General features: G+C 51.2%; 1 protein-coding gene across 2 annotated transcripts; it reads right to left on the bottom strand.

The window, feature by feature from the left end:
• Window positions 1-15,131: 15,131 nt before the first annotated feature.
• PES1 (pescadillo ribosomal biogenesis factor 1) lies at window positions 15,132-36,464 on the bottom strand. Of its 2 annotated transcripts, none has more exons than XM_037878799.2 (15): window positions 36,114-36,464; window positions 35,330-35,409; window positions 30,074-30,227; window positions 29,145-29,254; window positions 25,030-25,201; window positions 24,493-24,582; window positions 21,384-21,500; window positions 21,012-21,089; window positions 20,449-20,538; window positions 20,134-20,264; window positions 19,455-19,580; window positions 18,934-19,118; window positions 18,547-18,686; window positions 17,236-17,403; window positions 15,132-16,065 (listed from the first exon to the last, which is right to left on the bottom strand). In XM_037878799.2, exons 1-15 carry the CDS (start codon window positions 36,135-36,137, stop codon window positions 15,979-15,981), a joined length of 1,752 nt encoding a protein of 583 aa, XP_037734727.1. In that variant the 5' UTR covers window positions 36,138-36,464; the 3' UTR covers window positions 15,132-15,978. The 2 variants fall into 2 exon arrangements, with proteins under 2 accessions (XP_037734727.1, XP_037734728.1); XM_037878800.2 differs by having other exon boundaries at window positions 18,547-18,683; window positions 36,114-36,321.
• Between the last annotated feature and the right edge of the window lie 18,264 nt (window positions 36,465-54,728).

Below are 54,728 nucleotides of genomic sequence, written 5' to 3'. Positions count from 1 at the left end.
GGAGACGTCTTCCCCCGAAATATCCCCTCAAGCCCTACACCCATTTTCCTGGGGACAGCTTGATAAGAATTCTCACCAATCTGTACAGGTGAACACAGACCCAAACCCTTGGATCTTAAGAACAATTTAAAATCAATCAGGTTCTTAAAAGAAGAATTTTAATTAAAGAAAAGGTAAAATCAGGATGGTAAATACCTTCCAAGGTAATCAGATTCAAAACATAGAGAATCCCTCTAGGCAAAACCTTAAGCTACAAAAAGACACAAAAACAGGAATATACATTCCAGCCAGCACAGCTTATTTTACCAGCCATTAAACAAAAGGAAATCTAACGCATTTCTAGCTAGATTACTTACTAATTTAACAGGAGTTGTGAGGCTGCATTTCTGATCTGTTCCTGGCAAAAGCATCACACAGACAGACAGAACCCTTTGTTCCCCCCCTCCAGATTTGAAAGAATCTTGTCCCCTCATTGGCCATTTTGGGTCAGGTGCCAGCGGGGTTACCTTATCTTCTTCACCCTTTACAGGTGAAAGATTTTGCCTCTGGCCAGGAGGGATTTTATAGCACTGTATACAGAAAGGTGGTTACCCTTCCCTTTATATTTATGACAGGGGCCATCTGCAAAATACAGTTTTAACCCCCCAACCAACTGCCATGTGACAGGTACTAAAGTTTATGAGTAGGACCTAGCTCAGGCTGAAAGTAGAGTCCAATCTTGCATGCTCCAGCCAGCCACACCCTTATCATTCCCTTACGATCTGCAGGTTGAAGTTCAGAGGGCTGGACCCTTGCAAAGAGATAGAAGCTTATCAGTATTCTTAACTGTGCAAAATAATTTCCAACGGTAGGAATTTCACAGTTCAGTGGGTGGAGTACAGCGATGCAGAGCTTTTTACCCATTCAGACCCTGTGCAGGCTGGTGCACATCATAAGAACATAAGAACAGCCATACTGGGTCAGACCAAAGTTCCATCCAGCCCAGAATCCTGTCTGCCGACAGTGGCCCATGCCAGCTGCCCCAGAGGGAGTGAACCTAACAGGTAATGATCAAGTGATCTCTCTCCTGCCATCCATCTCCACCCCTCTGACAAACAGAAGCTAGGGAAACCATTCCTTACCCATCCTGGCTAATAGCCATTAATGGACTTAAGCTCAGACATCATCCATTGCCATCTGGAAAGCATTTGGTTAGGTTGCCTACCTCTCACTGCATGGACCCACATGACAAAGAACAGGGGCTCAAACCAGCAGCTACCTTGTATACCAGGCCCCTATTGTCTTCAATGGCAATTACTCAGACAGAGCAGCAGCAGGGCTAGATCCAAAGCTAGTAGATCAGGATTCTGGATCCAAAGTGGTACAAGTATTGGGATGAAGTCGCCACAGCAGCCCTCTCTTGGTTCTGGGTCAATCCGCCACTGCGTCCACAGGACTCTATCCAACTCCCATATTTATAACCTTTTCCCCTTGGCTCATCTCTCAGAGGGTGAACATGTGGAACCTGCAAGACTGCCTACACTTAACAGAAAGAACATGTCCAGTAACTCCAACACCCCTTGGTCAGAGCTCTCTGGCTCCTTTTAGCTAATCTGCCCCACGCTCTGTCTAGCTGCAGCTAGAGAGGCAGTGTAGCCCAGTAGAGTGGACACTTGAATGAGACTCAGGAAACCTGGGTTCTATTCCCAGCACTATCCCTTGCAGGCTGACCTCACCTCCCTCTGCCTCAGCTTCTCCAGCTGTAAAAAGGGGATGCTATGGATCTCGTTGAAAGTGCTGGAGATCTGATAAGAGCTAGGGATTATAAAACCAATGACTCCTCACCACTGCTTCTCTCCCTTTCTTTGCACCTAAAAGCTCAAATACCGCACTATAAACATGTGGATCCCGTGCCCCCTTCCCCCCCAAACGCGAAATGCATACGTTGTGATTAACTTAGTTATTTCAGTTCCATTTGCCACATCAGTGAGCCATTGGTGTTGCAACTAAAGGGCAGAAGTATGGCCAAAGAGCAGGGTGGGGCCCTGAGAGTGGACTAACACAGTGGGACTATGGAGAAGGATGGCCCTCTGCATGTCTAGGACTGAAACCCTGAGTCAAGGCCCTGCTTTGCTAGGCTTCCTGTGGGACCTTAGGCCAGTCACTTGGTATCTCTGGGCTAGAGCCACAGAGGAACTTAGGCCTGGCCCACAGTTAAAACTTATGGACCCAGCTACGTTGCTCAGGGCTGCGAAACACCCAATACAGACACAGCTAGGGTGATGGAAGAATTCTTCCGCCAACCTCGATACTGCGTCTTGGAGAGGTAGAATAACTACAGCCACAGACCGCCCCCTGGCCTCGATGTAGGAAGTGTCTATGCTAGAGGGCTACAGCTGCAGTGCCCTGGCTGTGCTGCCGTAGCCACTTTTGCACAGACAAGACCTAATGGTTGCTTTAGATGCCTCAAGCCAACATTTAGGCACCTCTGAGATGCCCAACCCCGCTGCTCCGCTGCCATCTAATCCTGTCGGTATCACAGCATCTGCAAACCGGCACCTGCAACATGCTCCAGCCCTGCCAGCACCAAGCAGGAGGGGACAGACCGTGCGGGAGGCCAGCTGTGAAAGCTGACTTTACTAAAGTACAGTAAAATCACAGCCCTTTACAAGCCCCAGCCCCTGTGCGGAGGGAAGCTCAGGGGTTGGGGGCTGAGGCAGCTTTTCCCAGGAGGCCCCACAACCTGCCTGCACTGGCTGCAAGGGACTGTGCAGATCCCCAGCTTGCAAAGCAAACAGCAAAGGGACCCTCCCTCTGAGAGCAGCACCTGCCGCAAGCTCCAAGGCACCCAGCCTGCTGGAGGAGCCCCAGCTCAGGGCCTGGGCCAGCTCACCCTGGGCCCTGTTTTGACCGTTAGCTCTGTATGTACCCAGAGACCCGAGACGTTCGCCTGCATCAGGCACAGCCTCTCCTCCCTCCACCCGGGGAGAGCTGCTGACACTTAACAGGCCATTCGGCTTCTCTGGGGACCTTTGGCTGCATCCATGATCTGCTGCAGCCACGGGGAGGATTCTTCCCTTTCCACACCCCTCATCTGCCTACCTGGAGGCTCTGCTGGGAGAGACCAGGTGGGGGAATCCACTGCCCCCTCCCACCCATGACCTGTTGGCATCGGCGTGAGTGAAGCAGACAAAGAACGCTCCCGGAGGCTCCCCATGGAGGAGCCTGGGATGGGGTCCCAGAGGATGGGGGAAGAGGCTGGTTTTGTTTTTAAATAGAGGGGATAAGCGGTAATTGGCGGCGTCCCCAGAGCATCGACAGAGCTGAAGATCACGGACGGCCAGATGCTGTCGGCTTCCGTTCAGTGTGGCCTATGTTGGAGGGGGTCCAAGATACAGCTTAGAAAGGAGGTCTCCCGGGCCAAGGGGCAGCCTGACCATCTGGCCTCATTCACCTTCACTAAATCCATAGCCCAAGCCCCTATGGGACAAGCTGTCTCCAGCTAGGTGAGTAAATCCTTCGATTTTCAGGGTATGCAGCAAGCCCCTGGGTGGGACGAATATAGGGTGCTGCTGGTCAGGCCTGGAAGTGCTGGAGGAAGAGGAGGTTGGAGCAGCCCCGAGCTGAGGCCCCGGCTCCATCGTTAATGGAGCTGAAATAATTAACTCGCTCTCAGGCAGTTGGGTTTTGTGCCTGCAGAGCCCCCTGAAGAACAGGTGCCATTTTTGCATGCCTCAGTGGGTCACAATCACTCTCCCTATGTGTGTTAGAGAGAGGAGCTGCACTGTCACAAAGGACAAGTCTGTGTATTTCCCATCAGAGCCCTGCATGTCTCTCACCTACCCACACACCTCATCAGCCCACCTGACTTCTGCTGTACTGTCATCAAGAGGCAGCTCACAGGTGACAATGGTGCCGCAGGGATGCAGCACAACAAGCCTGCGAGCATCCTTGCATGGATCCATTTACACAAACAACCCCTCAGCCCACAGCACAGCCCTGCTCTCGCTCTGGCTGAGGAGCACTGATTCTCTCAGAAAGAGAACTCTCCCGCTCAGCTCTGTATCCTCCTCATGTTCCTGTGAGGTAATAGGGTAGGAGACTGCTGGAGTAAGAGTGTACAGCGGTTCCACTTCCCTTTGCCTGCAGCTCAGCTCACCTTGCTGCTGCAGCGCGAGTTCACTGTTCTCATGGCATTTTCTGGAAAGTACTCTAAAAGAATTAAGCCTCGGAGCTAGTGTGCAACCAAACCTGAATCTAGATCTTAATGCAGCGTTGGTGGAGCCATGTTGGTCCCAGGGTATCAGAGAGACAAGGTGGGAGAGGTCATATCTTTTACTGGACCAAGTTCTGTTGGTGAGAGAGACCAGCTTTCAAGCCTACGCCAAACTTTTCTTCAGTTCAGGAGAGCTGGCTGTTTCTCAAAGAGGCCATTTAAAGGCACAACGGCAAACTATGCCATTACAAAGGAAAGAGAAGAAGAAGAAGAAGAAGAGGCCAAGAGCTCCATCAGGAGCTCTTTGATTACCTGAAACTCAAAAAGGAACCCCAAGAGTGGAAACATGAACCAACAGATATGGAAGAGTACAAAAAAAACCCCAAGAATAAAAATAGCACAAAATAGGAACAAAATCAGACAGGCTAAGGCACAAAATGAGTTGGACCTAGCAAGGGACATAAAGAACCTTGTTGTCTTGCTTTTTAAATACATTAGGATCAAGAGAAAAAAATGAAGGAAAGAGTAGGTCCTCTACTTCGTGGGGAAGGAGAGCTAATAAATGTGACATCAAGAAGGCGGAGGTGTTTCATGCCTATTTTGCTTCAATCTTCACTAAGAAGGTTAATGGTGACCAGCTACTTAACACAATTCATATTAACAACTAGGGAGAAGGAACGCAAGCTAAAGACGATTTAGATTCATAGGGAAAGAACAGGCTAAAGACGATTTAGATTCATAGATTCCAAGGCCAGAAAGTACTGTTGTGATCATCTAGTCTGACCTCCTGGATAACACAAGCCATAGACTTTATCCAAAATTATTCCTAGAACAGATCTTTTTAAAAAGCCTTTGATTGTGCTTTAAAAATTACCTTGATAAGGTGTTCCAATGGTTACTCACCTCTGTTACAAATCTAAATCTGAATTCTACTCCAGATTTGTCTAGCTTCAGTTTCCAGCCAGCAGATCTTTTACACCTTTGTCTTCGAGATGAAGAGCCCATTATTAGGTAAGTTAGATGTTTTCAAGCCAGCAAGGCCTGATGAAATTCATGCTAGGGTACTTAAGGTTTCAGAGTAGCAGCCGTGTTAGTCTGTATTCGCAAAAAGAAAAGGAGGACTTGTGGCACCTTAGAGACTAACGAATTTATTTGAGCATAAGCTTTCGTGAGCTACAGCTCACTTCATCGGATGCATTCGATGAAGTGAGCTGTAGCTCACGAAAGCTTATGCTCAAATAAATTCGTTAGTTTCTAAGGTGCCACAAGTCCTCCTTTTCTTTTTAGGGTACTTAAGGAACTCACTGAAGCAATCTTGGAACCCTTAGCAGTTATCTTAGGGCTTGTCTACACTTGCAAGTTTTGTCACCAAAAACTGGCTTTTGGTGACAAAACAGTGATAGCGTACACACTGCAAGGTCACTTTTTTTGGAAAAAAAACCCCTGCCTAGTTTTGGTGACAAAAAACTTCCACCCTGCGAGATACTTTTGTCTTTTCCCCTCCCTTTATTGTCGACAAACAGCCAGTGTAGACACCACAGGGTTTTTCCCGATTTTATTGGCCTCCAGAAAGTGTCCCACACTTGCCGCTCTGGTCAGCGGTTTGAACTCGGCTGCCCTGCAGCCAGAGGTGAAAGTAAGCCTGTACGGCGTACTGGCAAGAACCGGTATGCCTACTGGACCGGACCGGCTTCCCCTGGCTGGTGATTTAAAGGGCCTGGGGCTCCCTGCAGTGGCCAGAGCCCCGGGGGAGCAGCGGCAGGGCTCCAGTGGTGATTTAAAGGGCCCGGGGCACCCAGCCCCTGCTACTGCAGCGGAGCCCCGGGGCCTTTAAATCGCCACCTGAGCCTGGGGTAGCGGCAGCAGCCGGGAGTCCCTGGGACTCCATCGGTGATTTAAAGGGCCCAGAGCTCTGCTGCGGTAGTGGCAGCCTCTGCCCTGAGCCCTTTAAATAGCCCCTGAGCTCCCAGCCACCTCTGCAGCTGGTAGCTCTGGGAGTGATTGAAAGGGCCCGGGGCTCCCAGCCGCCGCTACCGCAGCCGGAGCCCCGGGGCCTTTAAATCTTGATTTAAAGGGCCTGGGTATTTAAAGGACCCGCCTCTTCCGGTTGAGGCCACACCCCCTGCTCAAGACTCCGGTGTACCGGTAAGTCCTTTAAGTTACTTTCACCCTGGTCTGCAGCCAACCCTACCCTCCCCCTTGCAAGCCCCAGGAATTTTAAATTTCATTTCCTGCTTGCTGGCTTCCCAGAGGAGCTTCCCAGATGAGCATGGCTGGCTATCGCACCAAACGCGCTCCCGCTTGGACCACTGCGGAGCTGTTGTATGTGATCAGTATATGGGGAGAGGAGGCTGTTCAGTCACTCCTGTAGGAATTGGGACACATATGGGCAAATTTCTTGGGGCTTGTGCGAAAAGGGCTATGATCAGGACATGCAGCAGTGCAGTGCGAAGATAAAGGAGCAGAGGCAGCCATACCATAAGGTGCGGGAGGGAACCATCGCTCCAGTGGTGCACCTAAGACCTGCCACTTCTATAAGGAGCGGAATGCTATCCTTGGTGGTGATCCCACCTCCATCGCCGATTGCCCCGTGGATACTTCGCATACAGCTGAAAGAGGGGTTATCCAGAAGCTGAAATTGTGGATGAAGAAGTTGAGCTAGAAGAGGATGTGGTGCTCCCAGTGGGGTTGCCTGATGGGGCAGGCAGCCAGGAACTTTTCTCCACTCCAGAAATGCTCAATGAGTGGGAAGCAGATGAGACTCTCAGTAAGTTGCTGTGGTTTGTGTAGGGAATCGAAAAGTGGGAGGCAGGTAGTGTTTTCTATGAGCTGGACATTGCCCTGTGTAGATAATCTGCATGGCCAAGCAGGGTGTTGAGGGACATTGAGACCTGCAGAGAATCCTCCAGAGAGAGGCTCTGGAAAGTTTCCAAGAGGTACTTGTTAATCCTCTGCCGCAGATTCCAAGGGATTGCAGCCTTGTTAGTTCCCCCATTGTAGGAAACTGTACCATGCCATTTAGCAATCACTGAAGCTGGGACCAAAGCGGCACATAGCTGAGCTGCATAGAGACCGGGGTGAAAACCGCAAGCATTCAGCAGCTGAGCCCTGGTTTCTCTGGTCACTCTCAGCAGCGAGATGTCAGCCAGCAGGTTGGCCGCCTGTGAAAAAGTGTGGGATAATTTTAGAATGAGTTACCTCCAAAGCTGCCCTGAAAGCCAAAACCTTTTTGTCCATACGCATACCCACCTTCCCCTGACTCCCGAAACTCACCATAACTGGGGTCTTCGCGAAGCTGTGTGCCTGCCTAGAGCCTCAGAGAGAAAGTGATTTCTACTAGCAAAATGCCCTTTTTACTAAAATGTTTCAGTCATTTGCTGGAATGTAACAATCCCTCTTCTGTTCAGCACAGACCTTGAAGAACACATCATGCACCCCCGCGGACCGGCTGCAGCACATAAGAAAAAAAACCTAGGCGCAGCAAAGAAGAAATGTCCCTCAAGGTTATACAGCGTGATGAGAGACAGACCAGGGAACGGAAAGAGTGCTGGGAAGCCAAAAGGCAGGACAGAAAAGAGAACGCTGCTTTTGCTAGGCAAGCAACACAGGGTATGATACAAGTGATGGGGGATCAGGCAGAGATGCTCGAGTCCCTGATCCAGCTGCAGACTGAGCAGATCAGAGTTCGAGCGCCACTGGTGCAGAGGCACGATTCTTTGCCAACCCCACCCCCCTCTAGGCCCACACGTTCCTTCTCACTCCACAGCTCTCCTGAGTTTCCCCAGCACTCCACCCCTTCTCAGCTTGCACAACGACAGCTGGAGCTACACACAGTTGTGAGGTTTTACCCTTTAAAACAATATATAGAGGCTAAGGTATTTAATGGTACAGTGTTTTTATTCTGCGTTCTACAAAAGCATATAGCAATCAATTCACTCTCAGGAAAAGTCTTCTAAAGCATTGTGTTGCATGGATCTTGGGCCCCAAAATTGTACATGGATGCAACAGGGAAGCAACTCCAAAGCAGACATATGTTACTGCCCCTTATTAGCAAAGTGGTTCCTCAGAGCCTCTCTGATGTTAATAGCAGCCCTCTGGGCTCCTGCCAGCCCTAGCATCCGGCTGTTCACAGGGCTGGCCTTACCATGAGGTGAACTGAGGCAGCCGTGGTGGGCGCCACTAGGACCCAGAGTGTAGAAAATGGTGTCTGCTGCTGGTGTATCTGTATTATCTCTGCACTAGATGCACAGAGATGGGGGAGTGCTGTGCTGGAGGAAGGAGGGCACAAGAGACATAACAGGCAGGCAGGAGAAAAGGGGAGAGGGAATAACAGAAAGCAGCAGGAGCTGCAGGGAGAGAGAGGAGAAGGAGCCTCTTATATACCTCTCTAGCCCCCCCAGGAGCCTGGACTGATTAACCCCAGCTTCTCAGGGAGCTTCCTGTTTCCTGCTGCTTCCCTGAACCCACTTGAGGAGAACAGGCAGCCAACTGAAGTAGTAGGAGCCAGTTAGCGCTTAAGACGCTGACATCTTCCCTCACTCGGGCACTGCTACCAGCCTGCTTATTTGTCCCCTTCAACTGAGTGCTGGGAGCCACTATAGCTGGCCCAGAACAGCAGTCATGAGTGAAAGAAGAAAACGCCCCTCTGGGGCAGCATTCAGAAAAAGAAAGAAAGCAAAGGAAGCTTTTTTATCTAAGCAGGAAGGAGCTTTCCTGAGATACATAGACACAAATGTTCATGGTGAGCCTTCAAAGTTTTGGCCCAAGTGAGGGGCCATGGGGGCGTCATTTGAGCTCCCCGCCTCAGGTGCCAAAATGGTGTGGGCTGGCCCTGGCTGTTCAAACTGTGCAGCCAAGCACTCTGCCTCAGTGCTCGACACCCGAGCAAACCTTTCACCCTTAGATTCACACAGATTATGCAAAGTGCAGCACGCTGCTATGACCACAGGAATATTATCCTCAGTAAAGTCTAGCCTGCCATTGAGACACCTCCAGCAAGCTTTTAAAGGGCCAAAGGCACATTCAACTACCATGCAGCACCTGCTCAGCCTGTTGTTAAAACGCTCCTTGCTGCTGTCCAGGTGCCACGTGTAAGGTTTCATGAGCCAGGGCTGTAAGGGGTAAGCTGGGTCTCCCAGGATTACTATGGGCATTTCCACATCACTCACTGTGAACTTGTGGTCTGAAAAGAAAGTCCCCGCCTGCAGCTTTCCGTACAGGCCACTGTTCCTGAAGATGCGGACGTCATGCACCTTTCCAGACCAGCCTGCATTGATGTCTGTGAAACGCTCCCAGTGATCCACAAGCATCTGCAACACCATGGAGAAGTATCCCTTCCTATTGATGTATTCAGAACAAAGTGGTCTGGCGCTAAAAGTGGAATCATCAATTGCCCCGTCACAGCTAGGGAAAGCCATCCACTATTTCATGCATGTTTCCCAGAGTCACGGTCCTATGCAGCAGGATACAATTTATTGCCCTGCACACTTGGAGCAATACAGCCCCAACAGTGGACTTTCCTACTCCAAAGTGACTTGCGACTGACTGGTAGCAGTTTGGATTCGCCAGCTTCCACACAGCAATTGCAACACGCTTCTCTACTGGAAGGGCAGCTCTCAGTCTGGTGTCCCTGTGCTGCAGGTCGGGGGCCAGCTCAGCACGTAGCTCCATGAAGGTTGCTTTATGCATCCTAAGGTTCTGCACCCACTAGTTGTCATCCCACACCTGCATGACAATGCGATCCCACCATCAGTGCTTGTTTCCCGAGCCCTAAAGCGACGCTCTACAGTATGCAGCTGCTCTGCGAATGCACAAAGCACTGATAAGTTGCTGCCGTCCATATCACACTTGGGTGCCTGCGATTCATCCTCTGCCAACTCAGAGAGTAACTCAGAGAGTAACTGTGCTGCCATGCGCGATGTCCTCATGACAGCTAACAGCACATAGGAGAGAAGTGCAGGATCCGTCCTCTCACTGCAGATGCTGGCGCGCACTACAAAAGAATGGGAGTTGGAAAAACAGCACGAAAGGAAGCCAGAGACCTTTGGAGGGGTGGGACACAAAGCGGTGCATGACGGTACATTTTGCACATCCCAGGATGTGCCAGACTCCATTTCCACATTTCCACAACACCTAGTGACAGATGTTGTCACCAGGCACTGTGGGATACATACTCACAGTCCATTGCTCTCACTGTTGACAAAGGTGCCCCAAATGTGGACACAACCTGTCACATGTAAACACGCTTTGGCGACTTTGCTTTTGTTGATTTTTCCTTGGCAACATTAGTTTCATCAAAAGAACTTGCCAGTGTAGACAAGCCCTTGGAGAATTCATGGAGGATGGGTGAGGTTCAGAGGGCGGGGCAAGGCAAACATAGTACCTTTTTAAACATAGTCTTTAAAATAGGGAACAAAGAAAACACAGAGAATGATAGACCAGTCAGCCTAATTTCAATACCTGAAAAGATCTGGAACAAACTATTAAACAATCAGTTATGCACCTAGAGGATAACAGGGTTATAAGAAATAGCCAGCATGGATTTGTCAAGAACAAATCATGCCAAATCAGCCTAATTTCCTTCTTTGAGAAGATAACTGCCCTAGTGGATGGAAGGGAAGCAGTAGACGTAATGTATCTTGCTGTTAGGAAGGCTTTCAACACAGTCCCACATGATAATTCTCATAACTAGGGAAATGTGGTCTAGATGAAATTACTATAAGGTGGGTGCACAACTGGTTGAAAACTACTAACTAACAACTCAGGAGTAGTTGTTAATGGTTCACTGTCAAACTGGGGAGACTAGATCTAATGGTGTCCTGCAGAGATCAGTCCTGGGTCCAGTACTATTCAATATTTTCATTAACTTGGATAATGGAGTAAGGAGTGTGCTTATAACATTTGTGGATGATGCAAAGCTGGGAGAGGGTGCCAGCACTTTGCAGGACAAGATTAGAATTCAAAATGACCTGGACAAATTAGAAAATTGGCCTGAAATCAAGGTGAAATTCAGTGAAGACAAGTGCAAAGGAAAAAACACACATAGGAAGGAAAAAAAAAACAAATGCACAACTACAAAATGGGAATAACTGGCTAAGTGTTAGTAGTGCTGAAAAGAATCTGGGGGTTATAGTGAATCACAAATTGGCCTCAACTGGACCAGTGTGTCCAATTCTGGGTAGCACAGTACAAGAAAGATGTGAACAAACTGGAGAGAATCCAGAGAGCAGCAACAAAAATTATTAAAGGTCTGGAAAACCTGACCTATGAGGAAAGGTTAAAAAAACTGGGCATGTTTAGCTCTGAGAAAAGACGACAGAGTGGAACCAGTTAACAGCCTTTAACTAGATTTTTTGTCTACGTCCAATGAAGGAAGGAAAAGAAGTAATGGGCTTAATGTGCAGCATGGAAGATTTTAGGCTAGATATTAGGAAAAACTTTCTAACTATAAGGGATAGCTAAGCTCTGGAATAGGGAGGTTGTGGAGTCCCCATCACTGTAGGTTTTTAAGAACCTACAGGTTGGACACACTGGTCAGGGATGGTCTAGGTTTACCTCAGTGCAGTGGATTGGACTTGTCACCTCTCCATGTCTATCAGAATACTTTGGAATAACTCAAACAAACCCGCTCAGCACTAGCTCCAGGGGTGTTCTTTATGTAGATTGCCCCCAGGCTGTTGCTGTTACACAGAATTCACTTTTCTGCTGTAGGACACACATCACTTTTTGACTTTTCTGAGAGGACTTGTCGGTCTGATTCGGCACCTCAGTAATGCGTGTCACACTCACCTTGACTCTCCAGGGCCCAAGAACGGCAGCCTCTCCAAATGCCCTGGAAACTCAACACAAAACAGTCCAAACAGCCTCCTCCCAGCCAGCAGCAATCCCAGTCTCTGAGCCAACAGCCCAGTCTCTGTGGGTTCTAGCAAGACCTGGAATCCAGAGCCCATATCTGAAGTGGTACAAGTACTGGCATGCTGCCTTCTCAGCAGACATCTCTGTCCTGTGCCAATCCACCACCGAGTCCACAGAGCTGTCTCCAGCTACCATATTTATAACCTCTCCCCCATAAGCTCCAACTGGCTCAGCTCTCAGCTGGTGGGTGCGTGGAACCTTGAAGCCTGCTTGCCCTTAATGGTAAAACCCTTTTCACTAAGTTGGCCATGTCTCTTGCATGTATAACAGACCGGATTCAGAAGTAGTGGACTGGGACTCAAGACCTGTGTTCTATTCCCACTTCTGCCACTGGTGACCTTGGGCAAATCCCACCATCTCTCTGTGGCTGTTTCCATCTGCAAAATGGGGCTAGTGACTTCCTTTGCAAAGTGTTCTGAGATCTGATAAAAAGGGCTAGATCACAGCTAGTTATTTCAAAACCCATTACTCCCCCCTCCGTTTGAAAACACACACAGGCATGAATTAGAACGTGGAGCCCCCAAAGCAGTGTGTGTAACCTGCAGCAATTCCTGGAGAGAGCTGTGGTTGGGCCTGAGGCTGGACTAGCAGAGTGGGGCTGGGGAGAAGGATGGCCCAGGTTTTAGGGTGCTCATCTGGGACTTGGAAGACCATGGTTCAATTCCTTGCAGAGCCAGGCTCCCTGTGAGACCCTGGACAGTCCCTTGGTCTCTCTGTGCCAGCTCTCCATTTGTAAAGCAGGGACAACAGCCCTGCCCTGCCTCCCAGGGGTGAGGTGAGGACAAACATAAAATATTATGAGACACCCACACGGCTAAGATAATTGGGGCCATACAAAATACTTAAGGCTGCTGATGCCCCTCAATGCTGGCCCGGCAGAGCTATACTAGGCAGTAGCCTGCCTTTGGCCAGGCTCCAGCTGGCACTTGCCTTAGTCCCTCACGTTAACCTCACCCCCTTACACAGGGGAGGTTTAACGTCTCAGAAACAAGGTGACTACACAGGACTAGCCAGGCAACGCAAGCATTCCCGCCCCAGGTCAGCAGGTTCCCAGCCTGACAAGGGGTGCTGAGCACTCAATTCACGCAGCATCACTGACAGCCCAACCCCACCCCTCACCTATATGTCGGGGCCAAAGGGAGTGGGGGGTAGAAAGAGTCAGATCATGGCCAAAGCGCTCTACAGGTGCCCTGGGACTGAGTTCAAGGGATGCAGCTGTGGCTCGTGGGAAGAGTGAGACACACACAATCAGTCCTGTTCACACCATCCTTGGAGACGGCACTGGAGCATCTCTCTGCCCTGCAGTGACCATATAGCTACAGGTTTCAGAATGGTAGCCCTGTTAGTCTGTATCAGCAAAAAAACTGAGCAGCACTTGTGGCACCTTAGAGACTAACAAATTTTTTGGGCATAAGCTTTTGTGGGCTGAAACCCACTTCACTGGATGCATGCATTGGAAAATACAGTAGGAATATATATATCCACAGAACATGAAACAATGGGTGTTGCCATACACACTGTAACGAGACCAATCCATCAAGGTGGGCTGTTATCAGCAGGAGAAAAAAAAACCTTTTGTAGTGATAATCAGGATGGCCTATTTCAAACCATTGACAAGAAGGTGTGAGTAACAGTAGGGGGGAAAATTAGCATGGGGAAATAGTTTCACTTTGTGCAACGACCCATCCACTCCCAGTCTCTATTCAAGCCAAATTTAATGGTGCCCAGTATGCAAATTAATTCCAATTCTGCAGCGTCTCATTGGAGTCTGTTTTTCAAGTTTTTTTGTTGGAGAATTGCGACTTTTAGGTCCGTAATCGAGTGACCAGGGAGGTTGAAGTGTTCTCCAACTGGTTTTTGAATGTTATAATTCTTGACGTCTGATTTGTGTCCACTGATTCTTTTACGTAGAGACTGTCCAGTTTGACCAATGTACATGGCAGATGGCCATTGCTGGCACTTGATGGCACATATCACATTGGTAGATGTGCAGGTGAACGAGCCTCTGATAGTGTGGCTGATGTTATTAGGCCCTGTGATGGTGTCCCCTGAATAGATATGTGGACACAGCTGGCAACGGGCTTTGTTACAAGGATAGGTTCCTGGGTTAGTGTTTTTGTTGTGTGGTTGCTGGTGAGTATTTGCTTCAGGTTGGGGGCCTGTCTCCCAAGATCTGTGAGAGTGAGGGATTGTCCTTCAGGATAGGTTGTAGATCCTTGATAATGCGTTGGAGAGGTTTTAGTTGGAGGCTGAAGGTGACGGCTAGTGGCCTTCTGTTATTTTCTTTGTTGGGCCTGTCCTGTAGTAGGTGACTTCTGGGAACTCTTCTGGCTCTGTCAATCTGTTTCTACACTTCAGCAGCTGGGTAGTGTAGTTTTAAGAACACCTGATAGAGATCTTGTAGGTGTTTGTCCCTGTCTGAGGGATTGGAGCAAATGCGGTTGTATCCTAGAGCTTGGCTGTAGACAATGGATCGTGTGGTGTGGTCAGGGTGAAAGCTGGAGGCATGTAGGTAGGAATAGCGGTCAGTAGGTTTCCGGTATAGGGTGGTGTTTATGTGCCCATCGCTTACTAGCACTAGTGGAGCAAATGCAGTTGTATCTTAGAGCTTAGCTGTAGACATTGGAGCTATGGCTGTAGACAATGGATTAGCACATATGTATATGTATCTTCCTACTGTATTTTCCACTGCATGCATCCAGTGAAGTGGGTTTTAGCCCACGAAAGCTTATGCCCAAATAAATTTGTTAGTCTCTAAAGTGCCACAAGTCCTCCTCGGTTTTTTTGCACATAGCTACAGACACCCAAGTGGGCCAGCCGCACCCAGCGCGTTTCCTGCATTCACCCAGGGTTCACTGAGCTCACTCTGAATAGTGATCTTTTCCCTCTCAGGAGGATTACAGTCAAATAAAAGGAGCTGGAGGCTACTGAGCAGAGCCCTGAGGCTGGGAGGGCAGCAGCTGTCACAGAGGGCTGAGCTACTGTAGCTCACAGGGGGCAACAGACCACACGGGAGGCCAGCTGTGAAAGTTGACTTTACTAAAGTACAGTAAAATAACAGCCCTTTACAAGCCCCAGCCCCTGTGCAGAGGGAAGCTCAGGGGTTGGGGGGCTGAGGCAGCTTTTCCCGGGAGGCCCCACAACCTGCCTGCACTGGCTGCAAGGGACTGTGCAGATCCCCAGCTTGCAAAGCAAACAGCAAAGGGACCCTCCCTCTGAGAGCTGCACCTGCCACAAGCTCCAAGGCACCCAGCCTGCTGGAGGAGCCCCAGCTCAGGGCCTGGGCCAGCTCACCCTGGGCCCCGTTTTTACCATTAGCTCTGTACGACCCAGAGCCTCGAGACGTTCGCCTGCACCAGGCACAGCCTCTCCTTCCCCAACCTGGGGAGAGCTGCTGACACTTAACAGGCCATTCGGCTTCTCTGGGGACCTTTGGCTGCATCCATGATCTGCTGCAGCCACGGGGAGGATTCTTCCCTTTCCACACCCCTCATCTGCCTACTTAGAGGCTCTGCTGGGAGAGACCAGGTGGGGGAATCCACTGCCCCCTCCCACCCACGACCTGTTGGCATCGGTATGGGTGAAGCAGACATGGGGAGGCTCCGGGAGCGTTCTTTGGAGGAGCCTTGGATGGGGTCCCGGAGGATGGGGGAAGAGGCTGGTTTTGTTTTTAAATAGAGGGGATAAGCGGTAATTGGGGGTGTCCCCAGAGCATCGACAGAGCTGAAAATCACAGCCAGCCAGATGCTGTTGGCTTCCGTTCAGTATGGCCTGTCCTGGAGGAGGCCCGAGGTACAGCCTAGAAAGTAGGTCTCCCAGGCCGAGGGGCAGCTCCAGTCCTGGAGGGAGGGCAGAGCCTGACAGCCCCATCACTCCCGTCGCACCTTCTTGGTTTTCTTCTTCTCTGATTTCATGGCAGCATCATGAGCTTTCCTCTTCTCAGCAAGTCTGGTTGCCTGCGGGGGGAGAAACCGCCCAGATTAACCCCTGAACACTGACAACAGTTCTTCCCCCTGCCTGTTACAGTCAGGCCAGAGCCAGATTCGAACCCCCTCCAACACTGGAGGAGACCATACCCTGATCTCAGCCTCTGGGCCAGGCCCAGCCACCCCTAAGCTCTGGGCCTGCTGCTGGATCAGGATGGTTAGCTAAGTCACTCACTAGCTCTAATTTTGTTTTTGTTTTTGTTTTTTTTTTTTTGGGGGGGGGGGGGGGGGAGTGGTGAATCACGGTACACATCACTGCTATGGACAAAGGCCCCCTGGGACACCCCAGGACCACCTCAGGGACCTAACCTTGCTGACTCCCAGGCCAGAGCTCTGCACCAGGCTTAAACTTCCATCCACCCCGGCAGGCAGCGAGAGCCTGGGGGGCGGGGGGGGGGGGGGGGGTGGAGCAGGCGGAAACTCAGATGCCCTGGGGAGTGGAGGGGGTGACGGTGCCTCCAGCAGCAAAAGGCTCAGCCTTGCTCCCATTTACTGAATGTCACCAAGCCCAGGGGAAAGCCCCAAGGGCCAAGTCCAGAGGCGAGGGGTGTACATTACAGACCAAGTGGACCAAGGGACTTGTTATAGAAAAAGCCCCCCTCCACCCCAGGAAGTTTACATGATCATTTCCATCATTGTTGAACCCAGGCCAAAGTCTCCGAATACACAATCCTCCCTCAGTGGCTTCTCCTGTTCTGTATAAACCACAGAGAGGCAGCATTGCCTAATGGATTGAGTATAGGGCTGGGAGTCAGCAACTCTGTTCTAATCACCATGGAGGCTCCAACCCTCCCTGGGACACTGAGCAAGTCACTGGCTCTGTGCCTCAGTTTCCCCATTTGTTAAGCAGGGATGATGCCCACCTACCTCCCAGAAGTGGGGGACTGGCCAGTTTCTGCCTCACTCAGTATTTTACACAGCGTGCGGACGGTTTCTGGCCTAGCACTCCCCACTCCCCCAGTGCCGTGTCATCCCCATCCAGTTAGAACTTGCTGCAGCCTGGTTCGATTAGGGTAACCCGCCTCTCTTCACCAGTGTGCACTTTGTGGTGGGAGCAGGCTGAGTGTTAAGGCCTATAGTCCTGCTCTAGTGACCAGGGGGTTCATCCCCATGCTGGGGAGCGAGCGCCGGCCACAATACCTCTCGAACTTTGCGCTTCTTCCCAAACATGATTTTCTGGTAGAGGTACTTCTCCCTCTTCTTCATCATCATGATGGCGAGACGCTTCTCCTCGCTCTGCTCCTCTTGGGCTGCTTGCTGCTTGTCCTCCAGCCGCACAATGCCTGCTGACACCTTCACTGGCAGCTTCTGGGGAGGGCACAAGAGAGCCAGTGACCTCAGAAGCCCCCTGCTGCATCCACTGCAAGGGACTCCACCCCCAGCCCTGCAGATGGCGCTGCCCATTCCCTGGCCCTATCCTGAGGGGATCCCACTGCCGAGCCTGGAGCAGCCAGGGCAGCATGAGCTAGAACTGCCTGCAGGCAAGGCAGAGCACTGAGCTAGCACCCAACTAACAAACTGCCATTAACGTCATGGCAGAGAATGCACCACGGTTCCTCCTGGATGTCCTCGGAGCTACCCCCACAGGAATTAAGGCAGAGACTGTGATGGGAAAGAGGGCACGAGCCCAGCGCCACGAACTTTAGCTGTGCTCTCTCACGCTTTTGCAATTCGTTTCCTTTCTACTTTTTTTAGAAAAAGTAGAGAAGAAAGCATGGCACTGTCTGGCTTGGGGGAACTTTCAAGGTTCCTCAGACAACGTATACACATGTTCCTAGAACACATGTATGTGACAGCTGCCATCTCGCCCAATGCACCAGGGATTGAACCGGGGACCTCCAGAGCCAAAAGCATGAGCAGCTACTGCTTGAGACAACATTACCTAGCTGAGGCTGTGCAGACTCCTGTCCTCTGTGGACTGGCACAGAGGGGGACCTGTCCCCTCCAACCTCCCATGAGTACACACAGTGTCTCGACTTTTCACTTGTGAGTGTAGCAATGGTTTTTGCTGTGCATGATCACTATGCAGATTTCAGAGAGGCTGGAGGTGGTCTGGATTTAAGGGCAGGTACTAGCCCTGGATAAAGACTGGACTGGCCTGGCCAGGCCGAGGTCCCAGCCCATTCTGCAGGAGCCCCATCAAAGATTAAAAAAAAAAAAATTCACTCCTTAAAATAATAAAAACCTCAAGCTCCAAGTCCTTTGCCCAACCCCTGCTCTCTCAGAAAGGGGCATCACATGCAGAGACCGAGTCAGGAAGCATTTGGCTCAAAGGGGAGTGTTCTGTACAGGTGAGCAGAGGGTTCAGAACGGAAGCCATTCAGCAACCTGCCTCCAGCAGGTGCTACCCAGTGGAGGGCTGAGACGGGGAGGCATGGAGCTTGACCAGAGCTGCACCACAATAGGGATGTCCCCTTCAGGGCACGCTGGCTCCATGGCTATGCATTGTACCTTTCCCTGGGATCGCTGCTCTTCCAGCTTCTTCAGTTTCCCTTCATCTTCCTTTTCAGAGTATTCTTCTCCTTCTGAGCCTTCATTATCATCATCATCTTCATCACTGTCCTCCTCCTCCTCCTCTCTGCTCTCTTCTGCTAGAGAAGTCAAGAGAGCAGAGTTACCATTCAGGATTCTAACCCCTAAGCAGAGCAGGAAGAACCAGCCTGGCATAGGCTGGCAGAGAACCTGGGTAAATGTTTCCCAGGTCTGTGCTCCTAAAGGACCTGTTGATAACCTGGGACGAGGAGGCAAAAGGAGGGAGGGACCGATGCCCAGAGGGAGGCAAAGGATGCCCAAGGTGAGAAAGCTGGCTGGATCCTCGGGACTTGGCCTCCCCATTACCTGGGTTCTTGCCCTTCTGCAGGGCCAGCAGCTTCAGCTTCTCAGGTGGGATGTAGTCCCCATCCTTCTCCGAAACGAAGGGCGAGAGGTGCGGGGGCAGCAGCACGCCGGGGAAATAATCAGCCACTGGGAGGCACATCTTGGCATTGACCGAGTCGAACACCCACTGTGGCTGGAGGTAATACCTAGGAGGGTGGGGAGAGGGCTGGAGTGAGCAAGAGGGATGGAGGGAAGGAAGAGCCAAGAGGAAGTGGATGTGGGTGGATGGCCCCCACCCCCAGCAGGGTCCCTAGAACATGGAGCAGGCCATTTGCACACCAGAAGGGGATTGGGGCAGACACCTCACTGGGGCCTGGCTCAAAGTGCACTGAAGCCAGCAGACAGGCGCCCAGGGGCAGCACGGCAGAAACGCTGAGGGCAAAGAGCGGGGCTGAATGGCTCCAGAGCAGGACAGTCAGTTGGCCTCTCCTGCCGCTTGTGCAGAGGCTCAGATCTCACCCAGGCAAAGGTGCAGAGCTCACCTGCCTATCACCTGCTTTCCCAGGCTGGGCCGGTCGACAATCTGGTGGGTGATGGTTGGATTCCTCACATCATAGGTGGCACTGATGCACATGGACTTGTCCCAAGACACTTCGCCTCCAAAACACCTGCCCAATGAGAAACACCCGTGAATCAGGCTGGGCGGGAAGGGCCCAGCACCAGCCGAGGGGCAGGGAACAGAGTCCCACGCGGGACACACAGGGGCCTCACTGTTTGCAGTGGAAACTTGCAGGGACACAGTGACATCCCACGAGGCTAAGACTGGAGAAGCCTGGATTGTCAAGAGGATCAGGAATGCAGATCCCCTCCCTCAACGTTGTCAAGGGGCCCAGGGGAATGTGCCTAGGCACCTGGGCCCACAGCACCTTCTCACAGCCACAGCCGGGCTTCAAGGTTGCTCCAGGGACTTCATTCACCCCAGCCTCGCTGGGTAGCTCTCGCAGGCAGGGACGCTGGCTGGGCTCCCCAGAGTATCACGCCTGGGTTAATCCTGCTCTCATGGCTAGAGGATCTCCAGATGGCTCATGGGCTTCCTCCATCACTAATATTGCCATTGCTCCCCACTTACTCCTGGACTTGGTACCCACCCAGGTCAGACCAAGTCCCTCGCCCCATCCCCAGGGCTCGCCCTGAGGGAGGAAGAGTGCGATCAGCACGTACCGGATGATGAAAGCTATGGGCTCCCGAGGCACCTCTCTGTTCAGGAAGAACCGCAGCCCCTCAAACAGCTTCTTCTGCTTTTCTACTGCCTCCTGCTCCTTCTTCCTCGCCGCCTCCTGCTCCGCACTCTCCTGGCCAGAGCAAGGCGCTATGAGAGGCTCCTCTACCATGCCCTCCCCTCCCCACATGCCAACCCTAGACAAGGGGAGGGACAGCGGGGAGCCCCCTCCCTTGTGGCTGTCCCTTCCCTGCCAGCCTCCTTCGAGGTGTGGGGGGACTTGGAGCAGTGATAAATTCAACCTGCTGAGCTCTTACCCCATCCACGGGGAACTCATCCACCTGCACTTCATCCTCTGGGTTTGGTGCTACCACTCGGGCTAGGCTGGCACTCAGAGCCGACAGCTTCTGCAGTGGGAAAAACCAGCAATGTGTCAGACACAGCTCCTCATATGGGGGAGGTTGCTCGGAAAGGTGGTTAAGATCCCAGGGCAAGACCCAGGAATAGCAGGCTGTAGGTCCTACGGGGGTCCTCTTTCATATCCCACCTCCAGCCGCAGCCAATACCCAAGGGCTCAAAGGAAGCCCCATAATGCACCTGGTCCATTGCATGGCACTGGGGAATGGCTCCCCTCTAGCCCCTGCCTTGGAGATCAAAGTCCCTTTTGTTTGCATGGCTACAAACGTTAACGAGTGCACCAGGGAGAGGGGCCCAGCCCTCCAGCCAGGGCAGCCAAGAATGGCAGGGTCTGTGCCCCACCCCCAGGCCAGCTGGGGAGTGTCCAGCGATGCAGGAGCCCCTGGGGAGGGGCAGGGCCCATGGCCCATTAACCAGCTCCAGGGTGTCATGTGGGGTCCGCATGGCAGGCAGGGCCTCTCACCTCCATGTAGCTCTCTGAGACCATGGCGTAGGCCTCCCCCTCCTCCGGCTTCTGCTCTGCCACAGCCTGGCCTTCAATCTACAGAGGGGAGAGGGGTGAAGGCAGGGCCAGAGTCTGGCATGATCCTGCTGCTCCCTTCCCCAGCCTCTCAGGCAGTCACCACCCTTCCAGCAGGATCCGACCGTGCTGGACCCACCCACAGCACTCCCTCCCCACCAGTAGGGGCAGGCTGGCTCCCCAACACTAAGCACCCAGGCAAGGGGAAGAACCTGGATCACACTGCAGTGCCCCAGGCCTGCTGCAAGAGTCACCTCTCCGCTTGCTACCAGGGGCCTGGGATCGTAAACCCCGGTGGTGCCCTCCGCCCATCACCTTGGGGGGGTAATGCAGGTTGAGGGACTGGTAGAGGCGGAAGTTCACAAAGCCCAGCAGCGTGGTGTAGAACTCCGTGAAGGTCGCCATGACCCTGTAGTCCACGTCCGTCGGGTGCTGGAAGAGACAGTGGGAGGTCAACCAGGGGCATCAACAGAGCTTAGGGGGAAGCAGTGATAACCAGCACCTTCTCCCGTGCAGAGCTGGGGCCAGGAGTGGCTGTGGCTCCGGGACAGGAGGATGTGGACAGGAGTAAGGGGGCCCTGGCTGGGACCATAGCTGGGGGGCAGGAGCAGAGCCCCGGGCATGGGTTCTGCAGCCGGGATCAGGTGTGTGGCCGGGCACGGAGCCGATGGCAGACAGGACCCCGCATGTAGGGCTGGGAGTGGAGCCCCGGGCCCTGCAGCCAATACTCAGTGGCGGGGCAAGGAGCAGAGCTGGGTGGCGCTCCCTCCCCACCCTTCCGGGGGCTGACCCAGACCTCAGCTACACGCCCCCAAAATGTTCCTCAGCACCCCCTAGAGGGGCATGCAGCACAGACTGGGGGACCTCTGCTGTAAAGCAACTTCTCACAGTGAAACCTGGGGGCGCTGCAGCACTCCCCGCAACCCTAGTTCCCGCGCCTATATCCCTCAGTTTCACTCAGAGAACACCACTATACCGCCCCCGCCCCCACACAAGCCTGGGAACTGTCTGCCTGGCAAATGCTCAGCTCCAAGAGCCGGAGCACAGAGCTGAACAGGGCTGTCTCCCCCCGACCAGGGGACAAGGTGTTGTTCAGCCCTCTGCAGCGGTAGCAGCCCCATGTGCAGTGAGCCAGGGAGAACTCCATCTCCAGGCAACGGCAGGAAGAAACTCACTGACTCTGCATTTAAGACTCATCCCCCTCGCCCCAGCCCCATCTCGCACAGTTACCCACCCAGCATTCACAGGAGCTGCCTCCATGCCCCAGGCCAGCGATTTCCAGGCTGCTCATTAAGTGCTCTCAGCGGGCACTGCTGGGAGGTAACAACCTTGGGAAAAGGTCCTTGAGGGCTGACGGGAGGGAGCCTGCAGAGTCCCACCCACCCAGTCCCCTAGCAGGGCAGGGTATGATACGTTAGCAGCAGAGTAGGCCCCTACATGGCATTGGCTGTATGTCACCCACTCTACCCTGGGAACCCCAGGGCAGCCAAGGAACAAGGGAACGTTTCTGTCAACCCTGGAGCGAAGATCAAACCACGCAAGAGAGGTTCCCCAGAGCATGGCAGACTCAAGAAGATGGGAGGTTGGTCTTAAAGCACACAATTAACAGAGAGGGCTCCTGGGTGTGAGACTCAGTTCAGTGACCCGTGGAGACCCTCCAGGGGATCACCAAGAGAAAGCAAAATGCACAGGAGTGCCGCCTGTGGTCAAAGCCCTGGACTGGGCAGATTCAGCTGGAGATGGCTGGACAGCATCTCTGGGACTGTCTGCTGCTCAGTCTGCAGGGATCTGGCAGATCTCAGTGTGTCTTAAAGGTCAGCAAAGGTCATTGATTTCTAGTCAACTGGAGGGGCACAATGCAGATCCCCAGCCAGTAAATGAATAACCCAGTAGAGACATTGGGTGTGGGGGGGAGGGGGGAAAGGGGGGCTGAAAAGAGAAAAGACAAGACCTTCCTGGGGCAGTGGGAACTAGAAATTGAGGTCGATAGGACATGTCAGAAGGGGAGGAGAGCAGGATCTTCAAAGAGATACTCTAGCTCAGCCAGAAGTTCTGAGCCTGATGCAGGAATTGTGGCGTGAAGTTCTCCAGCCTGTGTCATACAGCAGGTCAGACTACATGATCAGAGTGGTCCCGTCTGACTTTCACTCTATGAATCTATAACTAGAGCAAACCCAGAGGGAAGACCCAGTGGCCGGCGTTCTAGCCTGGTGTTGGGAAGACCCGAGTTCGATTCCTGCTCTGCAACAAACATCCTGTGACTTAAGGCAAGTCACATAGTCTCTGTGCCTCCCCTGCCCACCTGTGCAACGGGGTGGACAGCCCTCTCGGCAGCGCTGTGGGACTCAGATGCCACGGTAGCAGGGGGCCAGATAAGTATGGAGAGAGAGAGAGCCAGTGGCAAAGTGAAATGCTGATGAACAGGGGCAGCAGGGGCCATTCAACCTTAACTCTGCCCCCTTGTTCACGTGCACCAAAAGTCCGTGACAACATGATCACCCCGTTGTCCCTGCAGGACCCTGCTCTGTTCGTTGTCCTTCACACTCTCATATCACTTCTAACCTGCGCAGCAAAGGACAGTCCTGTTTATGGCACCTCACAGCCTTCATATAAAGGAGAGTTTACAGAAGATGACATTTGTAGTCTAACAGCCTGGCTCCCCTCCTGAAGCCCAGATACTAGCATCCCCATCTGCTCTCCAAGTCCCAGCTCCAGCACAACTGAACTGGAAACAAATCCCAGCTTCTTTGTCAAGATGATCACAACAGACTCCCCCCAGCTTATCTGGCAGAGCAGTCAGAGGGCAGCAAAGGACCCCCCACACTGCCCTGAGTCTGCTCCGACCTGGCCTGTGTGGAGACAATTAGCAGCTAATGAGGGACCCCACCCCAGGACAAGGGCTGAGACCCGACCCTCTCTGATGGGACCAGCTTTGAGTTTCCACCAACTGGAGCTGTCTGGAAGCTCGCTAGGGAAGGCTCCGTCCGCCTTCCATCCCACTCACAGCCACCCAGCCCGTTAATCTTTAATAAAGTTCAGAGAAGTAATTAAAGTTAATTATTTTCAGCCCAAGAGGAGAACAATGAGCTGGCTGGGCTGTTACAGGCACGCAGGAGGGTTGCTGACTAGTGCATGCAGGGCGATGACTCTGACCCAGAGGCAGGGGCTCCCCAGAAGGGCAGGTGAGAGGCTGTTTCAGACGGTTCCCTGGGCATTAGGCCCCATGATATCCTGAGCACCATGCAGGCCCTGGGGGGCAGCTCAGCTACAGCAGCTTCGAGGAGCCACCCTGCCCTCTCCTGGGACTCCCCCACCCCCATACTGATGGAAGGATACTAGAGCCCCCCCCCGCATCTTATTCACAGGCCTTAGGGAGGTTGGGGGATGGACAGACAGACACAGGAGCAGAGCGCACGGTACTCACATCGTGGGCAAAGGCATATGGAGCAATCCAGGTGATGGGCTGCCCCAGCACCTCGGCCTGGTAATAGATCCCTTTGATGGACAGGAACACCTGGTGGGAGAGCAAAGGGAGAGGAGCTAGAGAAGGGGTTGGGTGGGGGTGGGGGCATGGCTGCCGGCAGGAAAGGAGACAGCCTGGCTAGCGCACTGTGAATCCTACATGCATTCAGGCCTCCTCCACCCTCCAGCAGCATAAGCAGGGCTCTCAGATCTGTATTAGGCAGGAGACTGACATCCCTTAACCCCTCGCTATCCAGGGAGTGAATTTTTTCCAGAGCACATGCTGACAACAGCATAGCGCTGCCCTGCTGCAGAAGGCCTCTCCCCCGCTTCTCCCCGGGAACGCTCAGGGCAAGCATTAGTTGGTGACTAGATGCTCTGGAACCGAAGGCATCTCTGAGCCCAACTGCCCAGCCAGCCACACCAGGGTGCCTCTCGCCGATGCCCTCACTGCACTGCCCAGGCAGGCGAAGGGCCTGCGCTGGCAGGGGACTCTCACCTTGCGCAAGGAGCGGGAGGCGACGACGTAGTTGAGGAACTCCACGGTGAGGCGGCGGCACAGCTGGATGGTCTGCACGTGGCACTTGCCAGTGCGCGGGAAGGTGGCAAAGAGGAAGCACATGGACAGTGCGTCATCCAGGTCTCGCAGGGCATCGATGAAGGTTGGGTACCTGCATCCGCCACAGGAGAGAATCCCGGTGAGAGCAGGAGGGGGCTCCAAAGAGCAGCATCCTCCCACACCGCTAATAAGGCGGCACTTGCACCCAGCCCAGGAGTGGCAAAAACTGGAGCCTTCCAACAGCTGTTGGGTGGCCCCTGTGAACCAAGTCTGGGGACATCTCAGACCAGTTCTAGCGAGCAGGCTTCCTCATCCCTGAGCTCCTCACTACACAGCTGGCACCAGATGCCAACAAAGCCAGGGGATCTGCAGATACCCTAGTGTGGGGTCGGAGTCCAGACCCACTTTGGTGCCATTCAGGCAGGTAGTGAATAACAAGCCCCGGCATGGACACCTACACTTGCGGCAAAGAGGAAATACACAGCGGGGAGGAACAAGATGGAGACAGCCTGGGAAGCTCACTAGTGCAAGAATAAATCATGTTCCTGCTGCCTGACTTGTGCAAACACCTGCGGCTCCCTGGCTTGTATGCTGCATGTGTTTGCATTGTGTACAATGCACGCTTCACCAACCCACACCACACTAGATTGTGAACACTCCCTTTGGTCTGTTTATGGTACCACCACACCTGGATTCCAGTGTCCAGCGGGTCTGCACTGCTACCGCTGTTACTGTGATTGGCCGTACCCGGATACCTACCTTTACAGTCAACAGGAGGAGAGGGACAGAGTCTCAAAAGCTATTTAGGCACCTAGGGCAGTTTTCAAAAGTAGGCGCCTCACTGCATCGTTTGGTGCCACTGACCTTTGAAAGTCTGCCCCATAGCGCTGTCAGACAACAGACGCTTTACACACATAGAACAAGCCCTGCAACAAAGCTCTTACCAAAAGAGATGGGAGGCAGCATGGGCTTGAGCTAGGCTGCTGATCTGGGAGTCACAAGACCTAGGTTCTACTCCTGGCTCTGCTGTGCATCTTCCCTTCTCTGGCTGTTTCCCCTCCCAACCACTGTCTTGTCTCTGTAGACTGTTAGCTCTCTGTCTCTTATGAGGTGTTTGTACAGCACCTAGCACAATAGGGCCCTGACCTCAGCCGAGGCCTCCAGGCAACACTGGAACACAGATCAGCTCTGCTGATTATGGCACGTTGGTGGGTGCATCCTTCATGTTTCACTGCAGTCACCATGTGACTGGGCAGATCATCTGCATGATTCACACTCTTCTAGGAGTGACTCCAAGCATCATCTTTGAAATCACCATTCAGGGAGAGAAGGGGAGCCCATGACATCCTGCTAGGTATCACACAGGCCCCTGGGGCCTGGAACTTGTACTAAGGCTGTGCAGGCTCAACCCTGCTTTGCTCCATTGTCTCTTCAACTCATAAGCAGCGGTTTATAAACATTTTAAAGGCAACGATGCAGCTCACAGGAAGAGCAAACTATCCTAGTGTGTAGGAAAGATAGGAAGTATGGCAAGAGACCGCCCTGGCTTAACCAGGAGATCCTCAATGATCTAAAACTCAAAACATCTACAAAAAGTGGAAACTCAGCCAAATTACAAAGGATGAATATAAACAAATAACACAAGTACGGACGGACAAAATGGCACAAAACAAGATCAAACTAGCTAGGAGCATAAAAGGTAACAAGAAAATATTCTAAAAATACATTAGAAGCAAGAGGAAGACCAAGGACAGAGTAGGCCCATTACTCAAAGAGGGGGGAAGACAATAATAGAAAATGTGGAAATTGCAGAGGTGCTTAATGACTTCTTTGTTTCGGTTTTCACCAAGAAGGTTGGTGGAGACTGGATGTCTAACATAGTGAATGCCAGTGAAAATGAGGTAGGATCAGAGTCTAAAATAGGAAAAGAACCAGTCAAAAATTACTTAGACAAGTTAGAAGTCTTCAAATCACCAGGGCCTGATGAAATGCATCCTAAAATACTCAAGGAGCTGACTGAGGAGATATCTGAGGCATTAGCAATTATCTTTGAAAAGTCATGGAAGATGGGAAACATTCCAGAAGACTGGAAAAGGGCAATTATAGTCATCTATAAAAAGGGAAATAAAGACAACCTGGGGGAATTACAGACCAGTCAGCTTAACTTCTGTACCTGGAAAGATAATGGAGCAAATAATTAAGCAATGAATTTGCAAACACCTAGAAGATAATAAGGTGATAAGTAACAGTCAGCATGGATTTGAGGGAAGCGATAGCTCAGTGGTTTCAGCACTGGCCTGCTAAACACAGGGTTGTGAGTTCAATTCTTGAGGGGGCCATTTAGGGATCTGGGGCAAAAATTGGGGATTGGTCCTGCTTTGAGAAGAGGGTTGGACTAGATGACCTCCTGAGGTCCCTTCCAATCCTGATATTCTCTGATTCTATGAAATTGTGACAAACCAACCTGATAGCTTTCTTTGACAGAGTAACAAGCCTTGTGTATGGGGGTAAGTGGTAGATGTGGTATATCTTGACTTTAGTAAGACTTTTGACACTGTCTTGCATGACGTTCTCATAAACAAACTAGGGAAATACAACCTAGATGGAACTACTACAAGGTGGGTGCATAACTAGTTTGAAAATCATTCCCAGAGAGTAGATATCAGTGGTTCACATTCATGCTGGAAGGGGTCCTGCAGGGATCGGTTCTAGGTCCACTTCTGTTCAATATCTTCATCAGTGATTTAGATAATGGCATAGAGAGTATACTTATAAAGTTTGTGGACAATATCAAGCTGGGAGGGGTTGCAAGTCCTTTGGAGGATAGGATTAAAATTCAGAATGATCTGGAGAAACAGTCTGAAGTAAATAGGATGAAATTCAATAAGGACAAATCCAAAGTACTCCACTTAGGAAGGAACAATCAATCAGTTGCACACATAAAAAATGGGAAATGACTCTTAAGAAGGAGTACAGCGGAATCTTTGTACTTTGGGGATCACAAACTAAATACAGGTTTCAGAGTAACAGCTGTGTTAGTCTGTATTTCCACAGTATGCATCCGATGAAGTGAGCTGTAGCTCACAAAAGCTTATGCTCAAATAAATTGGTTAGTCTCTAAGGTGCCACAAGTACTCCTTTTCTTTTTACAAACTAAATAGGAGTCGGTGTATCGCTGTTGCAAAAAAAAAAAAAAAAAAAGCAAGCATCATTCTGGGATGTATTAGCAGGAGTGTTGTAAGCAAGGCACGAGAAGTAATTCTTCTGCTCTACTCTTCGCTGATTAGGCTTCAACTGGAGTATTGTGTCCAGTTCTGGGCACCACATTTCAGGAAAGATGTGGACAAACTGGAGAAAGTCCAGAGAAGAGCAACAAAAATTATTAAAGGTCTAAAAAACATGACCTATGAGGGAAGATTGAAAAAACTGGGTTTGTTTAGTCTGGAGAAGAGAAGACTGAGAGGGGATATGATAAGAGTTTTCAAGTACATAAAACTTGTTACAAGGAGGAGTGAAAAATATTGTTCTTCTTAACCTCTGAGGCTAGGACAAGAAACAATGGGCTTAAATTGCAGCAAGGTTGGACATTAGGAAAAACTTCCTGTCAGGGTGGTTAAGCACTGGAATAAATTGCCTAGGGAGGTTATGGAATCTCCATCATTGGGGGTTGGACAAACACCAGTCAAGGATGGTCTAGATAATACTTAGTCCTGCCTTGAGTGCAGGGGCCTGGACTAGACGACCTCTTGAGGTCCCTTCCACTTCTGTGATTCTATCTTGGAATGAGTCAGTCACATGAGCTGCAGTCGTGGGATTCGATGCTTGGAAGAGGCTGCCTGAGGTCAAGCCCAAGCAGTGTCCCAGGTACAAGTCCTACTGCTGGGGGGCGTGACAGTCCCTGGTCCAGCTGCTTGCTCGGATGGATTCTTGCTAATCAGACTAAGCCTTCTAAGTTCCAGCCAGCCTACGTGGATACCTTATCTGCTATACAACAACAGGGCTGTTTCACACCGTGCTATCGGTGGGTGTCCCAGCCCTGGCAATCTCCACCTCACCTCTCCTTGATGATGTGGTCAAGCTTGTAGCTGGGCTTGTTATCTTTCAGCCGCTCCACGGTGTTCCACTCGCTCTTCCCGTACGCTTTCCGGAGCTTCCGGACAAATACCTGAGCGGAGACAGAGAGGCCGGGGGTTGATACAAGGGAATGCAATCATGTGACCATCTCCTGCACCTATCACACTTCAGGTCAAGGCATACAGCACATTCCCATCACTGCCAAGGGCTCGATTAACAGACCCAACAGGGAACAGGCCTCAAAACCTGCCTTCTCACAGCACACCAGCACATCACGCACTGGCAGAGAGGACCAAGGGGACTTGTGTAAGGTCACCCAGAAAGTCAGGAGCAGAGCAGGGGAAAGAACCCCGGAGTCCTGGCTCCCAGTCCACTACTCTCTTTGCTGGATCATGCTGCTCTGCCCTTCAGCGCATAGTAATAAACCAGGCACCTCTACCCACTCAGAATCAAAGCCCACTATTGCTCTCTACTGCCAATATAAGTGCCCCACCACTAGGGCTGTGTCCTTCACACAGGCCTAAAATCCTAAGCAAAGGTCCTGTGGCATGTTAACAAGCACAGCTGGATCTACAGCAACAGACCATCTGCACCAGCAGTGACAGACTCCCAGGCAGGCTTCAGATCCGCAGCTTCCCACTCTACCAAGCCACCAGCCTAAGAAGTCACACACAGCAGCTGGTGCCTGCCTCCTTCGGTTTCCAAAGCCCAGAATGCCCATGACAAGAGCAGCCCCAAGAGCCATGGCACGTTAGGAACACGCACAACCTAACGGGAGGTGGACAGCAGCCCAGGCAAGGGAGGCCAGGAGCTCCAGAGCCTGTATGTAGAGGGGTGGTAAGGGAATGTCTTTTTCAAATGGAACAGAGCTAATATAACTCACAGGGCTCAGCTGGCCCTCTCAGCCTACCTTATACTCCCGAAACTTGTTGACGATGGGCTCATGAAGGAGGAACTTGATGTCTTTGAGGAGGTAAAAGGTCCGGGCAGCAGTGGAGCCTTTGTTCACCTTTTTCTTGTGTTTGGGCTCATGGGGGTAGATCCCCTTCAGGATACACAGACGCCTGCAACACAGACACAGAGGAGATGAGAAACCACACAAAGACACTAGTGGCTCAAGGCACTGGTGATGGGATGCCCCTGAACTTCATTAATAGAGAGTTAAGGTGGCTTAGTGCCCTTGTACAAGGTGGGCAGTGGGTGGTAAACAAACCTCTGAAAACCAGGAAATACTCAAGCCCACCCCCTGCATGTGTCTAATGTTTGATTTGGAAAGTGGTTTGGGACATTCCCTGCAACCGACTTTGCAGGATCCGTGCTAAGTCGCCATACACAGCATTGCAGCATACAGAGCAGTAGCAGAGTTTGGAACATGCTACTCAAGGCTACGTTCCAAACAGTGTAAAGCAGCACTGGGCCCAGCAGTCATTCTCTCATAACTGTTTATAGCACGATCTGTAAAGTACTGCCTAAGTCATCATGTGCAGTCTTTCAAAATATAGATTCAAGCCCCTTCGAAGACAGCTGTGCTACTCAAGGCACTTTCCCAAGAATATAAACACACCTGTGTCACAGGCTGAAGCTATGTCTATACTAGAGACCTTACAGGGGCACAGCCACAGACATGGACCAGCCAAGGAAACGTAAACACCTACGAGCAGATTGCATGGGAGACGCAGGAGAAAAGGTACAACAGGGACCAGCAGCAGCGCCAAGTGAAAGCAAAGGAACTGTGTCAGGCATACCAGAAGGCCAAAGAGGCCAACAATCAATCTGATGCCACGCCACAGACCTGAAGAGCTTCATTCTACACTTGACAGAGACACCAACACCCCACAAACCACCGTCATGGAACAGTGGGGGGGAAATAAACACTGCTACTCCACCCCAAGGGACATTAAGGACAACAGCTTCACATATACAGCAGCCATAGCTCTCACACATCAGTGTGTGCAAATAAAATGGATATGAATGTTCTTTCCCCTTAATATATTAACGAAACAGAATGTAACAAGTTTTTTATTGTATTTGCTTTTAAATCACACAGCCTTTTTTTGCATTGGTATTGTTACTGAATAAATTTATATTATTTGGAAAACTAATTCATCTTTCTTGGTTCACAGCATATGCTGCAGAGTGCCTAGCAGTTCTGAAAGCACCCACTTACTTGTTACCGTACACAGTGGGACACAACCCATAAGGTCAGTGACACACACTGTAATAACCACAAATGTACACCAAGCACCGCAAAATTAATAGGTGCATTGTCAGTATTATATTCATTGACGTACATCAAGCACCACACAGTTCATAACAGGCTCCAAAATAGCAGGGTCAGGGAGAGCACGGTATACCACAATGCGTTACTATGGCTCACTGTTAAAGTACTACTCCTGGGGGAATTTGGCGGAAAAAAATGGAAAATTCTGACAATTTTATTTGTCAGAATAACAAGATAATCACATCAGTTTCAATTATTTTGGTAATTAATTGCAAAAATATATGTCAGCAAGTATGTCTGTAACAATACAGACAACAAAAAGATTCAGGAAATGTTTTTTGACAAATAGATTTCTTACTAGGTATATTAATAGAGAACTTGGAGTACACAACAATACAAAACCATATTTCCCACACGCCTCAGAAGCAGTGCAAAGGCTTGAGGGAGTCAGGAATAATGGAGGAGCTAAGGGACAGGAAAGTAATTGCTGGGAAGGGACCTGGGTATGAACTGGAAGGTTGTTGAGGGCAAGCTCTCTGTCCTGGTGCCACAGCAGCCCCTGCTGGGTGAAAAGTGTAACTGCAGCACATCTCCAGCAGAATGTATTTTCTGCAGAGAAAAAAAAATTATGCATGACCCATATATTCTGCACATACACAACGGTGCAGAATTCCCCCAGGAGTAAAGTGCACTTTCAAATCCTCCCTGAGCCATATAGCCCTGTTGAGCTCTAACAGCCCTTGTTCAAACTCAGCAGACAGAAGTCCACCTCTGCCTTCCATCTCAGCAGTAATTTCCTCCCCTTTACTTCACAGATATCATGCAGGACATGGCAGGCAGCTACCATCATTGGGAATTTCCTCCCCACAGATCTAATCTTGTGAGTAAACACTACCAATGTCCCTTCAATCAACCAAAAAGCACATTCAACTGTCATTCTCCACCTGCTGAGCCGATAGCTGAATCTCTCCTTGGTGCTGTTGAGGTGGCCGGTGTACAGCTTCATAAGCCAGGGGAGTAAAGGGTAGGCTGTGTCACCTAGGATCACTATTGGCATTTTAACATCACCAGTGGCAATCCACCAGTCAGGAAATAAAGTCCATGCTTGTGACTTTATGAACAATCCTGTGTTCTTAAAGACATGAGTGTCATGCCCCTTCCCTGAACCAGCCTACACTGATGTCAGTGAAGTATGCCCAGTGATCCACAGCGCTTGCACAACCATAGAAAAGTAGTCCTTTCTGTTGATGTACTCTGTGGCTAGGTGGTCTAGTGCCAAAACAGATGGCACGCATATAACCCTATGCCTCCACCACAGGTCAGGAACCCCATTGCTGCAAAGCCATCCACTATGTCCTGCACATTGCTGAGAATGACCTGACCAGTAGCAATCCCGCATTACAAATTTCAACAGTGCAATCCCCACTCACTTCTCCACTGTCAGCACAGTTCTTAGTTTGGTGTCCCTGCGCTGAAGGGCTGGGGTGAGCTCAACACAGTTCTAGGAATGTGGCCTTGTGCACACGAAAGTGCTGCAGCCACTGCTTGTCATCATAAGCATGCATTTTGATGCGATCCCACCAGTAAGCGTTCATTTCTCAGTCCCAGAATAGGCACTCCACCACGTACGGCTGCTCTGTGATCAACAACCCTGAATGGGTTCTCGCTATGTCCCACAGCAATCTGCCCTCCAAGAAGTCATCTTGTTCCCCGCTACAGTAACTCCTTGCATCCTTGCATAACGTTGTAGTTACGTTCCTGAAAAATGCTACCTTAAGCGAAACAATGTTAAGTGAATTCAATTTCCCCATAAGAATTAATGTGGGGGGGAGGGGGAAGGGGGAGGAGAGGTTTAGGTTCCAGGGAAATTTTTTTTGCCAGACAAAAGACTATATTTTTATATTTATTATACATACACACACATACACACACACAGGATAAGTTTTAAACAAAAATTTAATACTGTACACAGCAGTGATGTGAAGCTTGGTTGAAGTGGCAGAGGGTGGCATATTTTCCAGGGAATGCCTTACCGCTAAATGATGAACTAGCACTTGACTGAGCCCTCCACACACTACAAGCCTCACACACTACAAGGCAGCATGAATGGAGGGAGGGGAGACAGCATGGCAGAGAGAGACAGACACACACCATGTGTGAGAGAGAGAGAGAGAGAGAGAGAGAGATGCACATTGCCCCTTTAAGTACGCTCACCCCACTTTAAGTACACTGCCTTTGCTGTAGCTCATGAAAGCTTATGCTCAAATAAGTCTGTTAGTCTCTAAGGTGCCACAAGTCCTCCTTTTCTTTTTGCCTTTTTAAGTAGATCTGCAAGTTGAGACAGCAGCTGCTGCCAGCAAGCTCTCTCCGTCCTGAGCCCCATCCTGTCTCCCCTGCTCTGGGGAGATGGGGGCCAGAAGCAGCGGGAAGGGGGACACCCAGACATTAGCACCCCTCTTCCCCCACTGCACAGCAAGCAGGAGGCTCTCGGGAGCAGCTCCAGGGCAGAGGGCAGGAGCAGCACAGGGTAGTGGGGGGAGGGACAGCTGAACTGCCCGACAATTGATAGCTTGGTGGGCAGCTGCCACACAGGAAACTTAGGGGAGCTGATAGGAGTGCTGCTGGTCCACCCTGGGTCCAAGCCCCCACCAGCTCGATCCAATGGACTACTCTTCCTGCAAGCAGTGGACAAAGCAGGCAGTCTCTTATAAACAACGTTATAAGGGAGCATTGAGCAACTTTAAACAAGCATGTTCTCTAATTGATCAGCAACAAAACGTTAACAGGGACGACTTTAAGTGAGGAGTTAATGTACTTCAGTTCTTCTTGAGGCTCTGTAAATACCGAAGGAGCATGCGTCCTGTGCTTGCAACACTCATGCCAATAGGGCAGAGCTGTACAGGCTCCGTGATTCTGTCAAAGGTGACAAACAGCAAGGAAGAGGGCTGTACAGATGTCTTTCAAAAAAAAAAAAAAAATCCCACACATGAAAAATTATGGGAGTTAGATAACATTATGGGAAGGAGAGAGTTGCACACTGTGAAGTTGACCCTTGCTGCCAGCCACCCCTGGGCGACTTGTTTCTGCTTCACCATGCATTGCCAAAGCTTCCCAAGAGACAGTGCTGCTGGACTACCCATGGTGCACCACACTGTACACTTCTACATGCTTCCCAATGCAACACATGAGGATCTGAATCTCTTTGGTGCATCAGTTGGGCTTGGCCAACCTGGAGTTACAAGTTTTACCCTTAATAACTTTCCAATATGGCTTCCGTGTAGAGAGAGTGGGTACCATGTACTAGCTGAGATAGATTCTGAGCAACTGAGTTCAACTTGGGGAGGATCTAAAGTTTGAGCCCCAAGTATGTGCAAAAAAGGGTAGAAGAATGGTGATTTTGTAAACAGTTCACTACGGGCTTGTCTACACTGGCAGCGCTTTAATGTGGCTTGGGTAGTCGCAGCAAGTGATGGGAGAGAGCTCTCCCAGAGCTCTAAATCAATCAACTCCACGAGGGGCGTAGCTCCCAGCGCCGGTGCACTGTCTATACCGGCATGTTACAGCGCTGAAACTTGCAGCACTTGGTCTGTGTTTTTTCACACCCCTAAGTGAGAAAATTGCAGTGCTGTAAAGCGCCAGTGTGGACAAGCCCTAAGACCAGATGCTCACATCTCTTTATATGCTTACTAGCAACCTTAACACAGAAAACAGACTGAACTGGCTGAGAGGAGCAACATATATATACATAAGCAAACAGAATCCCCTTTCGCCTCTAGAAGAGGAACCCTGCAGGACAGGACTATCACAGATTAGCAAAGGAGGCTGGACAGCTCTTGCACTGTAAGTCACATTACACAGGAACAGAACAAGTCAATATCCAAGGCTGACAATTCAACATTTTTCAGCTTCTCTCACCTCACTTGGAAACCCTAAACCATTCCTTACCTGAAGTCTGCGAGGCTCAGCTGCAGTTTCTTCCGGGCCTTGTTTCTAGTGATGTAGTTTGTGGCTGATCCCCTCTCGTACTTAGGAAGAAACAAGGACAAAGATTCATTAGCTGCACAGGGGACAGAAGTTTCCTTGAATTGGGATCACAGAGCACAGGGAAAACTAGTGACTGATTCAGAGAAGGTGAGGTGAGTAACTCAGTATAGCGATTAAGCAGAATAATCCACACAGGATCCGAGATACAGAAAAAGAGGCTCACCTCCCAATTGGGGATCCTTTAGAGAACAGCTACCTAGGATCCCAGGAATCTATCGATAGCAGCAATATTCTGTGGATTATTACCCGAGCGCAGGACATGCAGCAGGAACCCACAGCAGCTGAGGCAAGAAGGGATTTACACGAGGTGCCCTGACACCCAGCTGAGAGCGATCTGTGGGCACTCTACGAGCTGGCAAGCCCACGCCACGAGGGGCCCTAATGGGGGGGGGGGCACTCCCGGTGGCTACCGGGTGCCGGCACGTGCCCCGCCCGCACGGAAAGCGGCGCCGGGGGCAGCAGGCCCGGCCCGCCGCAGACCGGGGCCGCCGCGCTGCTGGCAGCGAGCGGAGCCCCGGCACGCCCGGGAGGAGACCGAGCCCGGCCCGCGGCCCCGCGGGGACCCGCTTGCTCAGGCGGCTCCGGGGCGAAGCGAGCTCGCGAGCCGCTGCCCAGCGCGGGGGCCGAGCCCCGACGGGCCAGGCAGCGGGAGGGGCGAGCGGCGCAGCAGCCCCGCGGCCGGTACCTTCTTCTTCTCCAGGCCGCCCATGGCTGCGGCTCAGCGGCGGCCGCGCTCTGGGGTCTCCAGGCGGCTGCTCCAACTGCTCCCGCGTGGCGCGCGGCCCCGAGGACCCCACGGGCCGGGGCTGCCTCTCGCTGCCTGCGCGGGCGGCACCATCCGAGCGGCCCTGCGCCAGGCCACCGCCTCGCTCCCGGCGCGGAGCCTGCAGCGCCGCCGGCCCGGGGCGCGGGAAGCCTCAGGAGGGCAGCGAGGGGCGCCCGCGCGCCCCTCAGGCACGAGTCGGGCAGACCCTGGGCTCGCGGGGCCTGCTGGGAAAGGGGTCCAGAGACTGCGCAGGCCACGCTGGGAGGGGGGCAGGCCTGCGCGGGGCATGCCGGGAAAGGGGCGGGGCGGCCGCTGCTGGGGTTCTATAGGGACGGTCCTGATCTGGGGCCGTGAGAGCGCGGCGTGTCCACACGGGCGCCTGTTACCCCGCCCCGCCCCCGCGTTGGCTGCCCGGTCGCCCTGCCCCGCCGGAGTCGCCCGGGGGCTGCGGACAAGGGGCGGGGAGCGGCTCTGGGCGTCTGAGCGCTGAGGGCGGCTCCGGCCGCGGCGTGCTCGGCGCTGCCCCTCTCTGCTGGGGCCGTGAGGAGAGCCGGAGGGGGCGGGGGCTTGCGCGCCTTGGTGGCAGACCTGCCGCTCGCTGTGGTTCATGAAGACGCGGCGGGTCCTTACACCTGGCCCCAGGTTTTTACCAAAAATAGTTTCCAAGTTTCAGTCAGTTAATTTACCAGTATTTTTTCCAAAGCTGCATGCTATTAAAGGGCCATCTGAGTTGCATACTTTAGATGCTAGAAGGGTATTAACATATTCTTTAAATAGACCTAAAGGTTTTAGGAACTCATCTTTGTTATTTTTTCCTATTCTAAGAATCATATGAGTTATGATCATAGAATCATAGACGATTAGGGTTGGAAGAGATCTCAGGAGGTCATCTAATCCAATCCCCTGCTCAAAGCAGGACCAATCCCCAACGAAATCATCCCAGCCAGGGCTTTGTCAAGCCTGATCTTAGAAGCCTCTAAGGATGGAGATTCCACCACCTCCCTAGGTAACGCATTCCAGTGCTTCACCACCCTTCTAGTGAAATAGTGTTTCCTAACATCCAACCTAGACCTCCCGCACTGCAACTTGAGACCATTGCTTCTTGTTCTGTTGTCTGCCACCACTGAGAACAGCCGAGCTCCATCCTCTTTGGAACCCCTTCAGGTAGTTGAAGGCTGCCATCAAATCCCCCCTCGCTCTTCTCTTCTACAGACTAAATAACCCCAGTTTCCTCAGTCTCTCCTTGTAAGTCACGTGCCCCAGGCTCCTAATCATTTTCATTGTCCTCCACTGGACTTTCCCATTTGTCCACATCCCTTCTGTAGTGGGGGGCCCAAAACTGGACGCAATACTCCAGGTGTGGCCTCACCAGTGCCGAATAAAGGGGAATAATCACTTCCCTCGATCTGCTGGCAATGCTCCTACTAATACAGCCCAATATGCCATTGGCCTTCTTGGCAATGAGGGCGCACTGCTGACTCATATCCAGCTTCTCGTCCACTGTAATCCCCAGGTCCTTTTCTGCAGAACTGCTGCTTAGCCCATCATTCTGCAGCCCATATCAGTACATGGGATTCTTCCTTCCTAAGTGCAGGACACTGCACTTGTCCTTGTTGAACCTCATCAGATTTCTTTTGGCCCAATCCTCCAATTTGTCTAGGTCACTCTGAACCCTATCCTTACCCTCCAGCGTATCTACCTCTCCCCCCATCTTAGTGTCATCTGTGAACTTGGTGAGGGTGCAATTCATCCCATCATCCAGATCATTAATAAAGATGCTGAACAAAACCGACCCCTGGGGCACTCCACTTGCTACTGGCTGCCAACTAGACATCGAGCCGTTGATCACTACCCTTTGAGACGGACAATCTAGCCAGCTTTCTATCCACCTTATAGTCCATTCATCCAATCCATACTTTTTTAATTTGCCGGCAAGAATACTGTGGGAGACTGTATCAAAAGCTTTGCTAAAGTCAAGATATATCACATCCACTGCTTTCCCCATATCCACAGAGCCAGTTATCTCATCATAGAAGGCAATCAGGTTTGTCAGGCATGACTTGCCCTTGGTGAATCCATGTTGACTGTTCCTGACCACCTTCCTCTCCTCCAAGTGTTTCAAAATGGATTCCTTGAGGACCTGCTCCATGACTTTGCCGGGGACTGAAGTGAGGCTGACCTGTCTGTAGTTTCCCGGGTTCTCTTTCTTCCCTTTTTAAAATATGGGCAATATATTTGCCTTTTTCCAATTTGCCTGGGGCCTCCCCCGATCGCCACGAATTTTCAAAGATAATGGCCAATGGCTCTGGAATCACATCAGGCAACTCCCTTAGCATCCTTGGATGCATTAGATCTGGACCCATGAACTTGTGCATGTCCAGCTTTTCTAAATAGTCCTTAACCTGTTCTTTCACCACTGTGGGCTGCTCATGTCCTCCCCATACTGTGTTGCCCAGTGCAGCAGTCTGGGAGCTGACCTTGTCTGTGAAGACCTAAGCAAAAAAAGCATTGAGTACTTCAGCTTTTTCCACATCTGTCACTATGTTGCCTCCCCCATTCTGTAAGGGGCCCACACTTTCCCAGACCTTCTTCTTGTTGCTAACATACCTATAGAAACCCTTCAAATCCCTTGCTAGCTGCAACTCCAGTTGTGCCTTGGCCTTCCTGATTACACCCCTGCATGCTCTAGCAATATTTTTGTACTCTCAGTCCTCCCTCGTCATCTGTCCAAATTTCCACTTCTTGTAAGCTTCCTTTTTGAGTTTAAGCTCACCAAAGAGTTCACTGTTAAGCCAAGCTGGTCGCCTGCCATATTTGCTATTCTTCCTGCACATCAGGATGGTTTGTTCCTGCCCCCTCAATAAGGCTTCTTTAAAATACAGCCAGCTCTCCTGGACACCTTTCCCCCTCATGTTAGCCTCCCAGGGGATCCTGCCTATCAGTTCCCTAAGGGAGTCTAAGTCTGCTTTTCTGAAGTCCAGGGTCCATATTTTGCTAATCTGCTTTCTTCCTTTTGTCAGGATCCTTTACTCAACCATCTCATGGTCACTGCTGCCTAGGCTGCCACCCACTTCTACTTCCCCTACCAATTCTTCCGTGATGTATCTGCTCAGACCATTTCCAGATGGGTTAAACAGCAGTCCGGTGCCTCGTGCTGTGAGATCCGAGTCCACCTGGGCAGTGGCAGCATCATTTGCTTGTCTTAAACATGTTCCTATTGGGGAAATCTGACAATTTTTAATGAAAGCAAAACAAGTATATTAACCAAAAAATCATGGATAAAGTGATACCAAGTAAAAGGAATAAAGGTAGAAATAACAAGAAAATAAAAGGTTTCAGAGTAACAGCCGTGTTAGTCTGTATTCGCAAAAAGAAAAGGAGTACTTGTGGCACCTTAGAGACTAACCAATTTATTTGAGCATGAGCTTTCGTGAGCTACAGTATGCATCCGATGAAGTGAGCTGTAGCTCACGAAAGCTCATGCTCAAATAAATTGGTTAGTCTCTAAGGTGCCACAAGTCCTCCTTTTCTTTTTAAGAAAATAAAAGTGCAAACACATCTAAAAGACTAAGACTGTATCTTGTTAGATTAAGTTTTTCTTCAAGATGGTTTCTCTCACCCACAGCTTCCTTTCCAGCTTTTGCTGCCCAGGACCCATCACAGAGGTCAAAGAACTTGGTTCATTTGTCTCCTAAGGTGAAGGATAAAGATGGAGTCTCTCTTCCTGATCCTTATATCCCCAAAATGATTGTTTTTATCTTACAAGTTAGGAAGGCCTCCTGAGGATTCAGCCCCCTGTGTCTCTCTAGGGTGCAGGAGCCAGGTTAAATCTCTGCCCCTTGAGTTCAGGATCACGATACCCGCCCCCTCCCCCCCCCCCCCCCCCCCCCGTTTAGCTTTAGCTAGAGAGCTTTGTTTACTGCTAATATGTATATTGTGGTAAACCTACATTCCTTTGTCTCAGACAGACCTGTTTATTACCTTTACCTAGGTCAGGCTAGTTCTAGTAACATCGTACAGAGGGAATTCAGAACTTCACATGTAACATTAACACATGCATTTTACAATTATATTAATAATCAGTGTATTAGCTTTCAGATAATACTGCACAAGGCATAATTTGAACAAATAGTACTGCAGTAGTGTGTGAATATAGGGTGCATAGGGTCACAGTATGTTAGAGGGTTTTCTCTCAACCCTCCCCCTTCCCTGGTTCTTGTCACACAGACAGCAAGCAGCAAAAGATCAGAAGTCCAAAGTGCAGACAATGCAATGTTTATTGGGGTTAGTTTCCAAGCAAGCATATTCCGAAGCCCTTCACATCAGTCGGGCTTATCTCTATACGCTGACAGAGTCTGTTCCCCGGTGTTCTGTTCCCAGCTGTGACGCCGCAGAGCCTTGCCTGTGTCCCTGTTCCCAGGTCCCTATACCCATTCCCCTCCCCCCTTGGCAAGCATGATTTCAATTTTCCCTTTCACTTCCTGTTTGACCCCAGTATGTATAGTAATATTCTCAGCTATACCTTAACCAATCATTTTACTGAAATTTAACTAATCAATCCTAACATATTGTAACATAATTCTCTAACCAATTATATCCCACTACCCTAATTAACTTACACCTGGCAAAATTAATTATACAGCAGACAAAAACAATTAGAGAAACAGACAGATTAACAATAGAAAAGTGGGGGCCATAAAGATAAAACAATACAGAAATGAGGGTTTCACAACCGCAACCATTGATAAGTGATTTCTTGCCAGACAGGATGCTATCAAACTAAGTTTTCTTTAAAAAGAACAGGAGTACTTGTTTCAGAGTAGCAGCCGTGTTAGTCTGTATTCGCAAAAAGAAAAGGAGGACTTGTGGCATCTTAGAAACTAACCAATTTATCTGAGCATAAGCTTTCGTGAGCTACAGCTCACTTCATCGGATGCATAGAATGGAACATATAGTAATATATATATATATATATACATATATATTACTATATATATATATATATATATATATATATATATATATATATATACACACACACACACATACAGATAAGTTGGAAGTTACCATACAAACTGTGAGAGGCTAATTAGGTAAGATGAGAAAGGTGTGAAGATACTTAACTTAAGGAAATAGATTCAATATGTGTAATGACCAAGCCACTCCCTACGTCATTACACATATTTAATCTATTTCCTTAAGTATCCTCACACCTTCTTGTCAACTGTCTAAATGGGCCATCTTGATTATCACTACAAAAGTTTTTTTTCTCCTGCTGATAATAGCTCATCTTAACTAATGTACTCCTGTTCTTTTTGTGGATACAGACTAACACAGCTGCTACTCTGAAACCTAAGTTTTCTTCAACCATCTTAAGATCTATTTCTTTAGCTGTTGGTGATGGGCACTATCAGGACAGGATCGTCTTCCGAACAGCCCAGTACCACCTTATTTCAATGTAACTTGTTTGGGATGTGAGGATGAGCCAAAGGCCTTAGCCTAAGAACAAGGCCTCGGACCATCATAGTGAGAGAAGGCCCATATACAAGCAGACTTGTTATTTTGATTCTTTGTTTTATACCTCTATAACTAGCTAAGTGTTAAAAATACACCTAAATTCTTAAAGTATTGATCTTTACAGGCAGGCCTGAATATCTATATTCTAATACAGTAACCTTCATTTATCTTCCCATGAACTTACCAGAGAGCACAAGAGCTGGGTTCGGTTTCTATTCACACTGCTGTGGCAAACACTTAAACAGCCACAATGGGTGCATTTCTTGTCCAGGTAACATTTCCCAAACTTTTGAAAGAGGAGCCTACCTCAAGGAGAATGAAACCATTCACCTCCTCTTTCAGTTCCAACATGTGGTGTTAAAGGCCTATGTAGATTAATTTATAGATCTTCCACACACCAGACCACTTTTCCAGCTACTCTTTTATACTCTGCACCATTACTCCTTGTGGTAAACACTGGTGTCAAGGTTCCTTCCCCACTTTGAACTCTAGGGTACAAATGTGGGGTCCTGCATGAAAACCTCCTAAGCTTACTTTTACCAGCTTAGGTTAAAACTTCCCCAAGGTACAAACTATTTTACCCTTTGCCCTTGGTTTTCCATTGCCACCACCAAACGTTTCTCTGGGATCCTGAGAAAACGTTGTTTGGAAACGTCTTTTCCCCCAAAAATCCTCCCAACCCTTGCACCCTACTTCTTGGGGAAGGTTTGGTAAAAATCCTCACCAATTTGCATAGGTGACCACAGACCCAAGCCCTTGGATCTTAGAACAATGAAAAAAAGCATTCAGTTCTTGAAAAGAAACATTTTAATAGAAGAAACAGTAAAAAGAAAAGGATCACCTCTGTAAGATCAGAATGGTAAATACCTTACAGGGTAATTTGATTCAAAACATAGAGAATCCCTCTAGGCAAAACCTTAGGTTACAAAAAGACACACAGACAGGAATATTCATTCTATTCTGCACAACTTATTTTCACAGCCATTTAAAGAAATCATAATCTAACGTATATCTAGCTAGATTACTTACTAAGTTCTAAGACTCCATTCCTGTTCTGTTCCTGGCAAAAGCCTCACCCAGACAGACACAGACCCTTTGATGTTCTCCCTCTTCCCAGCTTTTGAAAGTATCTTGTCTCCTCATTGGTCATTTTGGTCAGGTGCCAGTGAGGTTATCCTAGCTTCTTAACCCTTTACAGGTGAAAGGGTTTTTTCCTCTGGCCAGGAGGGATTTAAAGGTGGTTAGCCTTCCCTTTATATTTATGACAACTGGTGTGAAGATCTTTATAATATGATACTTCCTCTCCTTCCCTTCATGCTGTGATGAACAGTGAAATAATTAACAATGTTGACACTGAAAGTATCATTGGCCTCTGAGTTAGCACCCAATGAATGAATGGATCAGTTTGAGGCTCTCTGCAGACTCAGGCAGACATCCTTACATCAGTTTCACTTGGGTCATTTTTTTTCACAACTATAACAGCTAGAGATTTAGGCTATGGCTACACTAGAGACCTTACAGCATCATAGCTGTTCCGATGCACCTGTGCTGTGCTGATCTCTCGTGTAGTCGCTCTATGCCAGAGGTGGCCAACCTGATTCTGAGAAGGAGCCAGAATTTACCAATGTACATTTCCAAAGAGCCACAGTAATACATCAGCAGCCCTTCCCATCAGCACCCCCCCTCCACTCCCAGAGCATCCCCCTCCTTCCCTGCACCTCCTAATCAGCTATTTCATGGCATGCAGAAGGCTCAGGAGGAGGAGCGAGGGCACAGCAGGCTCAGGGGAGGGGGCGGGAAGGGATGGAGCGGGGGCAGGGCCTGTGGCAGAGCCAGGGGTTGAGGAGTGAGCACCCCCGGGCACGTTGGAAAGTTGGCACCTGTAGCTCCAGCCCTGGAGTCTGTGCTTACACAAGGAGCCGCATAGTAACTTCTGAAGAGCCGCATGTGGCTCTGGAGCCACAGGTTGGCCACCCCTGCTCTATGCTGATGGAAGAGAGTTTTCCCGTTGACACAAATCACCCCTAATGAGCAGCAGTAGCTATGTTGGTGTGAGAAGATCTCCCACTCACATAGTGCTGTGCACACTACCACTTATGTCACTCAGGGGTGTATTTTTTCCACACCCCTGAGCAACATAAGTTTCACCGACATAAGTTGTAGTGTAGACATGGCCTTACTTTTTAAAAGAGAAATGAAAACAGAGTTCTGAGAACAACTGAGTGGTATTGTCACACACACACACTCACCCCACCTAGCCTTCTCCCTAATTCTTCATGTCTTGTCCGGAAGCATGTCTCACACTTTGAGAAGTGCTGTATTAATGGATAGTAAAAATGAACAGGTGTGTATACGGGAGTAATTTTTTATCCAGCTGAGCTTGTGTTGTGAAGCTGGCTGACACTGAAAATTAAATATTGTAAAATAAATAAATATCTGCCTGAGGTAATAGATTTTACAAGTAAGCCCAAGCAATAGGAGTTGGGGGACAAGGGGAGATCAGAAATAACAATCCCAATAGTTGCCTTCATTCCTCCTCCTTCCCTCCTCCCTCAAATTGGGTAAATAATCTTCAAGATGTGCACCCACCACTGCCCGGTTTTTCTGGAAGGTCTTTTGTAAAATAATTAATTTCCTTAAAAGACCATTTCATGGATAAAGAATAAGTAAAAGCAAGACACTGCTGAATTAATTAGCTATAAAAAACTAGGGAAGGAGAGACTGTGGATACTGAACAGGGGAGGATACGGTGTAAAGAGTGGGGGAACAAAAAGAGAAGGGAGAAAGCGGGGGGTGGAGGGGAGAGGAGCGGTGGGAATGTGGGAGCAAAGTGTGGAAGAGCAAGGAGAAGGTTGCGGGGGGTAGGGGGAGAGAGATCTTCAGATCTAAAGTAGAACAGAAAAGTTTGCTGACACAGAAATAGAAGGGAAAGAGATAGGTAAGTCCCCAGACTGAGAGAAACTCAAGTGAAGAAAGAATGAAAAGCAAGGGAGAGTTATTTTTCTTTTTTTATCTTTATTTTTTTAGAAAGTTTGGTTAGAAAATATTAAGATGTAGAACAATATTTGATTGACACCTCTGGGGACGTGGCCACGCTTACTCCTGGGAGAACGCTGCATCAATGGGTGCACACAGGTGTTTTTTCTCTGTAGAAAATAAATTCTTCTGGAGAGGCGCTGCTTTTGCCCACCAGGGCCTGCTGTGGCCAGAACAGAGGGCAGCTGTCTCAGCCAGCCGAAGAGAGGGAGGGGGAGAGGCTGCATTCTTCACAGCACCTTGCCCGCACAGCCAGGTGAGGAGGCACAGGATATGGGGGGGACAGACAGTGGGGCACATAGGGCTGCTAGTGGGTCACGTAGACTGCGGGGTCAGAAAGGCTAAGGGGGGGACAGACTGGGGTGGGGGCTGAATAGGAGTGGGGATGCAGGGCCACATTGGGATGGAGGGAGGGAGGTACAGGGATATGTGGGGATAGGGGAAGAGGGGTAGCTGAGGAGGGACACATGGGGATGAGGGGATACATGAGGACAGGGGCAGATGTGCCTGACTGAATGGGAGAGGCTAGGGGTCGTGACGCATGGCTAGAAAGGGTTAAACATCCTGCAAATAAATAACCCTCAAAAGACATGTGGGGAGATAATGTTTGTGTTTTTGCGTATTTACATATGTATGAGTAGGGTTGACAATGTAATTAACAGTCCCTGTCTAGGCTGTATTCTTATATCATTTAAATGAATTGTAAACACGGGATATCTCGGTATTTATCTCTCTTTTAAATGTACTGTGAATGGTGGAGGAACAAGCAAATGGCCTTATGTTAATTCATATAGCTAAGTACCGGTGATGGACCTCCTTCAAAATCATCCTAATTACCTTTTGTTCCCTGAGGAACTCCAACTTGTCAAAAGACATGAAATTGTATAAAAGTTCCTTGGGTCCTGATTCTGTCATCTCAGATCTGCTTAGGCTTCATCAGGGGAAGTTTGAGTCAGAAGACTGAGGTCCCAGTTATGCTGGTATGCCCTGAATATGAGATTTGGACATTGGTCTATAACCTATGAACTCTTTGCAACTACAGAGCTCACCATCTATGCTATGAATATGAACCTCAATGAACTGAACTCATGTCAGTATGTATTGTGACAGGGTCAGGCCAGATGGCTACAAGAGAGTGATCCTATTGGGATCCGGGAAGCCCGCCCACTGCTAAAGGATCCCCCCCAACCTAAGAGGGGGATCTACAGGACCTGGAAGCCAAATAAAAACGGGGGACAACTAATGAAATAACAGGGACAGGAGTGTGGTTAAAGGGTCAAACGAAGGGAACCAGACGGGGACACTGAGCAGAGAACGCCGGACAGCGCCCACTGCTCCTCAAAGGCGTCAAGGGAGTCAGTGGACGCTGCCCAGAGGAACTCTGCCTGGATACGTGAATGGACCGAGGATCGGAAATAGGCCCCACAGTCACAGGAGACTCCATCGGCCAACCTCCTCACCCTGGTTTTATAGATGGCCATTTTAGCCAGGGCCAGGAAGAGCTTGACCAGGAGGTCCCGTGACTTTGTGGGGCCACGGATAGGGAGTGCATAAATAAGAAGGTGAGGGGAAAAGTGCAACCAAAACCTTAACAAAATGTCTAAGAGGAGCCGAAATAGGGCCTGCAGCCTGGCACACTCCAGGTAGACGTGCGCCAGGGTTTCCCTCACACTGCAAAAGGGGCAGGTGTACAGGATAGGGGTGAACCGTGCCAAGTACACGCCCATGCTCACGTCCCCATGGAGGAGCCGCCAACTTATATCCTTGGCGGGCCTCAGGACCAGGGTGGAGTATATGCTGGCCCACTGGGGCTCCTCACCCTCTAGAGGTGGCAGGAGGTCCCGCCACTTTGTGTCAGGGCGGGATGCGAGGGTGAGGACGTGAAGGGTCTGGAGCCCGAGCATGTGTAGATGCTTCCTTGGCGCAGTCTGGAAACAGACTGGCTGCAGATCGTGCAGCCAGCTCACGGTGAAGGGGCGGGGGGGTTGGCTAGGTCCATGGGGCCTGATGAAAAGGTCTGGAGGTCCTGGGGTGTAGGGTGGGCGGGGCGCGCCCTTGTGCGGGCCCCGGTCGAGGTAAACCCGAGCAACAGGCGGCAAAGTGGCCCTCACCTCCTGAAGTATGTGCCGGGGAGTACAAGGCCTGGAGAGCCCCATGTGCTGAGCGAGCATCAGGGGATCCAGCCAGTCTCCCCGATCGTAGTCCAGGAGATCTCCGACTCTTGTGACTTCTGCCAGGACCAACCTCTGGCGCACCGAGGGGGACTCCGTCACCTGCACGTGGAGCTGGGGGTTGTGTAGCAGGGGCTCCGCGAGGAGATCTGCCCCCACGGTGGCTGCCACGGACCTGGTCACTGAGAACAGTTTCCAGGTCCAGAGGAGGTCCTGGTAGAAGACCGGCAGCCCAGAGAGGTCTCACGGAAGACCTCTCGGATGGAGATAAAGGAGCTGCCGGTCATATCGGAGCCCCCGGAAGCGGCGCAGGAAGGCGTGCGGAGCTGGAATAGGGGCTGCAGCCTGGCGAAGTCCAGGTAGACGTGCGCCAGGGTTTCCCTCATGCCGCAAAAGGGGCAGGTGTCCGGGATTGGGGTGAACCGCGCCAAGTACACGCTCGTGCTCATGGCCCCGTGAAGGAGCCGCCAACTGATATCCCCAGCGGGCCTCGGGACCAAGGTGGAATATAGGCCGGCCCACCGGGGCTCCTCACCCTCTAGGGGTTGCAGGAAATCCCGCCACTTTGTCTTAGAGCGGGACGCGAGGATGAGGACGTGAAGGGTGTGGCACACGAGCGTACATAGATGTTTCCTTGGCGCGGTCTGGAAATGGACCGGCTGCAGCTCGTGTAGCCGGCTCACGGTGAAGGGCAGGGAGGTTGGTTGGGTCCACGGGGGAGGGGCCCGATGAAAAGGTCCGGAGGGCCTGGGGTAGGGTAGGCGGGGCATGCCCTCGAGCATGACCCGGTCGAGGTAAGCTCGAGCAGCGGGCGGCAAAGCTGCCTTTGCCTCCTGAAGTACGCGCTGGGGGGTGCGAGGTCTGGAGAGCCCCATGCGCCGGGCGAGCATCAGGGGATCCAGCCAGTCTCCCCAGTCGTAGTCCAGGAGGTCTCCGACTCTCATGACTTCCTCCAGGACCAAACTCTGGCGCACCGAGGGGGACTCCGCCACCTGCACACGGAGCTGGGGGTTGTGTAGCAGGGGCTCCGCGAGGAGATCTGCTCCCAAGGTGGCCGCCACGGACCTCGTCGCTGAGAACAGTTTCCAGGTCCGGAGAAGGTCCTGGTAGAAGACCGGCAGCCCGGAGAGGTCTCGCGGAAAACCTCTCGGACAAAGATAAAAGAGCTGCCGGTCGTATCGGAGCCCTTGGAAGCGGCGCAGGAAGGCGTGCGCCAATATGCTCCACGTCGAACTACCTGCACTATAAAGGAGCCTCTGCAGGGCCTGGAGGCGGAAGACACGGACCTGAGTGTGCAGACACTTCAGGCCCTGCCCTCCTTCCTTCAGGGGTAGATGAAGAACCCCAACAGGGGCCCAGTGCGTTCCTGACCAAAAGAACTCTAGAATCGATGTCCGGAGGTTGGTCAGGAAACCCGGGGCCGGGACCAGGGTGTTGAGCCGGTACCAGAGCATGGACAGGACTAGTTGGTTAAGCACCAGTGCTCTCCCTCGGAGGGAGAGACATCGGAGTAGCCTCGTCCATTTCCTGATCCGCTCTATCACCCCGCCTTCTAAATTTTGCCAGTTCTCCGGCGGAGAAGGGTGCGTGGCAGAAAGGTAAACGCCTAGGTAGAGCAATGGACCCGCGCTCCACCGGATGGTCTGAAGCGCGGGTGGGAGGGAGCTCCCCTGCCGCCAGTCCCCCATCGCCAAGCCAGAGCTCTTGACCCAGTTGACTCGGGCGGAGGAGGCTGCCGAATAGATGGCCTGGCAAGCCTCCACCCGCGCCAAGTCGCTGGGGTCCTGGATCATGAGGAGCACGTCATCGGCGTACGCCAACAGGACCAGCCGCAGCTCCGGCTCCCGCAGCACCAACCCCGTCAACCTCCTGCGGAGGAGACAGAGGAAAGGCTCGATCGCCAGAGCGTACAGCTGGCCCGAGAGGGGGCACCCCTGTCGCACTCCTCGCCCGAAGCTGACCGGTTCGGTCAGGGTCCAGTTGAGCCTAACCAGACACTCCGCGGAAGTGTACAGCACCTGGAGAAAACTCACAAACTGAGGTCCGAATCTAAACGCCTGCAGAGTGCTCAGGAGGTACCCATGGTCCACTCTTTCGAACGCCTTCTCCTGATCCAAGGACAGGAGGGCGAACGACAGACCATCCCTACACCCGAGTTCCAAAAGGTCCCAGACCAGGGGCTGCAGTTGGAGCAGTAGCAGCACCTGAGGGTGGGGGGTCCAGCAGCCAGCCAGCAACCAGGTAGCAGAGAAGGGGGGTGGTGTCTGGCCCAGCCAAGGGAGCAGCTGGAGCAGCAACAGCAGCAGGGAGAGCCCAGGGCCTAGCAGCAGCAGTACCAGCAGGAGCAGCAGCCCTCTCTCTCCTTCTCCCTCCAGGCCAGAGGGCTACAGGAGAGTGATCGAAGAGAGAGCTACTGGTCCCAGGTAAAGCAGGTCCCTTTTTCCTGGGTAAGGGAGCAGGGAAGGTTTTTTTTTTTTTTTTTTTTTTTTTTTTTTTGAAACAGAAAAGAAGTTTATTTATAACAGTTACAGAGATTACAAAAAGATAAAAAAAAACTTAGCAACAAAACAACGCAATCAGAAGGTATAACACAACAGCTTTCAGGAGGGAGAGGTGTTCAGGTTAGCCCAGGCCCAGAGCGGGGGGGCTTCCTCGACACTCGTGGTCTTCCACCCTCCTGAGTTACCTGGTGGCCTAGAGCGGGGGGGCTTCCTCGACACTCGTGGTCTTCCACCCCCTCGAGTTACCTAGTGCCGCGCCCAGGGTCACCGACCCTCCCTCTCCTGAGAGTGCCCGACAAGATGGGCACGGCTGCGGGGTGGGTGGTTGGGAGGGAGGGGGGTACACCCATGTATTATAAGACCCCTCCTAGATGACAATAATGATGGTATTCACAGCAGCTAACGGCTGTGGCTGGCGTCTCTCGCTCCGTCCCTCAATCAGAGGGTCAAACGGAGGGAACCGGACGGGGTCACCGAGCAGAGAACCCCGGATAGCGCCCATCGCTCCTCAAAGGTGTCAAGGGAGTCGGTGGACGCCGCCCAGAGGAACTCCGCCCGGATGCGTGAATGTACTGAGGATCGGAAAACGGCCCTACAATCGCAGGACGCCTCGTGAGCCAACCTCTGCTCTCTGGTCTTATAAATGGCTGTTTTAGCCAAGGCTAGGAGGAGGTTAACCAGGAGATCCCGCGACTTGGTGGGGCCACGGATAGGGAGTGTATAGATAAAGAGGTGGGGAGAAAAATGAAGCCAGAAGCGCAATAGAAGATTTGTGAGGAGCCGAAAAAGGGGCTGCAATCTGGCACACTCTAAATAGACATGCGCCAGGGTTTCCCTCACATTACAAAAAGGACAAGTATCCGGGATGGAAGTAAACCGTGTCAAAAACACGCCCGTGCTCACAGCTCCGTGAAGGAGCCGCCAACTGATGTCCCCGACGGGCCTCGGGACCAAGGTGGAGTACAGGCTGGCCCACCGAGGTTGCTCACCCTCCAAAGGTGGTAGGAGATCTCGCCACTTTGTATCGGGGCGGGACACCAGGGTGCGGGCGTGAAGGGTATGAAGCGTGAGTGTATATAAATATTGCCGTGGTGCAACTTGAAAACCAACCGGCTGCAATTCATGCAGCCTGCTTGCAGTGAAAGGATGAGGGGTGTGTTGGGATCGGCAGGGTAGGGGCCCGATGGAAAGGTCCGGCGGGCCTGGGGTAAAGGATGGGCGGGGTGCGCCCTCGCGCAAGGCTCGGCTGACATAAGCCCGAGCGGCGGGGGTCAAAGCGGCCTCCACCTCCTGAAGCACGCGCCGGGGGGTGCGAAGGCTGGAGAGCCCCATGCGTTGAGCGAGCGTCAGGGGATCCAGCCAGTCTCCCCGGTCGTAGTCCAGGAGGTCCCCGACCCTCGTAACTCCCGCCAGGACCAACCTCTGGCGCACCGTGCGGGACTCCGCCGCCTGCACACGAAGTTGGGGGTTGTGTAGCAGGGGCTCCGTGAGGAGATCTGCCCCCACGATGGCCGCCACGGACCTGGTCGTTGAAAACAGTTTCCAGGTCCGGAGGAGGTCCTGGTAGAAATCCGGCAGCCCGGAGAGGTCTCGCGGAAAACCTCTCGGACAAAGATAAAAGAGCTGCCGGTCATATCGGAGCCCATGGAAGCGGCGTAGGAAGGCATGCGCCAATATGCTCCACGTCGAGCTACCTGCACTATAAAGGAGCCTCTGCAGGGCCTGGAGGCGGAAAACGCGGACCTGAGTGTACAGACACTTCAGGCCCTGCCCTCCTTCCTTCAGGGGCAAATGAAGAACTCCAACAGGGGCCCAGTGCAATCCTGACCAAAAGAACTCCAGAATCAATCTCCGGAGGTGGGACAGGAAACCCGGGGCCGGGGCTAGGGTGTTGAGCCGGTACCAGAGCGTGGACAGGACTAGTTGGTTAAGCACCAGTGCTCTCCCCCGAAGGGAGAGACATCGGAGTAGCCTCGTCCATTTCCTGATCCGCTCTATCACCCCGCCTTCTAAATTTTGCCAGTTCTCCGGCGGAGAAGGGTGCGTGGCAGAAAGGTAAACGCCTAGGTAGAGCAATGGACCCGCGCTCCACCGGATGGTCTGAAGCGCGGGTGGGAGGGAGCTCCCCTGCCGCCAGTCCCCCATCGCCAAGCCAGAGCTCTTGACCCAGTTGACTCGGGCGGAGGAGGCTGCCGAATAGATGGCCTGGCAAGCCTCCACCCGCGCCAAGTCGCTGGGGTCCTGGATCATGAGGAGCACGTCATCGGCGTACGCCAACAGGACCAGCCGCAGCTCCGGCTCCCGCAGCACCAACCCCGTCAACCTCCTGCGGAGGAGACAGAGGAAAGGCTCGATCGCCAGAGCGTACAGCTGGCCCGAGAGGGGGCACCCCTGTCGCACTCCTCGCCCGAAGCTGACCGGTTCGGTCAGGGTCCAGTTGAGCCTAACCAGACACTCCGCGGAAGTGTACAGCACCTGGAGAAAACTCACAAACTGAGGTCCGAATCTAAACGCCTGCAGAGTGCTCAGGAGGTACCCATGGTCCACTCTTTCGAACGCCTTCTCCTGATCCAAGGACAGGAGGGCGAACGACAGACCATCCCTACACCCGAGTTCCAAAAGGTCCCAGACCAGGGGCTGCAGTTGGAGCAGTAGCAGCACCTGAGGGTGGGGGGTCCAGCAGCCAGCCAGCAACCAGGTAGCAGAGAAGGGGGGTGGTGTCTGGCCCAGCCAAGGGAGCAGCTGGAGCAGCAACAGCAGCAGGGAGAGCCCAGGGCCTAGCAGCAGCAGTACCAGCAGGAGCAGCAGCCCTCTCTCTCCTTCTCCCTCCAGGCCAGAGGGCTACAGGAGAGTGATCGAAGAGAGAGCTACTGGTCCCAGGTAAAGCAGGTCCCTTTTTCCTGGGTAAGGGAGCAGGGAAGGTTCCAGAACACTTAGGAACTTTCTAGAACTAATTAAGGCAGGCAGGCTAATTAGGACACATGTAGCCAATTGGGAAGCTGCTAGAATTAATTAAGGCTAATCAGGACACCTGGTTTAAAAAGGCTGTCACTCCAGTTAGTGAGGTGTGTGTGTATGTGCAAGGAGCTGGGAGCAAGAGGTGCAAGAAGCTGAGAGTGAGAAGGCGTACGACTGGAAGACTGAGAAGTACAAGCATTATCAGACATCAGGAGGAAGGTCCTGTGGTGAGAATAAAGAAGGTGTTGGGAGGAGGCCATGGGGAAGTAGCCCAGGGAGTTGTAGCTGTCGCCCAGCTGTTCCAGGAGCTACTGTAGACAGCTGCGGTCCACAGGATCCTGGGCTGGAACCCAGAGATGAGGATGGGTCTGGGTTCCCTCCATCCCCCCCGCCCCCCAACTCCCTACTTGATACCAGAGGAGTTGACCTGGACTGTGGTTTCACCAAAGGGGAAGGTCTCTGGCCTGTTCCCCAATCCACTAGGTGGATCAGCAGGGACTAGATGACCTTCTGGGGTCCCTTCCAACCCTGATATTCTATGATTCTATGATTGTTCTTCTTCCTTTTCCCCATGCTGGCCAGTGATGAGGCTAACTGAGTGAACGGCAGATTTGAGCCACGAAAGTGGCCAAACTAAGGGCTGCCGTGAACCTCTGAGGTGAGCAAATCTGCCTATAAGCGCAGGACCCACCAAGGCAGAGGAGGGACTTTGTCACAGTATATTGATCTTTTAACTATACTCTCTTTTGTTTTTTAATACATTTTAGTTTAGTTAATAAGAATTGGCTGTAGCGTGTATTTGCGTAAGATCTGAAATATTCATTAGCCTGGGAGGTGATGTGTTCAATCCTTTGGGATTGGTAGAACCTTTTCTTTCACATGATGAAATAAGATTTACAGAAATTTTCATCATATTTGACATGGGTACCTGGATGGAGGCCTGAGGCTGGATCACTTAAGGGAACTGTGTTGTTTGTACTTCTGAGTAACCAATAAGGTAATAAAGAAGGTGGTTTTTTGTGGCTTGGTAAATCTAAGTATTGGAATATCCGCCAGCTTTTTTGGGTTTGGCTGCCCCATTCTTTGCAGTTCACCCTAATTGAGTGAGAACAGCTGGCTCCCCATTAGGACCTCAGTCACAGGGGTCAGCCAGGGTCTGCATGGGGGAGGATCCCCAGTTCCCTAACAATTGTTCTTCCTCTCCCAACTTCTCTTCCCCCCATTCCATACTTCTCTCATCCACACTCAACAACCCTCCAGGTGTGAACCTCCCAGACATTACTTCCCTCTCCCTCAGCTCCTACGTTATCCCTGACTCCCCCAAGCCATTGCACCGCTCCTGAGGGGTGCAGGAAATACAGTTCTGTATTGTAGTTTAAAGGAATTATTACTGAAAGTTCTGTATTAATATGCTTAGTAAAGAATCTGTCAAAAACATTCCTGAATCTTTTTTGTTGTCTGTATTGGTACAGACCTAAGTTCCTCTAAGTTGCGTGGCCAGGCAGCCGCCCAGCAATCTATCAAGTGCCACACAGTTCAGGTGCCCCTCTCCCCACTGCCACGCTGCTCCTGCCCTCTGCCTTGGAGCTCCTGTCCAGCTGCTCCCGGGAGCCTCCTGCTTGCTGTGCAGAGCAGGGTTGGGGATGGGTGGGACATGACTGGGCTCAGGAGTGGGACGTGGGACGGAGCTTGCTGGCAGCTGTTGCTGTATCTGAACAAGCAGGCTTCAGACTGGTGAGTGCCCATCTACATAAAAGGGCAGCATATTTAAAGGGGCAACACATGCCCCCCCCACACACACCAGACTGTGTTTGTCTCTCTCTCTCTCACACACACACACACTATGTGTGTCTATCACACACACACACATACACTGTGTGAGGCTCTCTCACACACACATACTTTGTGTGAGTCTCTCACACACACACTTTGTGTATCTCTCTCTCTCACACACACACAATCTTTTACACTCACCTCCCAACACATACTTGTATTATTATTGTTGTTTTTGTTACTTCTTGATACTTCTTTCAAAGTGCTGTTATTTTAGTTTTTTGACTGGTCTATGCATTTCATAATTTTTATTTCTCTCTTACGCTTAAATTTAATTCTTTGAATAATGAGTTCTAAAATGCCTAACTTGTCCTGGCTGGAGTAACTATCCCTATGGTAACTTTTTAAAAAAATATATATTATATCTAGGTTTTTGGTTTTTACTGGTGGCGCACTTCTGCACATAACAAAATTCATTCCACACATGGATGGAAAAAATTAGAGGGAACATTGGTACAGACATACTTGCTGACAGGTATTTTGAAATAAATTACTAAAATAATTGAAACTGGTATGAT

Source organism: Chelonia mydas, chromosome 15, assembly GCF_015237465.2.
Source record: "Chelonia mydas isolate rCheMyd1 chromosome 15, rCheMyd1.pri.v2, whole genome shotgun sequence".
NCBI classification, from domain to species: domain Eukaryota; kingdom Metazoa; phylum Chordata; order Testudines; family Cheloniidae; genus Chelonia; species Chelonia mydas.
This window is presented reverse-complemented; position numbering and strand designations above follow the sequence as displayed.

Coding starts and splice junctions, on each gene's coding strand:
- PES1 (XM_037878799.2), bottom strand. CDS start 36,137: ATGGGCGGCCTGGAGAAGAAGAAG. Junction 17,404..18,546: donor AGCAGCGATCCCAGGGAAAG/GTACAATGCATA, acceptor TGCCCTCCCCAG/AAGCTGCCAGTGAAGGTGTC. Junction 16,066..17,235: donor AGAAGCGCAAAGTTCGAGAG/GTATTGTGGCCG, acceptor CTCCCCCCGCAG/GCAACCAGACTTGCTGAGAA.